The 65,254-nt window shown below is 39.8% G+C and overlaps 2 protein-coding genes across 2 annotated transcripts; one reads left to right on the top strand and one right to left on the bottom strand.

Annotated features, from left to right (window-relative positions):
* The first annotated feature begins 39,256 nt into the window (after window positions 1-39,256).
* On the top strand, window positions 39,257-47,124 carry LOC135473332 (protocadherin-11 X-linked-like). Its single transcript, XM_064753181.1, has 3 exons — window positions 39,257-41,992; window positions 43,117-43,228; window positions 46,177-47,124. The coding sequence occupies exons 1-3, from the start codon at window positions 39,257-39,259 to the stop codon at window positions 46,734-46,736; spliced, it is 3,408 nt and encodes a 1,135-aa protein (XP_064609251.1). The 3' UTR covers window positions 46,737-47,124.
* Window positions 47,125-50,976: 3,852 nt separating this feature from the next.
* On the bottom strand, window positions 50,977-56,175 carry LOC135473331 (protocadherin alpha-4-like). Its single transcript, XM_064753180.1, has 4 exons — window positions 53,578-56,175; window positions 53,272-53,376; window positions 51,934-52,075; window positions 50,977-51,410 (listed from the first exon to the last, which is right to left on the bottom strand). Exons 1-4 carry the CDS (start codon window positions 56,173-56,175, stop codon window positions 50,977-50,979), a joined length of 3,279 nt encoding a protein of 1,092 aa, XP_064609250.1.
* Window positions 56,176-65,254: the final 9,079 nt, after the last annotated feature.

The raw sequence follows: 65,254 nt of genomic DNA, 5'->3' as shown, positions 1-65,254 counted from the left end.
CTTAAGGAGAGAGTCGCGAACTGTTCTCACATTGCAGTAGTAGCAAGAGTACTACAGTTTTGCTGTTTAAAGGAAGGTGGGATGTGAAAAGATTTCGGTTGTTTATTGCAATTAAAAGAAAACCCTGAAGTCAGTTAAGTTTATTTTGCCTCATGGTGTAGCCGTTCCATCTTCAAAACATGGAAAAAGAACAATATGTTTTTTTTTAGGCTCTCAGCTGGGTTGGTTAAGGATTCAGATGATAAAAAAAATAGAATTTCGTTTCGGCTTTATGTTTTAGTAAGTTTATAAATAAAAAGTAAATATTCCAAATCGTCAACAGGGTCCTGTAATTTGAGTATCACCCCAGACAGAAGTGACGATGTAACAGTTGAAGCATACATGTCATCCCCTTCACGCAATGTGGTTTCCTTCAAACAACCTAGACTAATGTTTCAGATTTTACCCGCTACATTTTCTAGGAAGAAAGGGAAAAAAGTGTAGTTAGCGCCGTCGAAGACGATGTAGTTGTGAAACCGTGAGACGGAGCGTGTGTGATGTTTATGAAGCGACACCTGGTGAGCTATCAGCACTCCAATCATGGGTAAACGTTTCCGCTGTATCCACTTACAGAGCGAAAACCACACAAGACTCCGAGAAAGTTCGAGACGTTGTGAAAACAGAACAGTCTTGTTACAGTGAGTGCCTCTGCATAACAAACACGAACTGACAAGTACACAGGTCTCTAAACCAGAAAAAAAGAAAAAGCAAAGATAACTTTGGAAACATGTGGATTTTGTCCAAGACGGGGTGTTCACATGTTTAGTGGCCTTACTTATAGGTAAACACTCATTCCAATCATGCTTGTTTATGGATACGAGTTTCTGCAAGCATATTCTCATGTACCGCCGAATGCATATCTTCCAACAACGTTATCCTGTCATACAGTTATAATGTTTTTGCTATTTTACAAGATCATCAGTGTCAGTTTTGAGTTTCGCGCAAATTTGATGTAAATGTTTATTTGTGGGCTGCAGAAACAATGGAAACATGCTCCTATTGAAATACATTATATAACTCCGATTATACCGAAATTTGGTCATTTATAACCATAGGCCTATATATGAACTGCGTTTATATTATTCTGAGGTATTCTTTCCTTAAGTCAAAAATTGCGTAAGTTGAGGACTGGGCCCCAGAGTATTTCACCAATTTCGAGCTGCAGGGGCTAGATTCGAACTCCGGTTCAGATGTTACACGAATGAACAAACTAGAATTCCCTTGCAACTTTCACAAAAAAACTATATACTGACCGCGTTTATCAGAACTGTAGTGTAAAGTCACATGTTGCTGGTATACGGAAATCCCCGTTTATTTTTCTCCGGTAAGAAATTCTAGTTTTGTTGAAAGCGGAAATTCAAGAAATTCTGAGCTCATCCTCTTAACGTAAAACACCAAGGGAGTTCCTCTCAGTGGTCATGTGACTAAGCGACAGTGTCGTCTGTTGATCGCTTAACTGGATAAACAACGCTCGTTTCTTAACCAATCCTTTTGTGTACCGAAGCCCAGCTCTACCTACAAATCATTTTATTGAAACCCTGATTAACAAACAGCACATAAACAACGCAAACGTAGAAAAAGTCAATTGATCTTGAAGACACCGGACAAAGTGGACGGAATCGAAATGTGGTTGTGGACACAGCGGGGATCCTGGTTAGCCAGGACTGATAACGACTCAGCGTTGTTGTTGTTTGTCATTATCTCTCACAGTTTACTAAATCGACGAGATAATTCCGGTCCTTCAAGGAGACAACGATGGTCACAGACTGACAAGCGGGTTTGCGTCAACATGATTAACCGATTAGTTACGAGTTCAGAAGCCCACCTAACGTTAACCTGTGACTAATGAGGAGCACCATTTGTATCGTGAACTGAAACAAATAACGATGTATGCATATTCATAAAAGAAAAGTAATTCTTATCTTGAACAAGAACGCGCAAAGCTGTTTAACTTAGCAATTCACGATTTTCAGAATGTTCTTCGAATATATGGACATACATAGCATGTATAATATATACAAAATAGCAAAATATGATGTGTATATGGACCTACGCGATAAGGTACTGTTTTGGCCATTGTTTGCATCACTTTTTATGATCCATATATTTCGAGATGATATGCAGGTTCAATGATGTGGTTTACAGAACAATGTAGAAAATGGAATTACATATGGCTGAAATTGTGCCACATCAAAAGTTAAATTTCTTGGGATCTTCCAACGACCGAGAGGTTTAAATTGAAGTCTAGTTTTGTCATGAATATGAATGTATGATTATGGGTTTAACATAGTCACTCATATCGTGGCGATGCCCTCAGCATGAAACTAATGAATAATCGTCTTTTGAAGTTATCCGTAACTCCATAGTTACCATGAAATAAGCGCAAATTCCAAAAACGGTGCATGGCTTCTCGCGAATAGTGCATGCCCTTCCTTACGTGACGGACCCATATTAAAAGACCAGTTAACCAAGAAACAGTGCAACTTACAGAGCTGCATTCCTAATAGATAGCTACGAAATACATTTTCCATGGTTATGTACTGTATTTACGGTAAGTAAATGTAATAGTTTATATGTGAAAATAGCCCTGCATATATATAGTTTCTCGTGTAAAAAATATTGCTTAGTTAGGCCTATATGTAAAACATTCGTTCACTGTGCCAGCTGTGACCCCTAGTACGCTGCTGTAACAGAAGACGCGTATTCTGTGTAAGTAAAGCATTTTATTTGAATTCAAAACGATGGGTATTAATGCGCTATACATACACTGGGCATCTGTATGCTGAAACCGCACAGCCTTCTTCCACATTTATGGGGGTGTATCATAGAAAGCTCATTATTTTATAGAGAATGCCAATTAGTGGATTCCACACTCATCTCTGTTAGTCACTTTGTGTGAATTATGTCGTTGACAGGTTCCAATTAAACTTCTAACAGGCTCTGAAATTGATACACACGGCTTCTGAAATGATAGACAAAGAAATTCAATTAAATCGGCTGGACGAGACTTGTAACAATTAACACACCCTTACAGTCAAGCATACGGGTTCAGCACTAATGCGCAGAAATATTCTTTGTTTCAAATCGTGTTTTTTTCTGCTCGTCATTGATCGTGAACAACATATGAAGATAATTGACTTTTGGTGTTTTTTTTTCTTTTTCACTTTGATCCGACACAATAACGCTCCACATATACATACGATCATTCAATTACTCACGCGAGTGAAATGTCAGTTTCACGCGCGTCATAAGAGCACGTTCTTCACCCGGCAGCGATCCAGTATATATTAGCGGAGGTGTTAATTTACTTTTCAGGTAGTTATTGGCTTATCAGTTCGTAATGATCACTTGTGACCTAGTGCCAACAGAATAGAAAATGGCTAGGATGAGTCTAAAGCAGATCTGGACGATTATTAATTTCAAAAAAGCCCTATTAACAAGACTGAACTAACAAACGACACGCCCGGGGGGCCGCTCTGAGTTTACCTTTCCCTGTCGTTCCAGTGTCGAATTTCGTGTCGGCTACCTCGCACGGTAAATAAGGTAGATGCTCCATTAATGGTTTTAACCCCTCAGAAGAATGCCTGACCACAGCTGCCGTATTGTACTCAGTTGACAAGGTAACCACAATCTGTATTTGGTAACAAGTATGGTTAAATGTTTGCCGAGAAGTAATTAGCTTGGCCATATACCCACGAAATAGAGTGTCATAGTTTTGTCGAGAATGTGCGAGGAAGTTTCAAGCCATGTACTTCAACAAAATCCACACGGAGCGATCTCGTTGCTCATTTTCTTACGGTGGTCGGTTTATTGCACTTCAGAGCAATTGTATGAGATAGAAAAGTTAGTTTTTATATATTCTCCGGAGAAAAGACACTTATGACAACATGTACCCTCAATGTTTATTTAAGGTCACCAGTCCAACATCTAAATTATTTTACTTTATTTGGGTTTTAACGTCGCATTAAATATTTGCATTTGGTATTTGTGTATAACACGACGGTGTCTCATTTGATTGAATGGTTGAATGGTGTTTTAATTTATTTCCCGAAATCTGGGTAATAAACCAGGGCAAGTGCACCATAAACACCCTGACTTACAGCCATGGCTGAATACATACTCCTTACAGCGAACGCGCCGCTCTCTACGTTTTGTACACAAATCTTGCACGATGCCATGGTCACTGGAGTCACGAAGATGAGTCCGGAAACACAATCACTGTCTCTATACCTCTTCCTGCGCACATTGTGGAATCAGTGAAAGTCGGATTCGAGCTTGTGAACTCATTCTTGATGAGCTCATGGCCTGGAGTTCAGTGAGAACATCGCTGTGGATGAATATTCCAATAAGGGGCTCGCCTTCTTCAGCAGCTTTGTTGTTATGTAGGGAAGCCATACCGGGGGTTTTGGTCAAAATTCCTTTCCGCTTTATTACAGATTTTGAACGGTAACACGTGCTCAGGCGAGGCTGATATTTTGTGAAAGATATTTATTTGGGCTATTCCAAATTAATAAAAGCAAATCTCGATTGGATTTTCGCTGATCGATATTTTTGGTCAAAAATGTGTTATACCCCCCCAAAAACCCCAAATAACCTTGATACACATATTTAAAACACTTTCTAAATGACATCCAGCATCTGAAATCGAGAAAGATTTCTGAATACTCTGAAGAAATAATCGGCTAAATTTAAAAGAAATTCTGTTGTCTGAGTAATGTGGGGATGCTTTCTGCAATGGCCACAGATTCATCATTCTGTTGGATATAGTACAAAATAACATTCTGTGTTATTTTCAACATAAACATTCTTTAAACTAACAGAATCTTAGAATGAATATGTTAACATTAACAAATTAACTGTTTGAGTATTACACCCACCACTATCACCGCCATTGAGTGGTTTGTTCCCTATAGTATTGTTTACAGGCGGTTACAAGGGTCTTCACCACCATATCCGGTCCCGTGGGACAATCAGCCCTGCTTAAGGGAAACAATGACTTGATTTAATGCCAGCAATTACGAAAGGTTCCAAGGTTCTTCACAAAGCCGTTGTTTTCGGACCGGGGGCAAAGTTTGAGAGGGAACATATGGTGATAGTAATCTCACTGTCACCTTTCTGACATGGTGAAAGGCAGGGTGCATGTTTTTCACCACTTCTAACCTGACGCGCGTGTGAAAAACCCTACGATTTCTCTGTATACGGTGCTTCACTATAGTTGTAGTCTTTCAACACTTGGGCCGTGTGTTGGAATCCAACCATTGCCGCTTTGTCTAAAGCCATTCTTGTCATGCGCTCAGTTTGGCTGTTCAGATATTATTTTTGGTCGTCGATTTTGTAAATTGATCAATAAACTATATGCTTTACTTGAGATACTGATGACAGAATAAATCTACTACAGTTCGTCCGACCCCAAAAAGCTATTTCTGAATGAAACGAAATTTTGAAATATGATTTTAGAAATTATTTTAGGGCCCTAAAATTCAAACTTTAACTATCTGCATCAGGGTTTTAACTTCCTGCAACAAAAACATAGAACTGAGACTTTTTGAAAAAGATTTTCAATTTTAGAATCATAAATTGCTTGTTGGAATCGGCCCACTGCGTGTTCCTACATCTTCTTTATCGCTGTGCTCTAGATTCTTCGTTTCTAAATACAGCGTATGTTTTGCACTGTACACTTGTAATGTTCTTTCTGTGCGGGCTCCAAGTTATACATAATGGAGTGTCACAGAAGACAACTTGTCCTTAATTGATCATTTTTTTTCTATCGAATTTGACTTTCGTCGTTTCAAAAGCGGCTTTAGGTCATTGCGCGGTTGTTCAAAACTGGTTTAAGACTTAGTACCAGATTTAACTTTAAGTCAAGTCTTCAATTTTGTACATATCCTAAAAAATGGTGTACACAGCACATTAAATATGATCTAAAACTATTGCTGTTATACTTTAACTTTAGAGAACTGCATTGGCTGTCCAGTTTGGCTAACATTTTAAATATAAAATGTGACTTAATACCAATATTAGCTAATACACTTTCCAACAGCTGGGCTATGGAGTTTACTTGGATGCCTTGTGATGATGGTAGTGTGGAACAGTCGATTTGATTGCAATTTGTCGCACTTTTTCATCATTCTCATTTAGCTTCGGAAGGATATTTTTCACACTGATGAATTGTGGATAATTTTTGTCAACTGATTACTTTGGTCTTTTGATACAAAAATCCCTTATACAAGCCCAAAGGATGTATTGTGTTACTGATAGGCTGTTGGCACGCACTGACGAAACTTCATACAGGCCCTATACGTTGTGTAATGGCGCATACAGTACACTGACTTGGGCTCTTTCTTTGAACTGTAGCCTGAAGTTGTCTAACTAAATCACACGTCTCAATAAATCAAGACATCATTATCCTTACTCAACTTCTCTCAATCTACAGTTTGCGGAGCGGGAAACCTGGGGTTCTCTAAAAACAGATCGCTTAGCCTGTCAGAAAGTCTACACCCACATTAACAGCTTTTCGCTCGGTGGGGTTGCCAACAACTATTCTGTCAGTATTGTTACAGTTGGACAACAGCCGCGCATTAAAGACGACTGCTTTGGCCCAAACCTTCTCTCTCCACTTATATGTCTTTGTTTTGGTATAAATGTTCAGCACAAATTTCTTCCCAGGTTCAAATCTTTGTTTCCAACGTAAATGTTCCAGATTAATGGGAAGCACGTGTTCAGATAGATCAAACTCTCACAACACTTGTCCTTGTTAAATGTTTAAACGTTAAAAACGTTTCTTCATGTCAGTGATTCTATACAGTTATGTATCCGTACGTCACATCCTTGAAGCTCACGCGAGCGTTCGTGTTCTGTTATACAATCAAAGCTGTTGAAAACAAATGAACGGTTGATAAAAACCTGTTACCTGTAGACTATATAATGATCTGTTTTTATTAATCATTGTTGTTATTGTTCGTTTATAAATTAGCTTTCACTGCATTGATGTTGCGTGACGATTTAAAAGCTGACAGTGAGCTGAACTCCCTCATTCCAGCTATAACTACCAGTGAACCTGAGTTAATGCTACATTTGTATTCGGAACCTCATATCTCCAGTGGTTAAAAGAAATTTCTGTGTAGAAATGTGAGTTGTCGATTTACACAGTCGCGCTGCTAATTCTGTTACAGAAACGTCGTTTTCCCATCATCCACGATATTTCTGCTTCATGTTTTCGTTTTGCCAACTGCAACTTGGAGACATTGACATATCTTTTACTGTCAACCGACTATCATTTCGTCACCAGATTCTTTCTCAATCTGGTATGCAGATTTTAGTGGTAACCTCATCGGCATATCCAGACTGTTCGTCTTTCATCTGAAGAGGTAATTAAAGTGCCGCGGCTTTCAGCGAGCTATTCTCCACAACTGGCCGTTCCGTCTGGGGCAGTCTGATCGGCAGGAGGCGGGGAAAGACGATCGGCTCACTACCCGCTTCGTCATTTCAGCAAGCGGACTGTGGCTTAGCTCTCCCGGTCAAACCGTCTCAAGCCTGCCTCAACATCGGACGCGTTACTCCTGTCTCACGCTAAACTCTCGGATTGTCATTCAACAGGTGAAGTTGTAGGACGACAGGTTGCAAGATCGTCAGGGAAGCTGGAATTAGGAAAAAGTATAGAAGACTGTCACGAAGGCAGGTATGTATATTTTGTATAACCTAATTACAAAATCTAATTACAAAATCTGTCATGACCAGAATAATGTATACCAGCTTAGAAAATGCCGGTCACTATATTTGGCCAATTTCAAGCCCCCTATTTATAAAATTTGGCACGAACGTCAACCACAACTACATTCCTTCAAGCTCCAAGCCCTTGAAAAAAAAAGTCCTTTACGAAAACTAAAAATTGAATTTAATTGTATAGCTTAAAATTATTAGCCTACGTTTCCATGTCAACATGGTTTGCATTATTCCATATAGTATACTATTTAATTATGTCAATTGAAAACACTGACATGCCTCGTGCCTATTAGACACTGACTCCAGCTAGACTGATTTACTAGATTTGATATCTGTAAAGTTTTGGGAATGCAGCCAAATTATCTAGTCTGTCTCATGCATAGATCTTAACATATGCATATTTATTTATTTGATTGGTGTTTGTTGCTGTAATCGAGGTTAACTCATTTTATACGATGGCAATGATGTTTATGAGCTGGGGAAACCGGATTACTTAAAGTAAACCAACGCACCTTGTCAGGTACCTGACAAAGCTCCTGACTTGGAGTCACAATCGTACATGTTCACGTGGGAACATGTTGACTTCAACTTCACGGTGTATCTTGGTTTGAACATGATCTCGCCACGATATGGCTGCAGTATCGCCCAGTTAGCTTTAAATCATAATCATACATTCAGTTATTCATTTATTCAAATGCAGTTTTGTTCTCCAGATTTCGGAGACATTCTCAAGGACACATGGATGTCCAGTCTTGTCCCCAGTGCGTGTAGCCTTCAAGACGAGCTGATTCAATAAAGCTGACTAGCTTGAAATGAACAGGGGTGCTTGGGGTAATGGAAACCCACTGAGGCCGCCATTTCTCCGAGAATTTAATTTCTTGAAGGAGTTTTGATTAAGGGAAGCATAAATGATGTTAAGAAGTTTTGAGTAATTTTTAAGTAAATATATTCTGTACATATATTTAACCTGTTATGAAGGTAAAAAACTAATGGTGTGTATGTGTTGTTTAAGTGGTATGTAATTTGGAGTATTTTGCTTTCGAATATGAGCTGTATTTACTAATTAAAATCCATGTACACTGGAAATTTGTTAAACCAGAATCTTCCGTCGAGCAAGTTGAATTCGTTTGTAACAATTCATTCCTAGTTACTCGAACGAACTAACGAATGTAGCAATGTCGAAGTGAAAATGTGACGTAATGACTTTCTAACCAATCAACACTTTCCTAACCATACGAGGCGACCCCTCTTAGTCGTAAGTTCCCATGAGGCCGATATCACATGGCACACACGAGAAACCACTCTAGATCACTCAGTCCCCGACCTTATCAAACACGGCTGAGTTGAGGGTTGCTGAGATGATATAACCCGTCCCCCTCGTCCATGACAAGAAAGTGTCCTCGATGGCATCGCGTAGATGGCAGCGTTATCGTCTTGCCAACCACGGGATATGAGTCGCGGGACTTCTTCCTACATCTGTCCCTGATTTGTATGATTGAATTAGAAATCAGAGAATTTAGCCTCGGAAACAAATTTACTGCGTTTTGACGTGACTTTTACTCCGCACTAAAGTTCCCTTATCGGGACTCCCACGACGTCGATTTGCGAGAGCACTGTCTTGAAGCCGCGGCTATTTGAAAAAACGTCTCTGTGTGCCGTAGTCGTGTTTTGAAGTCTGTATGTTTACTGCTCCACGCAGACTCACGGTCGCGTCGAACAAAGAACAAAACGTGCTCAATCCCAGCCGATGGAAATTATTGTCTTCATTTAACAAATCGTTTGGGTGCATTTTCGAATTAGCATGCAGCGTACTAATTAAAACTGTTTGCTTCTTGCAACAATGACAATGGCTTTCATTTAACCCGTTGTGAACCTTTTTATAATTCATTGGTGGAATATTTTTATACAGTTTGACACTGAGTTTTCTGTCATCAAATTCAGCACTAATCGTGTGTTGATTTTGTGTGTTTATTTACCCTTTGTTCATGAGTAATATAATAATGATTCCATCAAACTGCTCCATTGTTCAGCAGAATGTGGATTCTACCAACACCCCATACAAAAAAACCTTACAGAATTGGAGAGCAAAACTAGAACAGCGACGACAGTGTCGTGGTTAGCACATGGCCACACGCACAAAATTCGGCTTCTTGTAAGTTTAGTTCAGTTTTATGCTTTTATTTAGCTGCTCACGTAAAGGCTTGAACAGTAGCAGCGTAGACTCCCCCCCCCCCCACACACACCCTTGAAACCCACCACCTTCCTTCCACATTAGCCACAACCTTCCTCAGTCATTAGTTCGCTATAAAGTCGCTCTTTTAAATCTTTAAGTGACATTTTTTCACACTCCAGTAGATCCATTGTAAAGTTTCACGTAACACACAAGTAGTGCTATTCTAAAAGTGAAAAAAGAAGTAACATACTAGTAGTGTAATTTTCTAAACGCATGAAGGAAGTAGTGTAGTGTAACACTGAAACACGAAAGCTTTATTTTTGACCCCAATATTTCAGCATGCTATTTTGTCATCATCCTGAAATATTGAGTCAAAATGAAGTCATGTTTCAGGGTTACACTAATGGCCTATTACTTCTGTTATATTGTTAGAATTGTCATTTAAACACAAATAAATGTTTAAATACGAATCAGTGTAGTGAAAACAACAGATGATATTGAGCCTTTCAATTCCTTCCGTTGAGTGTATATGTGTATATATGAATGCCCCTGAAAGAAGCTTTAGTAAAATTTAGTTGCATATTTTTTTTCAACCTAAATTTTCTCTATATATGTGCATATACGGTTCCTCCATGTCTGGGTCTCCTTTTTTCCTAAGAATAGCCAGAGCAAATATCCTTGGTACATTAACGCTCTCATTTAAACCAGCAAATTTTGTATATGTGGTCAATTTACTTATCACATCAAAAGTACATGCCAGGATGTTTAAAAATGGCCATCTTAATTCAACCTCTGGTTCCACTTTTCTTAAATAAACACTCGCATTAGACTGGGGGTTTGTTGCAGTAATTCTGCCCCCAATTGAAATTGGACCAAGCCAACTTAAGACAGCTTACTGTATAGTGTGTAAACAAACTGGCCAGTTAGACGTTTTGAGACTGCCCAGTGATATCCATGACCGGTCAGCGTTGATAGCTGTCCGTCAGACTGGCTGACCACTGGTCAGATGTCTTCACCGTGGCGTGAAGATGAGGGTGAAATAAGACAGGAGTCAGGTGCATGCTTAACTAGCTTCACCACCCCCACCCCGACCACAATCACTCCTCCAGTATCGTCAAAGAGATCGTTTTAGCCCCCGAGGTGACAGGCTAGACTTGGCATCTTTTAACAAAACCAAGATGATCTTGGTTCAAGTGAAGTGGGAGTTCCCAATGAAGATAAATGACCGACAGATTAAAGAAGCCATATAGTAAATGTAAATATTTATTTATATCCCCGTAGACAGACTTAGTTTGCTTAAAACACAACAACCGGAACTGATGTAACATTTGAACGTTTTTAAAAATATTCAGTATTCACTGTTTTGTTCGACTTTTGGCCAATCATTATCAGGACACCTACTTGTGATTACTTAATTAAAGCTAAGTGAGTGCAGAACGGTGATAATGATAGCACCTTCGATGTCCTTTGAATTTGTATGTTTTCAGCAGAATTCAAGAATTTAACTCTGCGTTTTGAGATATTTTCAGATATAACCCACGGAAAACGGGAAACAAAAGAATGCAAAATGTTGCATTCAATTGTGGTATTTTGGTTCCTACACTGCTAGTTTACTAGGGAATGAAACTATACCTTAATGGTTTCAGTTTAAGCGTCGTCGTGAATAGTCACTTAGTTTTGACCAGATGCCAATTATTATTTATTATGCTCGCGTAACGCGGAATACGTTTTCTCAAATCTTACATCTGCTGTGATGCCCAGTGGTTTTGAGCCTATTTCACCTACTGCTTCTCTGAGGACAAGATATTCACGCCAGAGGGAAGTGGAGGCTCTCAGTTTGCTGACGGGTTCTAACGTTTTCCAGAGGGTTAAGGATGCTAAGTAAGAAAAACATGTACTCTGTTTATAGCGGAAGCCAGCTCTCACGAATATAACATGGATGGCGCTACTCACTTAACAACCGATAGGGCTTTTCAGAAACTTACCCCTAGGGTAATTTGTGGGTGGCATCCTGAAATGTTTTGTTTGTCTTTGTAAGTGTATGTGTGCTTACAGATGATACCCTTCAAGCTGAATCAGTGCGAAGAAAATATATCTACTTCTGACTAAACTTCTAACTAAAAACAAAAGCGGTCGTGGGTTTCTCCTGGCTCTGTCCGGTTTCCTCCCACATAATGCGTAAGACTGCAATCAAATAAATAAATGAAAAGAAATTAAAGTGCTTAAACCTATGGGCCAAGTTCTTCTAAACTGGTGTGAGACTTAATACCAGATTTAACTAACCAAGTCTTCAATTTTGCTTAGCCTATAACATATTGAGTAACATTATATTGAATATAAACTAAAACTGCTGCTGTTGTACTTTGACTTTGGAGTACAGCATTGGCTGCTAAATTTGACTAAAATTTGAAATATAAAATATTACTTAATACCAGCATGAGAACTGGGCCCTGTACTTTAAACGATAGCACAATATTCCGTTCATAAATTGAATGTTACACGTTTGTAGAATTCAGAGCTTATCATAAATAAGCTTGACGTTTCGTGGGATGTGGTTCCATTTTGCAAATGGAAATGAAAAGAACAGTCAGTATTATAGAGTTCTGGTTAATAGCAGGCCACGGGGCCACTTGGCGATCTTAGACTTAAGTCAAACTTTAAATCACTTCAAAGTTGTTGTTTCTTATGTAACAAGGTCAAAATATTCCTTGACAACGTAAATTTTGGGTATGTCATTGCAAATTTCATCTTAAATAACGGAACGGAACATACCAAATTTAATGATCAACATGTTGACTTAAGTCTTATATCGCTTTGTGATCCCGGTCGAGGAATGGTAATTCGTGGAGAGTCAGAGTAAGGTTTAGATTGGTAGGGCGTTATCTTATATCACTCCAGGCGGTATGAGGAGTGTCTGTTCTGTTAAACACATAACAAATCCTCGGCGATTACGAACAGATCCCTTCCCGTAAACATATGATTTGCTGAGGTGTTATCTGTGCTCTGTAACAGCCACTCAATGAAGTAGTCAAACTGTCTGCTTAATAAGAGTGTATGCCCAACGATTTCACCTTGTGAGATAACACCGGGCCTGTTGTGTTCTGGGTGAGTTGAGACCTACGTGCCGAAAATGCCGGCACGATGTCGCGCAGATACATCACCCATGTGTGTGTCTATAGGCTCGCTCCCGCGCCAAGGAAAAGAGGTGCCAATATTACGTACCGCCTTTATCTCTCCGCCCGAGGGGTGGGGCCCCTCTAAACAGCCCTTGGGTAGGGTGTCGGACAAACGGCTATAATTTCCCCGCTGCTATCTATGTGATCACAAAGTGAGCAGCCACAAGTCTATCCCGTGTTTCGCATAATTGTAGTGAAATTAATACTGTTACTGGTTTTTCGCGTTCCGTTTGCGATGCCGAAGCCACCCCTTCTGCATCAACTAGTAACACAAGCCCTCTAATCATGGAATCTCTTTCGCCATAAACTATGTATCTGATCAAATAAGCTTAGAACTTACAGTCGCAAATTAGAGGTTTGGATCTGGATGTCGACTGAGGTATTTTGCAGATCCGGCCCAAGACATGTGTGTAAGCTTTTTAAAAAATGTTCCGAGCGATAAAATGACGTGAAAAATTGCCGCTGAATGCGACAACCGCTAACAAGAACAGATATATATCTGAATACTTGTGCGCAAATGTTATTAGCGATTTCCGCCTTAGACTTCCGTTGTACAAAGAGGGCGACAGCATCTTGTAGGATTATATAAAAGAATATTTGGCCAAGTGCATGATACAGAAGGTTGATTATAAAAAGTTACAGCTTTAGACAAGTTTTAACTTGTATTTATTGTTCTATTTAAGCTAAAATTACTCAGGAGTGATATGTAATCATTTATCCCATAGCTCGCCCTTATCAGTGATATAACAACAGTAATGTTAATTTTCAGTATTCCACACGTTATACAAATAAACCGCAATTTTGACTGGCCACCTGAACTTTCATTGACAAGTTAATCCAATAAAAAAAAACTGCATACCGGACTGTTGCCGTGAAAAAACAAGCCAGGCTAGCGATCACTTACTACACCGCGACACCGTTTTCCACCGGTTTCTTGGTACCAAACGGTTCATTTGTACAGTTAATGGGCATAAACTTTATCGTCATGAAATGTGAAAAATTACAAAGGTTGATGAAAGGAGATGAAGCGCTTATCTGAAACAAGATACTGATAAACACGAGTTCAACTGTCAACGACAGCAGCATGCCTCGGTATCAGATATTCACGAAGTTAAACACCTACAAACTTACCTTACTACTTTGTAGAGCATCGAGGAACTGTCTCGTGTGTGTGAACTGGTCTGCAACTGATGTACCTCAAGATTATTCTTAGATCTAGTCCATTCTATTTGCCACATCGAACAGGATAATTGGTCGCACTGTGACTTTTTGATTCAACATCACGTCTATCATCTATCGGAAAGCCCAAGACAAAACTGAAACCAAGGTCTTCGAAAGATCGTAAATAGTGTTTTGTTGCATTCGCCAAGTTCTAAGATGGATAATGAAACCAGCAAATAAGTTTTTAGTTCAATTGTTCATGCTAAAAGCCTAAATTTGAATATTTCGTTAAGTATGATTTTTGAAATCACAGCTCCTCCCACCCTCCAAGTCATCGCGTGGCATCAGTTGTCAAAAGACATGACCTAGATTTATGTCACAATTTTGAAGTCAAACGTTTCGATAAATGAGCTATTATGAATGTTGATATTTTAGAAAAAATAAAAGCTTGTCATCTTATTCTAAACTAATGGACTGTGATGTTTTCTGATCACAGAAATCTCGGATTTCGTCGATGTTTTCGAGAACTATAATGAACTTTAATGAAATGTGTGGTTCGGTTTCAGCCGTTTCACATATATCGATAACCACCTTAAACCGTTTAAAATAAATTATGGAGTAAGTAGGAAATGCAATTCGTGGCCCATTATATAAAATTTATTAATCTCGCCATAAAGCTCGGAACAAATGAAAATTACATCAATCGTTTAATAAAATTGTTGTAATGGGTCACTCATTTTATATCCTCTATATATACATTTCTGAAAAAAGGGCAGAAAAGAAAATTGCTTTCACATACTTAAATCATCTGAAACCAGATGTTGTTAAATGTTAATAACTTAATGGAATAAACGTCAATATCATGTCGCACAGGTGCCTGTAATATTCAGTACATTTTACCATATTCGTTGTCATGCTGAGAACCTTGGTTTATGTTTCTAATCCGACGATTGGATGAGAAAATGTTTAACTTTTTTTGTAAGAAGTCATCAGAAATATTCACGCTTCTTATAATCCATATAAACATATACCTTTCACGAATATTTAAACTGTAGGAATATAATATCCTAAGGAACAAGATTTCGCCTTGCCCAAGATAGACTCAAGAAAAGATTTATTTATTTATTTGATTGGTGTTTTACGCCGTACACAAGAATATTTCAGATATACGACGGCGGCCAGCATTATGGTGGGAGGAAATCCTGCAGAGCCCGGGGGAAATCCACAGCGATCCGCAGGCTGCTGTCAGAAATTCCCACGTACAGCCGGTGAGGAAGCCAGCATGAGCTGGACTTGAACTAACTGCGACCGATTTGGTGAGGGGCTCCTGGGTCATTGGGCCGTGTGGGTCTGCTAACCCCCTCGGCCAAGGACCAAGTGTATATATGCATCGATAATGTACATCAGAGGAAATGTAGATGGCGAAACTTTTTATTTTTGTGACGTTGCCCAACCGATATATCGCAGCTAAAAGTAAGTAAAATCCCGCACAGTGTCGGCATATTATCAATTTTATCCAAAAAATTCACAAGGTCCACTCCTTCCACTTTGTGCTTTGCCTCCATGAGTAGATTCCGCGCTGGATAAGAATGAAGTACAGGCTGCAATGCTGGGACTATTATATTCTGACCCCTAAACTTGTCTGCGAGAGATATCAACAATGACGCGTTTGTTATTCGAAGGAATCGAAAAGGAAAAATGACGGAGATTGCCTCTGTTTGTTTATAGGAAGGCACAGAACTTGACCTTGTTTGCTAAAGAATAGTTAGCAAGCCAAAATTAAGGATGGCAAATAGCTTCGGCGAGAAATGTTTGTGTTATAAGTCGGATATTTGTTTGCACAGATAACGGGGTAACAAAGCAGGGCTGGCCCACTCGCGTGTGGTCTCGGTGTAAAACAGCGCCCACTGAATGTGCCGTCTATTTTGATGTGCTATTTCAGCGTCAAGTGTCGTATAGCCTTTGGCAAAATGAAACAACTGTTTCTTATCTGCAGCTTGGGATACTCTGTCATACAAAACCCCTGTGGAACATACATTCTTAATGAAGGATACCGTTTCCAATATAACGTTTCTTTCGGCTGCTTTGAAGGGACATTGCAAAGAATGCAGAACCTTGCAAGCTGTACCCCATGACTTTGTGTACAGACAAAATTCAGCCTTGTGAAACGCATTTGTGCAAGAGAAAAATGCCCCTCCAGCGTATTCTGTAACGTAACATACCGCTCATTTCTTCCATGCAAATGTATTCCGGTACATAGGCGAATCTTGAGAATTTGTAAATGATATCTATTGACTGCAGTATACCAGAAAACTTAGTGTTTACAGACAAAAACATTTTTGCAGGTGGCTTATCTAAGGGTTCCTTTGAAGACAGAGTAAACTTGAAACTTGGAATCTAAGACATGGAGCTGCAGTTCAGCCGAAGAACACGTACAATTAAGACTATAAACGACAGCATAGAGAGTATATCCAGAGCAGCGTTGGCATTGGGATAGCTGGCAAATGGTTACACGTAATCGCTGAAATAGGGCCTCTTGTCAGTTTAACTCAGTTGGGGTTTTATTCTAAGTATTCATGTAAATGTATAGAATATGATCTAGAATAATAACCGTTGGTGTTCTCAGACCATGGTGGATTTCAGTGAAGGGAAAAGATGAAATCCGTGAAATGGCTCATAGCAACATCACTGGTCTTTCCTCACCAGGGCTTTCTACCTTCCCTATTGTAAACAATTAGGAATTTACACAAACTTTAGGTTTGATCCTGGTAGTGTTGTGTCCGTCTCAGTTTTTATCACGAGAAATGGTTCACTCTGTATCAACTGAATACCCAAAGACTCAAGGTATCTTCTAGGCGAATGAGTGAAATCAGTATTCAAATCAATATTCATGCTAGAATATCAGTTGTCAGTAGCAAAATATGTATCTCATTTTGCGCTTTGATTGAAACAGTTCATATATCCAACGTGGTGATCTAATTCAACACGATGAATATACAGTCCCTTGCCCCGGGTTAAACCGAATTAGACACAATTCATAGAGTACACTCTTCAAAACCCCCATTATGTAAACATTTGAGCATTTATTGAGTAAACCAATGTATTGTACACATTGAAAGCTAATGATACAACAGATATATCAAGTGATATGTCTGTCCATGTAAGCCTGGCCACTCAGTAAAGGCGACGTGCAACATAGTTATCGCATTACAGCCACCTGGCACTTAAACATCCTTCACCCTTTTATTCTGAAGCCATTTGTTGCCTTTAATGGTACATAAAGGATTCTTTTCCCTCTCACACAACTCTGTAAGATATCGGTGGTCAGCTGCTTCGCTTTTACTTCGCTACGTTGGTTATCACAGGACTGTAAACGTGTCAGCAGTTATCGGTTTTCGGCACGTCACTCAGCTGTAACAGCGAACTCTGGAACCTTTTAAGTAGATCGCTTAATTAGCGACGTGACATTTGCCATCATTAATTCCTCGGCCATCCTCAACCGACATTGTTTCTGGGTATGTTGCATACGCAGGGGGGAACTGTCGCTATCTAACCCCGGATATCTGTACTATGCCAACCATTCGGACATCTGATAGTCTACATTTTAGGCTGGGGCGAAAGTTTACAGTTTCTACTCAGCCTGGCCACTTTGGCATCTGCTGAGCCCATATTGCACGCGGGAAACAGTTCAATGTTAAACTTCTCTTAAACCAAAGTGAATAGGCCTGTAGGGTTATTTGGGGGTTATGCTTTTAATTCTGTAGGCAATTCTCACTCTTAAGTCTTGGGTGATAGCATACGATATACTAATAATTCCCTGCTTAATTTACAAAGTCCCCCAGCTTTCGTTATAACATAACCTTGAGCATGTTGTGCCATTTAAATACATTCATTAGAATAAAACCAAAGTGAAGGTCCCGATTAATCATGCCTTCAACTAACAGGAGTTTTCACGAGGACTTTAATTATTTCATATTAACGATTCGGCCTGGCCTGTGTCCTAATATTTAATCAGCTAACACCTAATTAGCTATTATTTGCGTTTTCAAAGTAGCAAATTAACTGTTTGTATCTGGGCACGAAATGGCGTGAGAATAGCGTCGGTTTTGGCCTGAAAGCAGACGACAGTCAGGTCACGTGGAGGGAGGGAAGTCAATATTAGTCCCCACCTGGCTTGATTAAAAAACATGGCCGTCACCGTTACAACGTGGAATATTTGTCCTTTGATTCTTTCGTGGGGCTTTTCGAATGATGCTACTTTCTGTAAAACAACACACAGACATTCTTTTTGCTATACAGTGGATGTTATGCTCTTTGAAAACATTGGAATCTGCAAGGCAACGAGGGTATCAACAATGTATACTTATGATATGTCGATGAGATTAAATAGGATGTGTACTCTGTACTCATTTACGATTTTTCCCATTAAAATCATTTTTCATAAAGTTTATAAATGTGTTAAAGGTGCACAATGACAAATTAATCTCACTGCTTTTTTCGTAGCATCAAACAAGCATTTTAATACAGTTCTCTGGCGTTTCATTTTGAATTAACCGGACGCCGGTATTATTTATCCTGCAAACAAGGTAGGAATTTTGGTTACTTAAGAAATAGACAAGGGTGCATTTACGATATAATTATTTGCTTTTCATTGTCAGAATATTAGTTTTGTGTTTTGAATGCGAACAAAACGTCGTCCCTATACCGTCTGGTTTAGCTCACGTTCATTCCACAGCTAACGGGCGTGACCCACTGACATATTTGTAAAACAAATCGATATCTGCCATTTCATTGAGAAATGAAGGAAATGGAAACACATTATTTTGCTGACATACATCAAGACCAAATTTATTTTGAAGAAGTGTTTAGTGAATGTTCATATTTTTAGCTGAATTACTTTCAGTAGGAATGTGTATAATAAGTTAATTAGCATAAACTTGTTTGATGTTTACCTGCCTAAAATAGCTTATATCTCATCGCGTTGAATGGCTGTTCAAATCTAACCAGCCCTTCTGATGTACATAGATTAAGAGCTATATTACCAACAGATTGTGTCCATTTTGTTAAAGACTAGCTAATTTCGTTTCTCAGATCTTTGCTGCTTTTGACAAGGTCAAAATATATTCCAAGTTATTCCATGCTTATTTCAAGCTACTTAAGTGTCTGTGATTGTCTGAATAATGTATTTTCTTGCAACCTTCTACAGCGATGGCTGCATCCAAGTATAACAATTGGTCGTATACTCGCTTTCTCTCTGTATTGTACATGTAGGTATACGCAAAGAAACAAGATCTATATTGTATAATGCACCAGATCCACAACCTTGTTGACTCAGAATTCTGTTTCTATTAAGCGATCGAACATCTTGTTTGCGACGGGGATGAAATTCAGAGCCTGTTTTTATTCTCGCTTAGCCCAACAGTCACTGACCTCAGGGCCAAAGGGCCCAGGCAAGTTAACTGATGACAAATCCCAAATCCGATGAGAGCGAAAAAGAATGACAGTGTGTATACCGTGCGACGATTCCCGGCTGCTCTGTACGTACGCGACATTCCCGTGTGATGGGATATATATGGGTATATGTGAGACAATGGCTAGCTAGGATGGCAAACTGACACATTCCCCCTCGTGTTTTCTTTCTTCGCGCTCTTACCGTTACTCGCTCGTTTAGCTGCACCGTTCTTGTTTGCCAGAACAGCATCTTCTACTACAGATCACAGGATCGCATTCAATCCCCGGTGTTTGTTCGGACTCCAGCCTTCAGGTCCCTTGGAGTGAATTCTGTTTATAACAACCCTGGATGCTGATCCAGCCCCCCACCAGACAGCCTACAAGTATTTCTAATCAGCCAAAGATCTGGTAAAATCTCAAGAAATGCAGAAAGCCGCCTGCTGCGGCTCTGCGACTCCAAAAACTGCTGGCTTCGATTGAAGTCCCTTAATCTGGTCCGTCCTATACCTCCCGCGGTCAGCTTCCCAGGTGACCAGATAGATTAAAGTTTAAATGGGATGTCAAGGCTAATTGATCACGTTACAGTCATTTCCGAGATTTTCCGAGATTTTCTCAGAACAAAAGTCAGTGTGCGGATTTGTTTTATCAATTGTAGCGACCAAAGGCTCGAATGGATTTGGCATCTATGAACACGAAGGATGAGCCGTCCACGAAGGACGAAGCAGATCCTTTACAGCTACTTCTAAAGACTGCCATATCCACTGGTCAAGCTTTTATTGTCTCTAACTATTGAATTTGTTACAGATTTAAGTGAAAGTTGGCATGAGTGTTAATAACAAGTGCAAATGACAAAGACAGTTTATCGTGTCGTATAATATATTTTAATACTCTGTACCTTTGTCACGAACTTATATAAGTTTCATTCCTACAGGTGTCAACGTTTACATTACAATAAGTACACAGATGTGCACCCTTTAACTTACAGGATGAAGGACGCAGTAGATTATATGTATGCAGCTACGCTCAAAGCTACTTTCACATCACTGGTCAAGCTTTTATTAACCCTGTAACTGTTGAATTATCAAAGATATTGTTAGGATTTGAGTAAAAGTTGACTTGAGTGTACATCATAAATACACACTGAGATCCGGATCAGTTGCTTACAAATACAATCACATTCATTGGTTAAACTTCTGTTGTATTAAACTGCTGATACGGGTAAGATTTTGTGACCCTTTTAAGTAAAAGAGTACATCATAATCTAAAGCGGAAAAGACAGATGTATACCACGCCTTAACGTACATTTTCTATAAAGTTAACTTTGTCACGAACTGATTTAAGTCTGGTTCCTGACCAAGTCCATACTGTACGAAGTACTGAGATCTACACCCTTTAACCTCACGCTTTTCTCTCTAGATGTACTAAAGTCAAACACGATGCCTGTTGGACTCAATAATCTGTTACAGGCCAAAGATTAAAACTCCGAATCCTCAAAGTCCCGCGAGCCAGACTTCGGCTTGTGACGTACCTGCCTTTTGGTCAGCAGTCACGAAGGCGCCTCGGGTCCAGCCGCCGACTGATACAATGTGGAGAATGGTGGTCAGCTCAGTAGTTGTTGTTGTGCTAATCCCCAGGTACATGAAGTTAAGACCGGTCAGCGGATCCTTCACCCGCCTCGCGACATTCGCGGACAACGGCCAAGCTTAGCGTTGGTCAACACCTCACAAAGGGCGTGTTGGGTTCCCGACCGAAATTACACTGTGAAATTGGGCTTGTTTTGGGAGCCTAATGTCTTAACGTGTGCAAATAGACACCTAAAACCAAGTTTGTTGTTAGCAGTCCCTCTGCTGAGGCGTCATTCTGTAGGAAGGCTAGACCTTTGTCGTAATGAAATGCACTATATGATGAAAGACAACAGCACAGAGAGTAAAAACAGAGCAGCGAGGAAGTGTGATAATTCGTAATCAGGGAAATACAGCTTCTTGTCATTTTACCAAGGCTAAGTGAGGGTTTTATTCCAACTCATAGAAATGCTTAAGTGCTTAATCATGAAAATGCTTAAATACATGTAGCAGCAAATTAAATCAAAATGGTTTATGGCGTATAATATAATTAAGGACGTACAGCATAGAGAGTAAAACCAGAGCAGCGACGAATTTTTTTTTTTTTTGATTGGTGTTTTACGCCGTACTCAAGAATATTTCACTTATACGACGGCGGCCAGCATTATGGTGGGTGGAAACCGGACAGAGCCCGGGGGAAACCCATGACCATGAGCAGCGACGACAGTGTGATAATAGGCAAATGGTCACACGTTACCGGTGAAATACGACCTCTTGTCAGTTTACCGCAATCAGGGTTCTCAGTCGGTTAGCGCGCTAGCGCAGCGTAATGACCCAGGAGCCTCTCACCAATGCGGTCGCTGTGAGTTCGAGTCCAGCTCATGCTGGCTTCCTCTCCGGCCGTAAGTGGGAAGGTCTTCCAGCAACCTGCAGGTGGTCGTGGGTTTCCCCCGGGCTGTTGTCATCACATTTAACATTCAATCACATTAACAAAATGAGGCGTTACAATAAATCATCAAGTTTCTAAGTTTGCAACATGCCTTCTTGATAATGTGGAAGTCTAGTACACATGCACTCAAAAAACTAAACGTTAAATTTAACAGAAAGACTGTTGTTCGAGTTATGCCAGAATGAATTCCGTTATTATCGCACAATATTGTGTCACATTCAACACAGTTTCCTGTTACTTTAATAGAACGGTGATGTTGAATTAACATAATATGTGTGTTGTGTTTAACAGAATAATCTGTTGCATTAACAGAATACATTATAGCATTACTCACATAACAGACTTTGTGTTAAATTACAGATTATTTTTTTTAGTGTATTTACGTGTTACCTTTGTGTATCATGGGATAGAACAGCATGCCTGCTTTACGTTTTCTCTTGTGTCTCATTGGGTAACGGTCCCGCTTTTATTTGACGTTGGCCATCAAGTAAGCGAGGATGCTCGTTATTTGATGTATCAACTATCTGGACATCCCACGCTGGATTTCTCTTCTGTGTTGTCAAGTTTTAGCGGCAGCCCGATACAGTATTGATTCCTGCTTACAACGGATGGCTCTGATGACTGTCTGTTTGCACTATGTTCCCACCAGTCCCTCGCACAATACCGCGGCTGACATGTCACCCAACTGTGGCAGCTCTCCCCTGTGTCAGTGCTTGCTCAGAGATGTTGAATTATCTTTTGAATAAGGTCAATCATTTCTGTGAACCTTCTATAATCATATTCGCGTGGAGGTTTATCTTTATGTTTGATGACAAGCATTTCTGAGCCGTCTTGTGCTAGAGCAATAGAGAGAAACACCAGGAAGTTTAAAGGAACGGGACATTTTGAGATAGTGCCAACGAATCTCTTAGATGTCTGTCAATGTAATGTTTTTGCAAACTGGAACTCAAAATAGCGACGTGTTTTAAGTTCATTTGGGCTCTAACACTCTCATTTTTTTCATTTGTCTTTCACTGAGTGCAACATTCTCCGTGTCTGTTTGGTTCCACCACATCCCTTGCCACAGATCATGTGTTTCCTTGCATGGGTTTAACTTACGTTCAATCGTATTTCTGTAACACCTCATGTAACACCTTTACATTAACATACAGTCATGTTAATTTAAAGTGCTGCATGCTTTATAAGTATAATGCCATGCCACTGACCCTAGTTATGACACTCCGCCAATTCCGAATGAGTGTTAAACGTGTTTGACTTGATTGAATGTTCTTGTATTTAATTTGTTTAATTGGTGTTTTACGCCGTACTCAAGAATATTTCACTTATACGGTGGCGGCTAGCATTACGGTGGGAGAAAACTGGCCATAGCTCGGGGGAAACCCACGACCATCCACAAGTTGCTACAAGACCTTCCACGTACGGCTGGAAAGCCAGCATTAACTGGACTTGAACTCACTGCGACCGCATTAGTGGGAGGCTCCTGTGTCATTGCGCATCGCTAGCGTGGTGATCCTTCGGCCACAACGTTCAAGCAGATGGACGCCTTACTTACTTGGCCATCGCTTTGTGATTACTTTTAATTGTATGATACGTTTTTACGACAACAATTAAGCGCAACTGCTTGGGAAGCTACTGTATACTTAGCTTCGCATTTGTGTTGGTGGGTATGCAGAGTTTTGTCACATATAGATAGCCTGGAATAAACAGTAGACGTATACTGCATTAACAAAATTCCCCCTGAATATTTCGCTTATGGTCATGATCATGAAGCGGCTCATACATTTATTAATGTTCCCCACCAGGCATGCTTTTAGAAATCTCTTGGCCAGACAGTGCTATTTGTAAAGCACGCTTGCACTGTAAAAGGATTCTTATATGTATACCTTTATTCGCTGTTCATATATTAGTGCACATTTCCACGATGAAGTTGAAAACGTTTGACCACAAGCTGGCGTTGTTATTGGCTAAGCTGGATATGTGCAAATACATCTACAACATGGATAGGAATAAGCTGGTCATTTGTCTCATTCGATGTGAATATTGGCGGTTTTTCTAGAGAAACATTCCTCTCTTACATGTGATCAGTCAGGTAAACATACACAGATGAACGTGGACACAGTACTTGACAGACGTAAGCCAGAGAAGCAGGGGCGTGGACACTTGATATGTGAACAGTACGCATGGCTACTCTGTCCTCTATAACATCATCAGACGGCTAGTGTAACAGCCTCGTTTTATCGCAATGCGATCGAGCACTGTGGCTTGTTACGGCACTGTGTCCGACACCTCTCATCAGCGGCTGTCACTCGACATCAGGCCTTATCTCTGCCGTGGAACAAACCCTCCCGGAGATCCTTGCCGACGTTTGGGTGTTTTGGGTGGCAGACAGCTCCAAGAACCACGTGGTCGGCGTGTCTCACTCAACGCTGAAAGCGTATACCGTTAAGATAACGTGAACAGTGTATCTCCGTGTTTCTGTGAATATACCATTATCCTGGAGCGCTTACTTTGTGATAAGTAATGTTTACAAATACTCGATATGAAATCAAAAATGTTTGAATGTGTTCTTTTGTCGCCTTGATTCCGTGGTATCTCTGGCTTAGTAGTAGGCCCGTCTTACCACATGCCTTGTACCGTTTTTGTTTCGCGAAATATGGACCCTCCCTAATGGAATGATGATGATAAACGCTTAGATACCGGTTTAATGGTGTTCTCCCTAAGTTGTACGTGTAAACCAAGAACGTGTTGACAGTTTTTGTTGAGAAATACACGCTAACATCTGTTCGGTTTTACGTTCTGTTCTTTGAAGGGAAATAAATGGCTCTATAGTTAACACCTTTCACAGGGAGAAGCGACATAAGTAAAAGAGAAAGGAATTTTCCGAATGAATAAATTTTTTGTAACAAGGCCAACTGTTGTAGGTTTTTGCGGAAAGTGATACATTTTCTAAAAGCGTCAGCTTTATAACTAGCAGTGTGCCAAGACCACTTGAGTCACTTGTGGTTTAGCGTACTTAATTTGCAGAACAGTGGAACAAATGCAGAAAGTTTTAATTTATTATTGCTGATATTATTTACGGAAATAAAAATTAAATGAATCGTTGTGATTCTTATATATAGTGCTGCTGTACTAAATCACCATGCATACCGAACAAGTCAGACCTGACACCAGCCAAATATACTCACACCGGAATTTGCTGTATTCCACTCATACGTTGTTCGCCGGACGAAGACATATAGGCCTAACTGATTTATTTATGTATTAAATTGGTGTTTCGCTTCGTACTTAAGAATTTTTTTTCTCCACATTAGACTGCGCAAGCGGACGCACGAGCGTCGTCAATCATTTGTTATCCAGCAAGGCCTCTATAAACAGCGTGTGTGGGGGGATCTGCCAACTGCCAGTCAAAGGTCAGGATTGAACCCGAATCTTGTTTCTTATAATGATTAAATGTCTTTATCCCTCGTTCACGACTTTCTCCACCCATCATTAAGAATGAATGAATGATTAATATGGCTTACAGCCACATAGGCAATATTTCAGATGTGTTGTGGCGAAAATCATTAAGAGGTATAAGAGATCTAATCTCTCGGTCATCGCAGTGCGACGGATAGTAATAGAAATGTTACTAAGGAGCTGTTGACGCCAGAGTGTGTCATGCTTGATTAAGTAATTCACACAGGTACAAAAAAATCTATCTGTAAAACTTGCTTGTCTCTTACATCATGTAAATGTTCAGGTCAATTACATGCAGTTTTACATCACATATACACATTTCCGTGCTTCATCTTACTGTAGTGGTAACGTATACACGTAATCTATATCCCCCAGGTTAGACAATTCAAATATCGCCTAAGCTTTCAAACGATTACCTTTGCCTTACCCATAAATTAATTAATTAATCAGATTATCATCAGCATAGACATCAATTTTATTTAAGAGCAAGAAGAAAAAAAAATGCCCGAATCTTTATCTCCATATTGTTTTAGTCAGGCAGAAACGCTAAAAAAGCTGATTAGTGTTCTGACGGTGTTTTAGACTATTTACTGTAAGTCGACGTGTTTCGAATTCCGATCCATCTACTTATCTGTTAAGATCCACTGTCCTAATGTGACCAGTAAATATTTAGTATATATCAGCGTCAATGTATATAGAAACACCCATCTTGTTTTTTTGTAATGGGAGAGAAAGTCTTGTAAAAATTTCAATGATTGGGTTCCATGTCAAATATTGTTTATTTAAATCTTAATTACATGCAAACTGATTTTTTTTTATGTGAGAAAATTTACTGAGTGCTGCATGCATGGAAGACGAGACAAACTTGCAAACAGGCTACACGCTGTAGTTTCCAGTTTAATAGTAGCCTACAGTCAGCTGTTTCAACAAGGACAAGATCTCAATCGTTAAACGTCAATGGCATGCAGTGGGAATGATGATGAAGACGAAGATAATGGCGATATAACTGAGGAAGCTAATGATGATGGATGAAAATGATGACATTTGGACATAAGTGATGTATATAAAGACAATATTTCATAAATATACTGCTACGAATATGTAACGCCCCTGAGCAACTTGTAAAGTTTTAGCAAGCGATGGTAGTCTTCAGGGTAAACTGAAGACTATACCGTCTTAAAATATTAATTTAATGATGCATGATAGACTCGATTTTCTTTTCTCTTTTGCTTTTTTTTCAAACCCCGCAAACTGGTCATCACTTTGATGACATATTAAGGTTGTCTTGTGTACAAATATGAAACCTTTTTCACATTTCTTTATGTCCCAAACGTAACAGTTTCTAGTGTAAGTGAGCCTATCAGTTTATATATGTACTGTGCGCCGCTGGTGTACAACTGAAATTCGCCGCATGTGGCGCTGTGCTTCCGTAACTCCGTGCAGTCCCACGTGTCTAAAGTTGCCGTGTCTATCGCCAACTCCCGATAGGATACTCTGTCACTTTCACCAGTTAGTTTTAACGGCCTGGTATGACGGAGTGTGTTAGTGTAAAACATAGCGAACAAGAGTGCTCTTACGCGTCAAGTCATTCTGCAAAAAAAAAAAAAAAACATTTTTTTTTTATCATCTTCAGAATTTCACCAGAGGCAAGACTGTCATGTCATTGTACAAATTCCCTGCATAAATCAGGAATATGTCAAAGACTTCGTTTAAGAAAAAAAGCTGTTTAAATCATATCATCAGACATCGAGTTGACTGCTGAACAAAATAAACTATACAAAGCCCAGCATGCTATGTTGATTTAAGCAGCGCATTATAGGGTCATTTCATATAGGAATTCACGACATGCTTTCTTTATAAAGTCATCACGTTACAAACTAACGACTGACACCTCACATTTTATATGCACTTGCATTGACACCACAGAAGCATTTTGGGTATTAATAACAGGTTTCTTAAAACAATTACCTATATTCATGAAATGTCATTCTGACCTCTAAGACCCCGAAATGTTTGATCATTTTCAAACTGAATAGCCTTTTCTCTTCAATATAGTTGCTTGGTTTGATGGACAGTATACATCTACCTTGGAAGATTCGACTTAAATTGATTTGAATATCGGTCATATATCATTCCTGAATGTTAAATTGTTGTAGCAGTAGGACACTGGGGCATTCTGTCATGTCTGACCAGTATGCCTTTAAAGTACCGACCCTTTCCAGATGTTATCTCGATAATGAAATCATTAGGGTCCGTGAGAAGTATTCAGGCCAGCTGTCAGGTGCTATAGGGATGCGCTGGCATTACTAGCTCCATGAGTACATTTGTAGACCCAGCTAAATTCGTGAAGTTTTCGCTCTTATTTATTGATTACTTGTCCATGTATATATCGTGAAAGGTGTCATGACCTGCCGTCTATTATCTTAGAATCATCAATGGTGTATCACACCTGGATTTCTTGGTTGATAAACCGCTAGTATTATTCATGATCTGTAATTAATTCTCCATTATTTCCCCTGATCAGGGTATATCCGGAGGCGTTTGCTTGTACGTCACAACTAAAGTCGAACGTAAAAGTTAGGTCTTAATTGGGTTATACATATACTTACATGCAACATACGTAAATTAATTAAGAAGGAACTAATACATTCCTGCATAAAATTATAATAAACTCAAATGTAATTTAATAATGCTGTTCGCTGCACTTTTTTTCAATTACTTCGTTTGATGTTTTGCGCCATTATCATTATCACATCTAGAACATCCCTTTTTCATTGGAACTGCAACAAGTTGAGTATCAGAGGGCGTTATGAAGTCGCCTGAAAAGAATGCCATTTAAAATTCCATTTAAAAGTTGCAGTGTATCTGTATAATCGATAATATGCTTGCCGAAGACATGCATATTGTCTTAATTAAGTGCGTTCATCTGGGTTTCCAGTAGAGGAATTGGACGCAGTGAAAGTAAGCGATCTTAGTTTAATGTAATTATATCATCCGCTACACGTTTGGATTAAATGTTCTCTTTATCTGAAGTTGTCCGCCTCAGCCTTTTTTCCGCTCAGCTGCGTGCCATTTTCAAGATTCCTTCTTAATTTCGCAAAAGCCAATCTGACTTCTTTGGTATCTGTAAGAACAAGCAAGGTCAATAGTCTGAGTTATGTTAAGTTGCCAGCAGAAACAGTATCACCTTAACCCCTACCTCTAAATCAATTAGGTATGTATCACCGAGGAGTTGGATGCCCTGGAGCTTATCAGATAGGTTTGCGGATAAACAAATTATGGTAATGTGATGGAAGACTACAGCCGCTAGCGGCTCTATATGAAACAATTTGTCACGGATGGTTAGGTTCAATGGACGGCAATTTGCTGCGTAGGTCCTGTACACTACGAGAAACCATTCCGAAAAAAAAAAAAACGCTGCGAGGGAAATTATTTAGAATAATTAGCGATTGAAATCAAATTGATTATGTATTCATATAGTTCACCTGTCGAGTTTTTACTTACTTGACCCGCGTGACTTCATGGTGTACGTACACTTATCTAGTGGGCACTGTCGACTATATTGCACCTGGCACCTCTACAGCCCACTCACTTACATAGTAATCACAAACAACCCTGGGCAGCCGACCTTACTAGCAGATGCACTCTTCTGTACCTCGTGTATAAGTGAATGGACTTACCGAACTCATTGGCGTACCAACAGCTCGACTGGTCTCCCATTTAATCTGTTTTGGACATTAATCGTAGGTAAGCTATCAGGAAAGGCTTTTGACGCATATCTATATATAGATATGTATGTATGTAGACACATATCTACATATATATATATATATATATATATATATATATATATATATATATATATATATATATATATATATATATATATATATATATTGTGTGATTCGATATCTATAAATGTGTATATATGAACGAAAGAGGAGAGTGTCTCTATGTGATCCCTATTATTGTTTAAGGCCATACTTTAGAATGATATGATGCCATTGGAACAGATCTGAAGACAATCTACATGCATGTATACAACCATATACATATAGGCTGTGTGGTTTGATAGTCTATTGATCAATGTAGGACAGTGCCCATATGTGATACAGTAGATTTGACGACATACTATTTTACTCTATGGCATTTTGTGTAATTTGATTTACTTTTCCTTGTTGCATAGCGCTATTGTGATTAGACAGCCTGTTGACGCATGTATATATGGGTAGGGACGAAAAGGATATGTGTCTGTATTTGATACATCTGATAGCAACCTGTGTAACCATATATGATATTTTTTGTGCTTTTTTTTTGGAAGAGATTAGATGAAGAATTCACCTTAGACTGAGGATATGATGTCAGGTGAATAATGTTACTATATAATAATACTGAATGATGTTTAGGTGGAGTCGGACTAAATCGAAGACGAAGGACCCACCCCGGAAAACTTTAGTTGCCAGTGTGGCTGGAATACTGATTGGCATTGGAGTGAACATTTGTTGAATAAAAACATACCATCAGGCACGACAATTCCAAGACTGTTTTCAAATGGCACAACAATAAAACACAACACCTAAAGAACAAAGCCCTTTCGCGACATGTTCTTCACAGGAGCATTTGATTAATGTACTTTTAAGGTTGTTATTTTCCTTATTAATCCGTTTTTCTGTTGTTTACACGTGGTGAATGTTTTTGCTGCAGCCTGACCTCTGTGTGTTAGTCTAGGCTGACAGGCTCTGCTCGCAGGCGGCCGCTTGCCACGGCAAAATTCGCTAGCTAAGACGTACAACACGATCAGCACTATGGCTCCCATGAAATTATTTTATTTCACTTCCGGGCTTTAATTAGCTCGTGTCAGATCAATATTTGTCCAATGTGATATGCGCCTGATCCACAAAAATATAAAACAGCTGTCGCGACTGTTCTGGAGCCGTCCTCCCTGTAATCAGGGTTGAATATGAAAGGCGGAGCTTGGTTACATCCGGCCTTTGTTTATTACCAATATCTGTGTGAACGATTTATAATGTTCGATCCGCGGATGTAGTCATCACAGTGGTAGATGTCGCTGTAACTCAGGTAAGGCCGGCAAGTTTTCTCCTCCTAATGTGTTGGGGTATTGGGGGATGTCTGGGTTAGTGGGGTATTGGGGTCCATATTCCTATGTAATGGCGATTCTTGTTCACGTCACGAATTGGCGATGGTTCTCAGATAAAGTGTACTATGTTACCAGTCGGCCCTGGACAGCTTGGACCCGAATTTACCTCAAGCTGGAAAGATCCTCATTAGAAGTATTTAACATAGGAGACGATCAAGGAGTAATGTTGATTGCATACAGGCATGTTGCATAATTCCACGCATTTCGCCATGTCCGAAAAGAACAAAAAAGAGGCATTTTAGATGCAAATAGTTAATACTAATCAACCATAACTGTACGAGTCTCCATATACAACTGAAGCATAATTGTTCGATGAAATGAAGGGATCATGCACCCGAATGCTATATATTACATTTGCAATTAAACAGAAGTGAATATGTACTGTTTGCTCGCAGCAAATATCGAGGTGTAAGGATGTATACAATGTGCACATATGTTTCACAAGAGCTAATCCGCAAAGCGCCTCAATATTTATAAGACTGTATACGACAGAAATCATTGGACGCATATATAGCATTTGCTTAAGTTCTCTTTGCTTGTGTAAGTATAGCATGTTCGACAATTCATAAACGTAGATGAATATACATATTGTGTTCTATGATGTATTTATTATTGACATACGCAGCTTACCATACATTTATGCAAAAGGTCTATAAGACATACTTGGGGCAACTCAGGAAGACATTAATAATATCTGGTGAGTTGTTATACGCAAAAAAAAGGAATTATTTATTGAAAGCTTAAGAGCTCTGTAGCTTGTTAACTTTATTGCTTGACGTGAAGCATGCATCGTTACCATCAGTAATCCATAATTCCAGATGTGACCCATTTAGGATGAAGTTTCAAATAACGAACAACGTGGGAGGGGATTATTTCTGTAGTGTCTCTATTTTCGACGATGACCTTCGTTATTGATGTACATGTAGCTCAATCCAAAAGACGATTTGCATACATGAATATTCATATCACCACGCCAAATCTGTGTTACGTCTCAGTTAAAGACAACTGAGATCAAGTCAACAGACGAATGCTTCAAAAGAACCACGAAACTGAAAGCAAAAGGGCTGAGAAATTGCAAAAGACTTTCGCCAAAATTCCTCTCAGCCAACCTAGCCTGGCTAATTTGGCATGGTTAAATCGACATTTAAATGATACTCGAAGTCTTTTCAACTGGCTGAGGTATCCCTCACAGAGTCGACCGGCTCTTGTACTAGAATTACTAACGCACAATTTGCCTGTGTGTGCATGTAAAGCGGGTAACGAGGTGTGCACGCCCTTGGTTCTAAAGTTAACTGACATACTATAGCTTGAAGGGCTGTAAAATGACATCTAACGCTCTTGACTTGCCGTCTTGTCAACACCTAGCTCCTAGAAAGAAACAGCTCTTGATGCTCCTTACGAAGAGTGTTTTCTAACGAGTAACCAAAACCGCGCCTTCTACTCTTCGCTTTTCCCCTCGCGCACTTTGAGTTAAAGAACATCTCCGGGACGTCTCTTTCTTCCTTAGAAAAAGACCCGACAATTTTGTCACCAGTCAGGACCTAGAGGGTCTCAAAAGGCAAAGGGTTGGTGACTAATGAAGGCATATCGGCCATTCAGGTGTGTTTTAGCCACGTACAGTAGAAGGGGCGGGTACCATTGGCGTGGAGAAAGCTGTTCATCGTTGCGAAGCGATCTGCTTCCCTTTGAAATATTCACGATGGTTGACTGCGATGGGTGATAGCACAATGGCTGATTTTATCACCTTTCCGTGAGTACCTCTGGTCTTTTCCTTACTCTATATACAACTGCGTCAGTTGAGAACTGAAGTGACATATTTGCCAGGTACCATGCATGCACGGATTTACCGTCAAGAGTTTTACCTTAAAATGCAGTCTGTGGTAGTGTGAGTACAGATTTGAGGTCAATTCGTTTTTATTTTCTACAGTTAATGAATGATTATAGCTTAACGCTTCTGGCAGTATTTAAGCAATTTAGTGGCGATTTGCTTTCTAGAAAGGGAAACATTTCTTCAGATGGATATATTTAAATGTATTACACCATAACACATTTTTCAGACACTAAGTTAAAAACTGCTCTGAATTTCTTACTATATGTCTAATCATGGCTCTGCATTTGACATGCATTATACATTTTATAATGCGGCGTGTTATGTGGTGAGATTTCCATTAAATACAAAAAACCTGATGTGGATAAAACGAAAGAAATGTGCAAATTCACAACTGAGCTCATCGTAATGGTTGAAAATTAGATCTAGCTGAGTTGCCCCATGCATGCATATACTGTCCAGCAGACTGTTTCTAGAACTAGATCTAGAATCGAAGTTGATGATGAGCTGGACCTTAGTAATGGTCGGCTGTATACATGCATATACTTCCTAGTGTAAACGCTCTGTATAGTTTGTAGTATAATGAACCAAAAAAGCAGAAAACTACGGGTTGATTATACAGTTATATATCGTTGGGATTTGTTCTTTTCCTGGTTTTTAACCAGTGATTGTTCTAACTGTTGACAGTTTATTTACGTTCATTTCCAAAACAAAAACAAAACAAAAGCATCTCAGTTTTCATAAAGCATATAATTACGGATTTCTTTCCAGTTTTTGTATTGCTGCATATATTCATTAATTAATACTTGCCAGTAAGAAGATTTCGCTACTTACATACAGTTGTATTTTTGTCATCACTTAGCAATTGGTGTAGCAGTTATCTTAACCATTTGGTCAACATTGTCTAAGTGTCACACACGTAAAGATGGGTATTCACGTATGTGACATTTTCTGTCAATCTGGAATACTGCATTTCACCTCAAATTTAGAGTTTTTAAGTGACACATTTCGCTTGATTCGAATTGATTCCCCACCTTATAGGGTAACTTCAGTGTTTTTTGTGAAGTTTGATGAATTTTTTTTTATCACTATCATTTTAGGGCCTTTATGTACTTCTTTAATCTTCACCAATCTTTCAGTGAAATACTGTAATTAAAGAGCGATGTGTGACCTGTTCGAGGGCAATTAAAACGAATGTCATGCAGGGACAATGCATATGGAGTATCATCAAAAATGGTAATAGAAAATAATTCTTAATCTGTGTTGTATAAACACATGCACTTAATAAATATGTGGTTTATCATATTATCATGGCAGAAGAAAAGTTCGACGGTATGTTAATTGTATAACCCATTAATTCATCTCAAGGCTGAACGACTTTATTGTTCACAAGAAAACGTCTTTCCCACTGGAGATACATACCTTGACTGATTTCATTAGAATTCTTAATCTTTTTGTCAGTTAACATATGTTTGATGGCCTAAGCCTATTCGTCTTTATACAGTCAAGTGTTTGTGGTCATTAAATTAATGTCCATGGCTAATCGTGTATTAATAAAATCGGAGCGTCTACGTGTCGAGTGACCAGCGACTGGCCCGATCAGCGCTGATAACGTATCTATGGTATATGTAGCTCTTTTTGTTGTGCAGAGGACTGAAATATTCCAGTTCAAAGAAACGTTTTGTAGAGCCCCGGGGGTATGTAGTGGAAGGCGGAGAAGATGAAAACGACGTGTTGAGATTGATAGCGGTGATTAGCTCGGTACATGTCTCGCATTTAGAAAACAGTTGTCCGTTGACAAAAATGACACTCGAGCATTCTGCGCGCATCGTATCAACTGCACTCTGACGATAAGTCTCTAAAGTACGCAGCAAAGTGCACTCACATACTGTTTACGCTATGCAACCCAGTTCCTTCGACGATTATATCACAAAACCGATACGGAAAAAAAGCCTGATAAGGCTTGATATTACTAAGCACGTGATAAGAATGTTCTCCTATAGTAAGAGTAAGACACTTATCAAATGATAATGATATAAGTTTTTATGTATTCGCTTGTCCTGTACCTGAACCTGAGATACACTCTATGTATGAGCCTGTCCTACTCTTCAGTTAGGTGCATCATTATATATTCGCCTTCCCTAGACTTCACTGAGATACAAACGTTTTTATGTATTGGCTCGATTGCCCTTCACTCCGCTGGGTTGCGTTATTATATGGGTGCCTGTTACACGTTCTTGTGTATTCGGTTGTCCAGTCTTTACTGAGAAACTTTCGCTAGGCACTCATCGCAGAGATATGTTCCTATATATTTATTTAAACTCTGTTCTGAAATACGTTCTTGTGTATTCGCTAAGCACTCTGTGCTGAGATATGTTCCTATGTATTCGCTTGGTACAGTTTGCTAAGATACGCTCTTATTTATTGATCTGTCCTACACTTCGATGACATACGTTCTTAGGTATTTATATATATATATATATATATATATATATATATATATATATATATATATATATATATATATATATATATATATATATATATATATATATCATTATACAATTAAAGGCTGAGATATCTCTTTATTCCACTCACTTGTGGCACAAGTAGGCCTATTAAATCATTTTGACATCACAAAATTTTACTGCGTTCAAGATGTGAATGATAAATAATAATTTCTTTTTTGGCATTAGCTTTTGAAGATAAATATATGTCTAAGAACAGCACATTTTTATCTCTGCTTGCTATGATTGATGAGTTAGCTCCAAAGCTGAGCTTTGTGCACTAAATATGTAGTTAAATTGAAGTATATATATTTTGTTTCGTACCGATACGTGCGTGTCATAGGCACACACTCAAGCACACCCCATGTATAGCCTTTCTTAAGGCTCTGTTTGTACACCGTTCCACTTGATCCGACTGTAGATCTCTACCCGATTTTACCATAACCCATCATTACCGGCTTAGGTGATTAAACCGATGACATACGGCACTTTAGCCGTCTTCCTTCAACAACGTCTAGAGACGGTCTATTGTAAACCCCGGAACAGTTTCATAGGTGTGTAATTTTCCTAAAACGCAAATTATCGCCTGTCTTTGAGGAATGTTTGAGAATTGAACAAACCACTTGATATATCCTCTCTACTTATCCTCGGATTAATGAGGTGTTTAATCCGCTCAGATTTTTGTGCTCTATAATCTGTTGACCAGAGGGCACAATAGCCATATTATCCATGCTTTAGATGAGACAAAAAATAACAACTACCTTCAATAGACGTGTTGAGATTTGGGCTGTACTGTGTGTTGACGTAGCGTGCATGACACTTCCACACGTATTTACATTCCTGTATAGGTATAATGATATCGAATCTCTAATGCAGTATTAATTACACCACAGGTAAAATCTTATCCTTAATACGCTGATTATCAGTTGTTCTAGCCTATAGTTAATCAAGACTATTTACGCTGAGTAAAATAATGATCCGGAACGACTCAGAACAAGGGTTCTCGAAACCCAGTTGATCATTCTCTTCTACGTCGATTCAACCTGGTATGGATGTGACACGGACTAATATACAATCAAGTAAGTTGATCACCACCGATTTACTATACCTCACTGTACGCACGACCAAAAAAAAAGTCACTAGTTAGTGAATTATTGATGAGTATCTTTTTTTTCATTGTAAGGTAATGCTTATACAATGAGGGTTCAGTCATCATACTGAATTAAGATGCATATACGTTCATATGATTGAAAATCAGAGCGTGCTGAGCGATTCCCTACACGTGAATCCGTAGTTTCGGACAGCGTGACTAGCCGTATGTTGGTACATACAGATACGTTTAACAACATGGCAATGTGTGGGCGTTATTCACACTGACGTTATCACAAAAGAGAAATTGTTAAGATATTGTAGCTTTTTGCTGTGGTTGACAGCCTGCCGTGTATAACCCGACAGTTCGCTCAACAGAAAACGCTTTCTTCGATGACTTCTCGTAGCTCCTTAGTCAATAAGGAGTTTTGCGTTTTTTATTTTTTACAAAACTATTGTGAAGTGCAGTTTCAGTATCGAAATAGGTTGATTTTATCACGACAGATAAAGGGTATAAAGTTACAATGGCTTCTACTCTCATTTGAAAACAAATGAAAAATTACTATCGGTGCCCGAAACAACAAAACGTATTACAGTATCCCATGAAACAGTAACACACGAAGCGCTTTCACATGTGAAAGAATTTCATATGAAGCAGTATAGTTTGAAACATTTATTTATTCATTTACTTATTTGATTGGTGTTTTACGCCGTACTCAAGAATATTTCACTTATACGAGGGCGGCCAGCATTATGGTGGGTGGAAACCGGGCAGAGCAGGGGGGAAACCCACGACCATCCGCAGGCTACTGGGAGACCTTCCCACGTACGACCGGAGAGGATGCCAGCATGAGCTGGGCTTGAACTCACGTTGACCGCATTGGTGAGAGACTGCTGGGTCATCGCGCTGCGCTAGCGCGCTAACCAACTGAGCCACGGAGGCCCCCTGGTTTGAAATAAGACTAGCATTTGATAATGTAGTTATGTTAACCTCAGGATGTTTTACACGTGCATGGTTTCATGACTGATTGGCGTTGTTTGCCATTGAATGTAAAAGGTCCTCTTCTTAATCAGTGCCATGGCCATTTACGGTAAATCTTTCACGGATATACAAAGTGTTAGATGACAGTACTTAAATTGTTGCGGGCGATCAAATACATCAGGCACTTCATCATTGCTCTTGTTCCTGTTGCACTCTCAATATTATCCATTTTCGACTTTACTCCTTCCTGTTAGACAGTGAGGTTGGAGGGTGGGAACTTTGTGACGGTTACCCAGCGATCACCGCCCGGGGGGGGGGGGGGAATCTTACACCTGTGAGTATGGTCTGGTACTGGGGAGTTCTTAGCAGATGTCCTTTCCGTTTTATTCTTTGTTGTATTTTTTTTCTACTGCCTGAGGGTTAAATACTGTCCAGATTGTGTACCATATGGGTATAGAAACTTGTCAATATGACATCGTTACAGGCCTCTCCCCTTGGGCTAAACTACCAGCCCTCTCCCCTCATTAGTGTGTTTATGTATGCGCTGACTTTTGTGCTCAATAGATCGTAAATAGTTTTTGATACAGCTGGGGTTTTTGGTGTAACTGAGTTATCAGGCACATCGCAGTACAGTACATGATTGGGAGGTGTAGCCCTTAGATAGCCGGTGTAGACACCTTCGCTCGAAAGACGGGTTGGAACTTCAGAATGAGGACATGTGAACCGTGGAAATTTGGAGCTGGGACGTAACCTTCGAAGACGTACTTTAGAATGAGTACTGAATGCATATGTAAATACAAATATGCGTTAAAAGCATGGGCTGCAGAAAAAAGCGTTGTGATAATGTTTAGGGAGAGGTTTGACCGTAAGTAGGTCTACTACAGGTAGGCAAATTAGATGAAGAGTGTGTGAGATATTTTTACTGTTAATTTCGAGGTTAAAATCAATCAGATGAAAGTCCGGAGGTGCGAAATAATATCGAAATTTTCTTCCCACTGAAGGATGCAATCAGTTTGAAATGTTCACTAAAAGTGGCTGTGGTGATCTGTCAGTTAATTATTTCTCGCAATGTAGATGTTCTTAGATATGTCAGCGTTTGGGTAATATGGCCCATACAGGCTTCATTAGCTGAGAGGAATGACCAAGCCCCGAAGGAATTCCGCTCGAAATTAGCAAACAGTTGTGGAATTTTACCACTGGTGGCAAACAGTATGCTGTAATTATGTAGCACATGTCCGGTCATTTCAGAATGTATCACCGTTAACTGTTGCGGCACGGACTAAGATATGTTCTGTAAGGTTCCTTGATAAATAAGGTGATAATGACGGCATTTAGAGGATAGCGCCCGGATTAGGTGCCAAGTGATGCGTGCACGTCGCCCGGGATGTCGTCCTTCTGAAGGTACCCGAGGAAGTCGGTCTCATTACGACGGTTTCCTTACAAGGGGACACAAATTGTGAAGACGTTGATCCAGTTTAAACCCGTGTAAATCTTTCACCTGCCGAGCTCGCGGCAACGTGAAGGCTGCGGAATGTATTCCTTCTATACGCCATCAAATATGATCCCGACGGGCCCGGCTGGTCGGGACTGTCGAGGCAGACTGAGATCCTTTTAAGTGAATTAGAATGCCGGTCGGCTTTAACCCTCACATAAAGCCAGTATGATAGTTATCCGTAATTAAGAAAGGACATACCTGTGCTGATTACTCAGGTGAGAATAGATGCTCAGGATTAGCCCTTCAAAGCCAGGGCTTAACTTAAGCACTTCCCCAAACACTTCGGTAAATATTTATTTTCTCTCTATTTGCAGAGTCCACTAGCGTTTTTTGTTGACTGCCGATCTCATTGACTTCACTTGAGAGGGGACAGGGAAGTTAAACTGAATACAAGTGTATTACCAGGGCATTTCCCCAACGGGACGGATGTGCTAGCCGAGCCAGAGAGACATCATTATGTTGGTGAGGACACTTTCTTCAGTCTCCTTCGTGCTTTGAAAACTTAATTATGGCTTTAGCAATGAAAATGTCTTGTTTTAGACTGTTGGCATTAAGTGTGCTCTTTGCTGGGATTTACGGACAGACTTACACCCTCAGTGTTGTGGAAGAGAAACCGAAGGGCACATTGGTTGGCAGCATTCAGAATGACCCCCAGTTCGTTAAGTCACTGGCCTCCGTAAACAGAACCGCTCTCAAGTTTATGTTTTTTGGCCAGAGAAATCCTTGGATTAATAGTTTCCGAATGGAGGAGGTGTCAGGAATAATTTACACGACGGAAATTTTGGATCGGGAAATTATATGCCCTGATCTGCCATCAGAATGTTTTCAGGATTTCGATGTGGCTGTTCACTCCGATGCCATTTTCAAAATTCTCAAGTTAAAAATTGTAATAGAAGACATTAATGACAATGCCCCAGAATTCCCTAAGGCGGAAGTGACGGTTAACATACCGGAGTCAGCGCCTATCGGTTTTAAAGTACCCATCAGAGGAGCCACTGACAAAGACACCGGTAAGTCTCATGGTGTCGAAAAGTACGAGATTTTCCCAGCGGACGGTCAATTCACTGTCAGTGTAATCGAAAACTTGGACGGCTCACCTGAAGTGGGAATTGTGGTTGGCCGGACGCTGGACAGAGAGCTCATGTCATCTCACTCGGTGGAAATTCTGGCTAAAGATGGCGGTGTTCCTCCGAGGACAGGAACCGTTAAGGTGACAATTCTGGTGACAGACGCAAATGACCATTCTCCCACGTTTAGCCGGACTGTGTACAACATCAGCGTTCTGGAAAACCTCCCCGTGAACACCAGTATCATCCAGGTGAAAGCCACAGACAGAGATACCGGAGTAAACGGCAAAATCAGTTACCGATTCAGTACCCGAACCGCGGCAAAATTTTCAGATGTATTCCAGATAAATACCGCTTCGGGTGAGATTCGTGTGGTTGGCGTGGTGGATTATGAGACGGAGCAGCAGTACCGCCTGGTGGTGGAAGCAGCGGATATGGGGGTGCAACCCCGCACAGCGCAGGCTCTTGTGCTAGTGAACCTCACTGACACCAACGACAATACACCAAGCTTGAAGTACAATTTCTTACCAAGAGGTGACCACGCCATAATTTCTGAAAACGCGAATATTAACGACTTTGTGGCCCACATATCAGCCCTGGACAGAGACAATGGCCAGAACGCTGAGGTCAACTGTACTATTGGTAACCCTGAGTTTAAGCTTGAGAGGCTGTATGACAATGAGTTTCAGGTGAACCTGGGCGTGAAACTTAACCGCGAAACCATATCGGAATATAATGTGACCATACTGTGCAACGATAGAGGGAAACCCTCGCTTACCGTGGCAGGCCATTTTCTTGTGATTGTGGCAGACGAAAACGATAATTCACCCGAGTTCAAACTATCCTCATATGTGATAACCCTCAAGGAAAACACCTCTGTTGGGGAAGGAGTCCTTCACCTAAATGCTACTGATGACGATATAGGTAAAAACGGTAAAGTCTCCTACGAACTCTATGGAAACGACAGTTCATTTTTCAAAATAGACAATGTGTCTGGTATGTTGTCTCTAAGACAGAAATTGGACTACGAGAACACATCGGAGATATCATTCACGGTGATGGCCAGTGACGCTGGGATACCGCCTCGCCATACTAACGCCACGGTGGCCGTCATGATTGTAGACGTTAACGACGAGCGGCCGAAATTTAACCAAACGTTTTACCGGTTTAGTGTTTTGGAGAACAGCCCACTTGGCACCGTGATAGGTAGTGTGGTAGCTTCTGACCCTGATTTGGGTTTAGGAGGCAAGGTTTCCTATACAATAAGCGATACGCCTGAATCCACAGGGATGTTTGCTGTATCCTCTGAAGACGGCCTGATTACCACAGCGAAGAACATTGACAGAGAAAAGAGCCCTATGGTTCGCTTCTTCGTCGTTGCCACAGACAAGGGAGATAACCCTTTGACGTCCACCGTCGGAGTGGCAGTTGAAATCCTGGATGTTAATGATAACTCACCTATGGTGCAACTTCCTTATGTTGCTAACAGCTCAGTTATTGTCTACTCCAACCAGCCACCACAGACGCCATTCGTGAAACTCGTCGCTGAGGATCCGGATGCTGGCGAGAATGGGACGCTAACATTCGCCATTGAGGCTGGTGATCCTAAATCTCTCTTCGGGATGAACGCGCAAAGTGGAGAAATCTTTCTTAGACTGAACAGTTCTTCCAAAGACTCGATAATTTCTCAAGAATCTGCCAGCCTTTTGGTATCAGTCAAAGACCACGGCTCACCACAGCGAGTCACTCTGAAGCGGTTCAACGTAACTGTGTTGCCCACGAACGTCTCCGGCTCCGTGACACCGGTCTCAGACGGATTACCAAACAACTTCATCATCGTTATTGCCGTTATTTGTGCCACCACGTTCCTTTCTGTCATCATTATCATCACCATATTCATCATCAGACGCCAGAACCGGAGAGACCCGTCCGCGGGATTTACTGGCAAAACACAGCCAGATAAGGCTAAAGTGAATGTTAACGTTGACGGCAAATCAGGAACACACTCTACAAATCCTAACCAAACCAATGGAAAAACCAAAAAGGGAGTTAACTTTGTGTTTCAAAACGAGCAAGGCCTTTTATCTGGAGAATCGACAACTGACCCTCCATCCAAGATGGCGGGCAACAAACAACGACCGTCCCATGACGTCGTCAGACAGCCTGCGTCACTAACGGTGAGTCCGGACTACATTATGAATAATTTTGCGTTGTTTCACTTTGTGGCACCGCTTTGAAGTGTATAAGTTTCAATTCCTGTTTATTGTCGCATGATGCTGTTTACACCTGGTCGTACTTCCCATCATATATACTGAGAAAGTGAATAGTTTTTAGCTTGTATCTTGTGCATATCCGAATTTACCGTTAACACTGGCTTGTCGTTATTCATGATTTTTTGGCAAAGTTATGTATTTTTATAAAGTTTACTTTTGCTTTTCACAGCTACAACTAATCATTTAGCTGCATATCTTCATCGAAATAAATGCCTCGTAGACTATAAACTCTTAAATAAATTAGTATATCTGTAAAAAGAACAAACTTTACCCATGTTACATTCTTTCAAGTGCATCAGTGTGAAAAAGTATGTTTTTTGCCAAGAGTTTTATTAGCATGTCACAGAAACCGAGAAATTTATGCTATTACAGACACAAAACTCTCTGAACCTTATATGGCTGGATGCCAAAGCTGAACCTGGAAGAACAAAGACAGAAGGATACTCGAATATCATATCGCCCAATAATGTCCCTGCTAGCGCCAAACTTTGGCTGCATGGCCCCCGGGTAAGGTTATTCATCATCACAGGAATCGGGAAATAGAGCGGGCATCCGGAGTTAAGGGTGGGGGGGCGGGGGGGGGAGAGCGTATACATGTAGTTACTGTTTGCTGACTGCTTGCCAACCAAGCATTGCATGATATTTTCCAGCGATAAATGCTTTTGTATTGTTAGTTAGTCATAAGCCTATTTCTAACACAGTTTTATTGATCTGAAACCTGCCCTGCAATTTGTGCTTTTAGATGCATCACTGCTTCACCTGACCTTAATTGTCTGCAGCTGTGTATTAGTAGAGGGAAGTTAATCAGAGTAGTTAGGGACATGTAACACAAATAAATCAGCATAAAGTGGAAAACAGTTATCGCGCCAGTTAAAGGGATACTAAAGCGCATCCTGGTTCCCGAGCCTCGATACATCGAAGAAATGCAATGTTCGGAGTGATATAAAGCCCGGGAACCAGGATTATAATATCTGCACTGTAAGACAAGGATAGTGTGTACTAGTCTGAACTTCTACCTATTGATGTAGGGTGATGATGAAACCAGTAACGTATCGGGAGAGACAGTGACGAGTGATAGTGGGCGAGGCGGAAGTGAGGAAGATGCGCACAGCAGACGCCATTATCCTATGGATGAGCAAGGTACGACACTTCCGCTGGTTCACCCATATATTTCTTGTTTGAATCTTGCACCTTGTTGTTGTCCTTAGCAATGCTCCCAGTAACACTGACAAGTACGCCTCACGGCCTGACTTGTTTATATTGTCAAATGCTAATGTCTCATGGCTGTATCGAAAATGAAAGTGAAAGCACCAGGCTCGCAAAAGGCTCAGCTTTAGCAAATCTGCACCTTTGTAGAAAGGGATAATATATTATACTAATCACGACGGAATTCTACATCTCTAACAGCATGGTTCTGGTAAAGAAATAATATCACTAATAAAACATAACGTTTGTCAACATTTTTTGGCAGAAATCATTGCTTTGGAAAAAAACAGGTGTTATATGCATTTAGTTGCTCTATAGCTTCAGTGTCACTTTTTAATTTGACTGTAATCAATATTTTGGTTGCCACCTGTCCTTATCTTGAACACGCATGCCTGAAAGTCATCTTGCGTTGTATTGATTACTTATTTGTTCATAAATTAGGGGCGGGGAAAGTTAAAAGAACATATATATGGGGTTGAGGGTCGGATTGTTAAAACAATAACATTTAACAAATAATACACAGTACGTTTAACCTTCTGTGTTTTATTTCGCCAAAAGTAAGTTTTGAATTTGCAACCGTTAAGAATTAAGGTACTGAAGTAGTTTCTAAGCTGCTCAACCTGTAATCATCCACAATAACTCATGCACCTTTTACCTTATTTCTCCGCAGCCTTCAGCCCTCACTATGTGTGATGGGACTAGCACGTACTCGGTGAGTTCCGGATATCTCCGGAAATATGTTTCTAACCCACATCCGGGCTTCTCATTAACCCGTACCTTGTCAGAGAAATATCTTTACCATGTGATGTACAAAAAAAATGAGTTGATGCCGATGCCAACGGCAACCTATCAGCTTGTTTTACACATTTCTGACAACTGCATTACAAGTGTGGCTGATGTATTCTGCTTTGCTACTGTGCACGGGTGCTGGGTTTTTTGACATCAATTCACTTGAAGACACTTTTACGTTTTTGTCGGATGTGGAAGTTCGAAATTACATGGTGTTGACAAACAAGCCCTCTCAATGGAGGAAATAACTTGTGGTAAAGATATAACTCTCGGCATTTTTGCTTGACTCGTTTGGGAAAATTGTATAGGTAGAGTATGTTGTGGTAGAGAGCATGCAAATCATCCATAAATACGGTCTCTCCTAGTGTGCATCACTCTGTCTTTCTTAAGCATTGTCCAAAATATATCAAATCTATATTACTGACTGGCTCAAATGACTTGATTATACGACAATTTAAAAATATTCGAAAATATTCACAATTATGTATCAACTGCCCATAGAGTCGACATTGATAAAGACAGCTATCCTTTATTCTGACCACAATACCTGTCTACCTAAGTGACTTACAACTATATTGTATATTTCCTGTATCATATTCCCATATCATACTATTATTTCGCATGAATGAATTGGGGAATAGCATGGAAATGTTGTATATATCCTTAAGAATGGTAAATGGTTTATATATTCTTGAGGAGACTCCTAAGTGGCCCCTGGCTGTGGAGAATCCTCGACAAAAAAATAAAGAATTTAAAAATGTGTTGTGGATACTGTAATATGTACCTAATATCTACGGAGCACAAGTGCTATATCTTGAATTAAGGGAAAGGAAAAACCACCTTGAATAATGTTCGCAGTTTCTCTTCTTTAAAATGACCAAAATGCTACTTTGTAGACAGATTACTAATGGTGCTAGGGCTTGTCAGGTCAAGCGCTTTTCTAAGAATGTTGCTCTTGACCGGCAGCTGGTGAAGGGAGTATATCAGGGCAATCCCTCTCAGCTGAAGCCTGCGATGACTGACACAAGCCTTACGTCAGCTCATATTAGGGCCCTCTATGTCGTCACTAGCACTAAATGTTATTTACTGCCCTCGTTACTGACTACCACTCAACACTCATCATAAGTTATGGTACACTGCTTCGCAAGCATTTCTAACTTCTGTGGAAAAACGAATTATAAATTACTTGGTGCTGGACATGTCAGAGCTATTTCTTCAAAACGACCGCCACAAGCAATTACTACAGGCGATTCCACAAAGCCAAACATGACTTAAGTCAAAAGCTGAAATGTGATTTTAAACGTTTATTTTTGGAATGTAAAAATTAAAACTGAAAAAGAACCTCTTGATTATCGATATTATCAAATTTATGGAAATTTGAACATCTTGAGCCATAAACTTCGTAGGCCTATTACATTAAGGCTTCAAATCTAGTTTTAATACAGAAGTCAAAAATCGTTTTGTGGACTCGGGCCCATTGAATTATTAAGTAAACCTCACTAAGAGTTGTTAATCATTTTTAACATATTTACATACTGTTGAGTTCTACCTAATACCCTCAATAGACAGTCATTCATAAGTGTATCGGTAACTAACACACTCATGCACGTGGAACGGAACAGACTCGCTGTGGTTTGAAGGGGATTCCCCTGAACCATCCATTTAGAACTTTCTGATGTCTGGACTTCTAGCATCTATAATTAAGCTCTCAAGAAATTATGATAATCAAGTGAATAGTCCTCTGCGTCTGAATATGACAATATTAAACAGATATTTTGAGTGTTGAAAATATTTCTAGAGGCTTTTTGTGACATTATTATTTTATATTTTTGAGACATTTATATTTATTGGATGGCGGTTGGATTTTACTGCTCGTTTGTCTTAAGTTCGTGTGAATGTAATAGCCTATATTTATCAGTGTGTTTGTCATCCTGCGCTAGTGCATGGTGCATGACTTTTTTTTAATGATCTTGTTAATGCAGATAACTGTTTTTGGTATTTGTACACAAATTAATTATGTCTTTATATTATTTTCAAACCGCTATTATTGCATTAAAATCATTTTGACCATTGTTGTTACATTTCAATTCCAGAATGCTTGACGAAGAATTCGAGTGATTGTGGTTTGGAAGGTGAATACGTGGACATGCAGAGGTCGCCGTTATCTTACATGGCGTCCCTACGTAACCATAACGACATGAACCGGAAATTGCCGGAGCATTACTACAACATCCTGAGGAGAACGCCACGGCTGTGTGACAACGGCAACAACGTGGTTTCTCGACCGGGGAATAGTGCTGAGCATGACCACCAGGGTTACACACGGATGTCTCCTGTCAGTTCGGAGGCTCGGTCCGGGTCTGCCTCGCCCCCTCCGCCCATTCCTAGACGTCAGCAGCTTTCCCTCAGAGCTTCACACGGGGTCAACAAACGTGCACTACTCTCAGACCCTGTCATTAAAATCGACGTCGGACAGATCTGTCGGTCGCAGCGACGACAAGATATTACCAGCTCACATGACAGTCTCGTGAACAGAAGTGACGTCACGGGGACGACGTTTGATGACGACAGCGCAACGACAACGTCAGGCAGCTACAGCATCGACGACTTGTCCGAGTGTGAAAGTCAGGAGGCCCAAACGGCCAGCGTGTGATGACAGCGTCAGATTTGTCTGAAAGACTGATTGGAATTAGAGTGACGCCATCAACATGGCGACCAGTGTCACTTATTATATGGCGAATATGCCTATCCTGAAATGGAAAATTGTTAATCGGTTCTTTGATGAAACAGACTAACATCTTGATCGTTTTGATGAAAAAGACATTTTTGCTACATGCTTGAAGTGCATGCAGCGTTTGTTTTGTGCCAAATTTTCCTCAATTTGTCCTCTGTATGAGGACTGAGGCAGCAATGTGTTATAACAGAGTTATCCTCCTATCATTATGTACATGTATTATATAGTCGTCCTCATTTCATTACTGTGTTATATAGATTCATCCTCATCTCGCTACCGTGTTGTATAGATTCTTACTTGGTTCACTGCTGCGTTATAGGATATACTCATCATCATTTAACTGCTGAGTTATACTGACATATATTTCAAAATCCTCATTTCAAAATTGGTAATATTCCTGCCAAATTAGTCATTTACATCATCCATCCATTGTTTGAATAAATTATGCAAACTAAGTTTGTTGAGTGCGCTGGGCATTGAAGCCAACAAAATGCATTGTGCATAGGCACTTTATGTACAATGTGCATGTCGGAAATGTGCTGAGATATTGTTTTGCATCAGATGTCTAGAAAACTTTTTGAAAACGGAGATTTCTATTAATAAAGTATTTCCTATGATACATCTGCTGTTGAATATGTGAAATAGATGACGCTTTCAACGACTAATGGTGGGGGTGATCGTCTTTATTTACGCTACTCACAAAGCGATCGTAGGCAAAGTTGATTGTAATCACCATGGCGACACATATTAAAGACATGTTGCTATGGTAGTTACACTCAAGTCAGGCCACAAATGCTTTGGGCAAGAAGACCATAACATCAGATATGAATGATATTTGATAATCATAGAGACTGAAAGTTGTTGATGCTTGAGATAACTTGTTCAGTGAATTTGTAAGTTATTTGGATTTTGTTTCGAGTGATCTTTAACGTTGTACTCAGGAATTTTTCACTGATAAGACATCGTTTAGCTTTATTAGTAGGGAACAGAATTGTCAAGAGTAAACCACCGTCCTTGGACAGGTACTTGACAAGCTTCCTGACCAGCAAGATATGGATTCGAGCCTGTGATCTCTTTTATGAGAGTCTGATTGCAACCGGGATAACAAAGCAGTAGCTGAACGAGCCAGACAGACTGGCGAACAATTAATTTAAGTGGAATACTCAACCTCTGTTGTAGACCTACATCAACACATTTATTATCAGAGCGTAGTCAATTGGTTATTTTTGTACTGAGCGTGTCTTTCATAATACGTTGGGTTATTATCAGATTATAGTACCGTGATGTCACTAAAACAAAGTATCCAAGTGCGTGATGGTCAGGTTCCATTATAATACATTACCGCCTAACTCAAACAATAATTAGTCTCGGAAAACCCCACACTGTATGCTCATGGCGGCAGGTAACGCAAGATTGCAGGGCTATTCGAGACTATGTCATGACTCCATCATACTTTGGTGCCGCCTCAATAAAAGGCGATAACACAAAACTGTATTTCTGAAGCTAATTTAACACTGATTTAACTATCAACAACGTTTAAAAAAACTTCCAAGAAAATGGCTAAGCAAACTTCTTATAGACAGCTTGGATGGCCCAGTAGTTAGAGGGTCCGCTTCGGTGTCGAGAGATCTTGTGTTTAATCCGGGTCGGATCACATCAACGACTTCAAAATACAGGTAGTTGCCTCGACTGGCGTTGGCCATTGAGAAGTTAGAGCAGGAAACAGAACTAGTTTGTCCGGTGTCAGTATACTGGATGGAGTGTCATGGCTGATGTCTTCGGTATGATACTTCAGTGGCACTCTGTCAGAGAAGACACACAATAGACACTCCGAATGACCCTTCATCGCCATATGACTGAAAAATTATTATGTAAGACGCAAAACCTAGTCATGTTCACATCCATATATATAGGTGTCAGTGACATTTTCCCCAGTCATGGTGACTTGGTATGCTTTCCTCTGAGATCGGTCAAATTCTCCACAATCTGTACAATAAATACATTGGTAAGACTCAGTTTGACTGTTGCCCGGGCCATCCGTGAATGAGGTGTTCACTGTATTGATTTTAACAGCCTATTGTCGGTTAGCGCGCTAGCGCAGCGTAATGACCCAGGAGCTTCTCACCAATGCGGTCGCTGTGAGTTAAAGTCCAGATCATGCTGGCTTCCTCTCCGGCTGTAAGTGGGAAGGTCTGTCAGCAACCTGCGGATGGTCGTGGGTTTCCCCCGGGCTGTGCCCGGTTTCCACCCACCATAATGCTGGCTAACGCCGTCGTATAAGTGAAATATTCTTGAGTACGGCGTAAAACACCAATCAAAAAACAAAAAAAAACAAAAAAAAACAGCCTATTGACAGGAGGCAAACACATTCAGCCGCGAGAGGATTCAGCTCATTAGGAGTTATTTCCCTTGCCTGGCAATTTCTGGACTAAGTAGCTGCTTTGTTATACATGACGTGATACTTTCCCCAGACAGTATATACCAACTCTCACAGCCCAGAGCTGTTGCCACTAAGATTTAGTTTGAATTAAATACAACTGACTGTACACCACGGTCTCAAAGATGTACCTATACCGTGAAAACTGTAGAGATAAATAATGACTATGACTATCAAAATACTAAGAATAAGTTAATTTACATGGTTTAAAAACCAGATGGAATTGTGGTTTCCCTGATGAACTTGGCGGGCTAATACCCTGGGACTGGGATCACGAAATGATTTAAGTCAAAGTTTCGATCAATAAACTTCGTATTTTCCTTTCCGTTATTTCAGCTGAAATTTGTTTCACGATAAAATACCCAGGATTTACGCTGTCATGCAATATTTTGACCTTGATTTTGAATTTTACTGTGATTTGAAATTCGCTAATTGACTGGAGTTCATTCGTTGTAAAGTACAAGCACAAGAATATTTCACTTGTACGAATGCGTTCGTGTTCATGGTTGGGCAAAGCTGGAGTAAACCAAAGACATTTGACAGGTATCTGACGAACTTGCCCACATCTGACTGACAGATTTTCATCCGCAGAGCGGATGTATATATATAAGTTCAATATATATATTCAAGTTCAATCAAGAAAAGACATATCTTTGATAATCTCTTTAGCTGGTATGAGCACATAGTTTATTTGAAGATAGTAATGATATCACAGATGTATATGAAATAATTTACAAAATAAATACATTCCCCGTAACATAAATACATTTACAAACATATTCTCTACAAAGTCTTTTGCTGGCAGCCATATGGTTTATAGTTTTAGAAAGCCCTCTCATCTCCTAAAATAAAATGATCGCCTATATTTTGGTTCAGATCCCGCACATACTGCCAAATATAACACAGGCACATGTACATATCTAAAATACATGTATACACCTGGCAAACAGAATGGAAGTTTTAAAAGAACTTTTTAGACTGTGGTGTCATCGTCCATAAAAACAGGAAAGGACAGCTTTCAGTTATGTGGGCTCCACAACATTGGCATCCGGCAGAAACAAGAACCTTGTTCCACAAAGCGATTGTGGACTAAGTTGATTGTAACTACCATGAGTAGGCCTAACTATCTCCTTAATATGTAGTTACAAAAGTAGTAACTATCGTCGTACACGAGGCTATTGTCGATGTGCAAAGCAGGTTCCAAATTATCAAGCCAGGAATCTTCCAATCTGGCATCGTGCGTTGTATAATACGATGTATAATATGGTTTTCGGCTCCCAACAGGGTAAGTATGTACATGTACACCTTAGGCAACTGGGAGTTGCGCAACTGTAGGCCAGGGGCTTTGGATACTGTCTAATTCATCCAGATGTAATATCAAACAATTTGTTTCATACGAGTTAGTAAAACGATTCCCGCGGCATCCGCGGCTCAGTAGGTTAGCGCGCTAGCGCAGCGTAATGACCCCTCACACCAATGCGGTCGTTGTGAGTTCAAGTCCAGCTCATGCTGGCTTCCTCTCCCACCGTAAAGGCCTGCGCAGCAACCTGAGGATGGTCGTGGGTCTCCCCCGGGCTGTACCCGGTTTCCACTCACCATAATGCTGGCCGCTGTCGTATAATTGAAATATTCTTGAGTACGGCGTAAAACACCAATCAAATAAATAAATAAATAAACAAAACGAGTCCCCATGATAATTAATAAATAGACACATAGCGAGCGCTAAACATCAAACTCAGCACATTCTACAAAGTCGACAGTATAACTGCCAGATGTTGTTGTTGCACCATCATCACTGTCTGAATGACTTGACTGTCTGACATACTCTGTCCCATCGCCTACGGTGTGTTTAGAATGTTTAGCTAGATGCCCTTTTCGGTAATTGTCTATTGTGGCGTTGTTCTTCATGGGAATATGGAATGGTGGGTCGACGTTACTCCCTTTGAATATCGACTGCCTAGCAGACGAGGGGTTGTGAACGGAAGTGTGACAAGAAGCGTGCGATGAAGTTTGACGGTGATTGTGAAAGTTGCTGTACATCCGTCCGTTTTCTGGTAAAGTAGAAATTGAGGATAAACAAGACCTCTGCATATCCATGTAGTCTCCTTCTGGACATTCTGTTTTGCTGGTGTTTGTTGATTCTTGGATGGTGTGATCTGAAGAGATAAAATAAACACCCATTACATGGACAAAATGTATGACCACTCGTACACCATGACGGTGTGTTCCAAATGGATAAATGGATAATTCACTTCCAAAACCAGTTAAAACACTTTGAAAAACTTTCAAATTTCTAATATTATTATTTCTTAAACAGATATTCCTTAAGTAACAAGTTCATTGAGTTTCTCCTTGTGCCTGTTGCTGTTTCAGTCTCGACACGATGTATGGCTGAAATACTGCCATTGTGGAGTGAAACTTCATTCATTCATCCATTCATTGCATCCTCGTCGTGGCCGTCGTGCCGACGTTTCCTGCGTGGTGTTAAAGGGTACAGAAGAACCTCTCTAGCTTAATGTAATTCGGTCCTGATCTGTTGTTCACCCCTGCCTTCACAATGCATTACAAAAGACCAATGGTCATTTCAGTTTGAACGGGAAGTCGCACCTCATTGCACAAAGATGTGGAGGCCTACTCATGCGGATAAAAGCAAACAGAAATGTGATCGATTGTGCTTACCTTGGTGGCTGTTGATGTTTTCCTGGCTGTCCGCCTCACTCACTCCCCGCCCACTGTCACTGGCCATCGTCTCCAGGGACATCTGACTAAAACTCTTCGCTGTGAAGCGACTGTTCGTGCTGGACGTCCGTGGGATGAGATGCTGTAAGGTACAAATATACTAGATCAGATCTTATCAGTGGATAAAATGTCTGTGTGTAAGTATGATTAGTTTCTGAGAGGTTTCAAAATGGAGAACATGAGAAATCCTTACACATGTCGATCCAAAGGCCGTTCTCTATTAATCTTTTCTGTATTAAGTAACTGTTCGTGTATCATTGTGCTGGAAAAGCAAAGTTTTAGGCCGCGAGCACTTCAACGTAATTACAGCAGAGAATGTGTGTTTTTACACAGCTTGGAACCGGCTTGCGTAGGCGTGAAATGACGTCTTAGCGAGTCGTCTGATCTGCTCCGCACATCCGCATTGCGGGTTTAATTTCTGACAAGATAGTTTAAGCTAGCAAATAAATAAATAAATGAATGAATAAATCAATCGTGATTAAGGGCGTAACATGTGCATCGCATGGCAAACCTGCATTCGTGCAATACCGTACAGGCGATTAAAGTTGGCGTTCTGATATACATGCATTGAATGTTGAAATTCTACACTTAACAATCAAATCATGAAGCCGAGACAAAATATAAGTTTCTGTAATGTAATGAAAAAGTTGAGTATATAGAACATTGACGAGGAATCAAAGAATAAGTAAGTATTAGGAAATGTCTTCAGTGCCTTGCTAATGTCACCAAACATGACAGGTCTAAACAAGTACTTATTACCTGATCGCTACACCGATGATCGCGGCTGATCTCGGTTAAAGATTAATCCACGTTTAACGAGTAGGTATTAACTTTAAGCCAGTGATTAGGATATGGTAATATGTATACAGGAAACAGATTAAGTGCACCAGGCTGTGTGTATAATGCATTATGATTAAACCTTGTCCAAGACATAAATCTGATTTGGCTTTGATCAGTACATGCACTCCACGCCATGGGTTTAAGCGGAACAGAAAAATGGTCGTCTCAGTTTTTCTAGAAGATGCCACTTCACAACTCAGTGACTCTCCTATTTGGCGTGACTTCTTGAGACGCTGAATATGTTATTTGCCGCGAAGCTTAAACGCCAGGCCTAAAGTAACGGTGAATTTTGCAGTAATTACACATAATCAGTTATGCCGAAGAACACCGACTTTATACGCTTAGATACACATCTTGTTGCGAAAAACAACAAAACTGAATTCAGGGATAAGTGTCCAACTTCGTCGTATTATACAAGAAAACAGTTTTAAGTCTTACCTCATTCTTCCTTGAGTAGTTGAGCCAGACTCCCGTGTGTCCGTGTTGCGAGAGCGTGAAGACATCGATGGGGCTGTCGGATGTCAGTCTCAGGGGAGAGCAAGTCTGTAATATAAAGCACACATTAAATATTAAATATATTTATATTCGTCTGTTGGATATTTCAATATATCTTTTTTTAAAAACTAGGCTGTAAAACCGTATTTTACTTGAGCAACAATGCTAGTCTTTAAATATCGTATATCTGCGTTCTACTTTATCATTAAAAATGAAATATATCAAGTGAAATCAAAGAGGGAATTGTACCTCAGATTTTTGTAGCAGAGTATCATCAGCAAGTATCAGATTGGCCTTGTTCTCAATGTTCTCATTCACAGATTTGTTGGCCACATCGACATTCTGCGAAGCTTCCACTTTTACGTTGTACCCAAAAGAGTCAGTAGTTATCGCTCCTTGCCGAGGCGGTTTGGGAGTGGATCTCCTGACGATGCATATCCCAATCAGTATCAGAATCGACAAAAGTGTGGTGATGCAGATTACGATGATAACTGTTGTCACATTAGAGGCAATGTCTGAGATTTCAGACGAACTGCCAAGAGGGAAGACGACAAACAAACGGGTGACATCTTCCAGTGGTGGGTTTCCACGGTCTCTGACCAGGATGTCAATGGTGTATGTTCGTCCTTCAAAGTTCTCTCCCTTATTCACGAGCCAGATGCTTCCGTTCTCTGAATCTACACGGAAAGTATGGCGAAGATCTTCGTTCTCCATTTCATACACAAGAGCTTTGTTTTCTCCGAAGTCGGCGTCCTGTGCCAGGACTGTGGCTATTGGTACAGTGCTGTATTGAAGATCTGTAGATAAAACTACTGTATTGTTGATGTCGTTTGGGAACATTATAACGGGTCTATTGTCATTGATATCAAGGAGTCGAATCGTCACTTCAGCCGAGGAGATTTGCGAAGATCTATTGATGTCAGCGGCTATGGCGGTTATCGTGACGTCAGAAGTTGTCTCCCTGTCTAATGGCCGCAAGGTCGTGATAACGCCATTGGCGGAAATTGAGAAGGCAGGAATAACAGAGCGTTCCTCTCTCAAAGAGTAAGTCACGAGCCCACCATAGTTTTTATCTGGATCGGAAGCGGCTACCTGTCCCACATAAGCGCCCTTTGTACTGTTTTCTTTCAAATAAAACTCGTACGTTGTTTGGTTGAACTCCGGTGCCTCGTCATTAACATCCAAAATCGTCACTTCGATGACTGCGGATGAATTACGATAAGGGTTACCTCCGTCTCGTGCTTCAACCATCACCGTCATCTGCCTCTTCGATTCGTAATCCAGAGCCTGCGACACTTCTATCCTACCGGAGTCTGGGTTAACAGAAAAGAAGTCCTTGTTTTCTCCGATCAAGAAGTACCTGACCTTGCCGTTCTCTGTGGGGTCCGCGTCTGAAGCTAACAGGGTTATAACTTCCTCCCCTATGGGTAGATCTTCTCGAATTGTAACCGTATATTCAGGCTCGACAAAATAGGGGCTATTGTCATTTTCATCCAGAACTATCACCTTGAATGTTCTAGTGTCGCTCAGAGGGAGATTACCTTTGTCAGTACACTTCACCGTAACATTAATCTCTGATATCAGTTCTCGATCCAGTGTGGTGTTCAACATCACCTGGAACTCATTGTCGTACAGCCACTCAATTTTGAAAGCATCTGACGTTGTCCGGCAGTCGACGTCGGAGTTCAGACCCTGATCACGATCAGACACCGAAATATGGGCAACAAAGTCGTCCACTTGGCTGCTTTCGGATACTTCTGCTTCGTTTCTGTCGGACAGAAAGTTAAAGCTGACAACGGGGACGTTGTCGTTCACATCCTGGACGTTAACGATTACCAACGCCTGCGAAGTCTGCCGCGGGTTCCCTTCATCAGTGGCTTCCACGACCAAACGGTATTCTCTCCTAGCTTCGAAATCTAACGTATCTTTCAGTAGAATTTTTCCCGAGGCAGCATCAGTGACAAAGAAGTTCGGAAATTTGGAGACTGTTCTTGGGCTGAATCGGTAACTGATTTTGCCGTTTACTCCGGTGTCTCTGTCTGTGGCTTTCACCTGGATGATACTGGTGTTCACGGGGAGGTTTTCCAGAACACTGATGTTGTACACAGATCGACTAAACGTGGGAGAATGGTCGTTGGCGTCTGTCACCAGAATTGTCACCTTAACGGTTCCTGTCCTCGGAGGAACACCGCCATCTTTAGCCAGAATTTCCACCGAGTGAGATGACATGAGCTCTCTGTCCAGCTTCTGGCCAACCACAATTCCCACTTCAGGCGAGCCGTCCAAGTTTTCGATTACACTGACAGTGAATTGACCGTCCGCTGGGAAAATCTCGTATTTCTGGACACCGTGGGACTTACCGGTGTCTTTGTCAGTGGCTCCTCTGATGGGTACATTAAAACCGATAGGCGCTGATTCCGGTATGCTAACAGTCACTTCCGATTCAGAAAATTCCGGGGCATTGTCATTGATGTCTACAACAGTCAACTCAACTCGGAAAAGGCGAAGGAAGGTTTCCGAGTGAGCAGCGACATCTATATCCGCTTGACATATTGCTTGTTGATCCGGACACAAAGCTTCACGGTCCAGCACAGCAGCGGTGCTAATTTCTCCAGTTCCCTGGTTTACTGTGAAAAATTCCTTCCACGGATTTCCCTGGGTTAAGATTTTGTACCTGAGGTCGGTCTTCTGTGACAGATCAAGTATGTCCAGGAAGCCGGCTCCACGCGTGACAAACCCTACCGAGGTTCCACTCGGCTGGTTCTCTTTCACAGATAACTGAATGGGCTGGGCATTCGCGTACCGTATCAAAACAGCCGCACAAATAAAACACAACCTACAAGCCATCGGAAAAACCGCAAGATCTTGTAATTGACTACCCTGCCTGTTATTTACGTCTCTGGCGATTAAGCCAACTTCCTGTCTTTGGAAAGTGCACTTCACCGAATTCCAGGTCAGTCAGTATTGCCCAATGTATGCAGGCTTTAGAATCCCACGTATTTAATACTTCACACAGGAATCACATTCATCAAGCATCAGTCATTTCTGTGACAAATCCATGCAGACGAAAATGGTGGGCTTTGGTTCAACACTTTTCTCGAAATGATATGATCAGAATTTGATAGCCTGAAAACAAAACAAATTTTACATCATTGCCATATTTAAAAATTTTATACACAGCTTGTTTCCGATGAGAGAGTAAGCAAATTTGTGTAATTAGGCCTATATATATAAGACTATTTGCGCAACGCATCAAATGTATATTATACCATCCCACAGTAATTTACAAAAACGAAATGAGAGTCCTATAGCCCCATAGGCCTACATGTTGATTGACTGACGCCACTCTCTAGAGCAATATGGGGTAATTATTATGGACTAGATACAGGTAAAAGTAAGACATTTGTGAACAAATTTAAAAAGTTATTTAGACTGGGTCATGATTTTCCATTTGAGTAAGTTTTTTAAATCATTTTTAAATAGTCAGCAAAAATTCAAGTCCTTGCATGTTCTCTTGAAACAATGAAACTGGACAACACTTTAGCCTTTTGATCCTGTGTCTTTTCTTGACAGAAAAGACGGTATATGTAATAAAATGACATATATACACAATTTAAAAACTACACCTGTACACGTGGGGAACAAGTCATTTTAGTCAAAAGACACTTTAAATGTAGTACATGTAGTACCAAAAACGTGTAGTAGGCGACACGCCCTCCGCGGTCTCGAACACAGCTGTGGAAACATGCAGATCTATACAGTTTTCACGTTTACTTCACCTTTATACAAAAGAGAAATGTCAGGATTATTGTAACTGATCACACTTGTTTTTCACAGTGTGTAATGTCACATCTGTTATTTGTTACGCTATTTGTTACATCTGGCCTAACATGCCTATTAGCTGCAACAAACTGCTCTGTAAATCGCTCTGTCTGTGTCAGTGGTTTTTTATTTTTTGGTTTTTTTTTGGTACATTCTTTCTTTAACATTGGCCGTACACTTAACAAATGTCATGGATGAAAAACCAGATCGCATTTTTGTTGTATGTTGCAATTATTGGCTCTTGTTTTCATATTATTCTACAAATCTTTCGATATAACCTTATAGATGTAGGATAATGCGCAGTGCAATTTGAATACCATAAATAGTATCATCTTCCTATCAAAATCCTATGATAACTATTTATCATTTATCAATCGATGAATAACTGAACAGTATTCAAACTTCTCAGCGCAGCATCCTCATTATATACATACCTTTGAAAAATAAGAACTGTTAATATTCTTTTTAGCATAGATCTGAAGTGGATCCGGTGATTAAGCAATCTATGATCAACGAGGCAAAATTCATCCACTTAATACTCACATTTTTGGACAAAAAGTAACTTGAAATATTTTGTATATTAAACACAAATCAATAAGCTAGATTTGCGAGTTTATGACACGAGTAGATGAATCACGTAGCTATACACGTACCTACCTATATGATAGCCGTATACTGGCTGTCATAGGCCTGTTATGTGTGGTCCAAAGTAGTGTTTAAAGTCGTTGTTTCCCCCAGGACCATTTGGTTCATTTGTAAGCTATGATTTACTGCCTATCCTTTAATATACCCAGATCTCTCCTCAGGAGGTAATCCCCCACATCTTAATCCCTGTGCACCACTGATTGGCCTGGGCGGTGAACGTTGTCTAATAACTAGGCTTTGGAGAACTAGTCCGGCGGCGCCTTACTGCCAAAACCCTTTCCCCCCTCCCCCCCCCCTTCCTTCCTCTCCACCACGCACCCACCACGCCCACACCGCTGTGACAAACAGTTCTCCTTAAAGGGCACCAGATTCTGGATGTGCACTATTTATATCCATGTTTTGCAACCACGAGCATTTTTTTTAAAAAGAATTTCATTGGTATTTAATGGTTCTCGGTGCCCAAACACGAAAACCTGTTCTCCGTCAGCGAAATAGACAAATTCTAAATGTTGAGAGAGAAAAATTACCTCCAGTGTGAAATTTTTCTAAGCATGTGGTAACTGCTGGCAAATTATTTTACCCTAAACTTTAATTTTAATTTTAGCGGTCTAATTCAACCGCTGTTCAATAAGTTTTTAATTTTAATTATAACATTAGACTTAGAAAGTAATTTTATTGGTAATAACTAAAATTCAGTCAATGTTGGTAATTATTTCAATCCACCTATATTGTTTGGGAATTGGCGTATTCCGATTTCTTTCACAAGTTACTTTTTCATATTTTCTCTATTTTATTCTTGTCCCTAACTCTTTTGGCAAGGATTATTGCTCGAGTCTGGACAGAGGAGCTCCGATTGTCCACTGAGGACGGTGTGACACCACCTCTAGCTTCACCCCCGGGGAGAGAGGGCAGAGTGCTGACGGGCGAACCAGCACGAACACGCGCCGACGGGATAAGACCGTCAATAACTGCTCTCCATGAGAGAGGGACGTCGTTGTGATCTACCTATAGCTCTGTACGATGACACATAGACGAGTGGGACAGGCTACGACTGTCTAGTCATAACTGGCATCGAAATGTTCTTTAAGGAGACTGAACTCCTCAAACCTTGTTTGAAGTTGAACGTGCCCTATTTTTTTAATAGGCTACTCGGCAAATAGGTCTATTTCATCTTTATTTAGACAGAACTGGATATTCACAAGTTACTTTTTCATTTTTTCTCTATATTTTTCCTGTGCCTAACTCTTGTGGCAAGGATTGGATATAATTGGGTATATATTATAAAATTTCAGTTTAGTTGAAAGAAATAAAGGAAACCATAATTATAACGTTACCTTTATTCATTTTTTAAATGTCGATATTTTGATTTTGGGTTTTTTTTCTGTGATGAAACTTAACCAGGGAGAGTAAACAAAGAGCAGTGACGACAATTGTGTAAATTGGCAACCGGTGAAATACGGCGTCTTGTCAGTGCTTACGCTTTCAACCTCTGAGATACAGTTATAGACTTAACGCTAAAAAAGGGAAAATAAAGAATTTGAATTCAGGAATGGAGCACAACTTATATAGCAAACTTTTCAGGCATCTGGTGAATCTGTGTTTGTTTGCTTGAGGTGTTACTATCACATCCACATAAAAAAACATTGTACAGACATATATACCAGCCTTGTATATGACAAAACCAAATTGTACTTTAAATGGGGGAACTTTGGCATGTGTATGCCTAAGGTATTGACAACGAAGGTTCGGCTTGTCACGACCACAAGTGAGCTCTCAACTCCAGTCCGTCTGTCTGTCTGCATGTCTGTGTGTTTGGCACTGACGTCGTAGACAGACAGGCTACATAAACATGCCATGCATGTTGCTCTTGTGAGGGAAAAATGCTTCCATGTTACATAGGTATGTCGTTTTAACCTTAGTCTATAGTCACATTTGGCTGTGTATGCATGTTATAACATTTACTTATTTATTTATTTCTTTATTTATTTATTTATTTATTTACTCAAGAATATTTCACTTATACGACGGCGGCACTTGTATAATATGTATATGTGCACACGACATAAATGTTTGTAAATAAGGCGTCAAACTCCAATGAAATAAATAAATAAACTAATGTATGTAATGTACATACACATTTGTACTATAAATATTGAGTCTCCCAAAGCCTTGCTTAGAGAGTATATACACAACCTAGATTCAATGAAATTGCAAGTACACCAAAAAGGTAAACATTTGTTTCATCGTGAGATTTTTGAATTGTACTTCATTTGTAGAGCGCGAATTTTGTGGAAACCAAATAAGGTTTCGAACCATCGACCTGAGAGCCAAACTTATACATACTCGCTACCAACCCATGTTTTGTAGCCAGAAAGTGCCCGATCGAATAACAGTACCACATGTACTGTATATAACAAGGGTTTGTTAAAGACATCTCATAACTTCAGTTATATGGATATTCAAGTCGATAGACTTTTGTTTTTGTTATCCCATTCATGTGATATAAACGTAATTATGGATCCATTTTCAGTGTTTGTATCATGAAATTTAGCCTAAAAGAAAATAAACGAAAACTTAGTTTGTTGAATTTAGTTTGTGGCTCTTGATATATAAAGACTTTGTCGTGGCCGATAAAATGGTATATTTTGTGCCATTAATACATGCCATTTAAATATACCGTTGGTTTCTATATTGCATTCTTTCTTCGGAAATTTATTGAAATAAAATATATAGCACTATAACCGTAAAACTGTCGCGCTCAATCAAAGGATGCAAATCTAGATAGGCGCCTACATAATATTTAAAAAAAAGGCAAATATGTACGTGCAAGAAAACCCAAATCACCGCCATATTTGTGATGTCACATATACTATGTTCAAGAAAAGCTACAAAAAAATAATTAAGATATTTTGAGGCTTTATTGGGTTTATGAAATTCTAACTAAAACTCTGCAGCCCTTTATTAATCACATAACGCTTCAAAATAGCTGAATTATTTTGGAATTTTTGTGCAACAAAATTCTGCAGTACTATTATAGTAGTATAAGAATGTACATGTACTCAGACCGGAACCCTGTTGTATCCACCTAGATAAGGAACGTACACTAGAGGAATTAGCTCGGGGATTATTGAAAATCAATGCCTGATTAAGCGTTTTTTCACGTATCATGATTAATCATTTGGCTTTCTTCCTACAAATCCACATAAATACAAGCCCCTTTGAAACAAAGTAGTTTGAAGTGGATATTTAGCAAAATTTTTTGATGCACATTGAACATTCAAACTAAGTATAATATACCGATCACTACAGTGTGTAGACCCCGACCCTATATACACTCTGCCCCGCCCTATACCACACCCACAGTCGACCTCAAGTACCCACTGCACCCTATACAGGCTGCTTTCTCCACTCTTATTACCTCGAGGGTAATTACTCATAACACAACGACTAATGATTCTTTTGACACCTGTGTTAACTACAAATCAAGTAATCAATATCCCAAAATTGACAGGCAGTTTATACACTTACCAATAATCCGTCAACGATCACAAGGTAGTTATATATTTGTAATATTTAGAGACGAGCTATATTGCCTTTAGTGTATAATTTATTTGTGTGCTGTATGAAGACGTCTGACAAAGTGAAGTATATATAAACACACATAAATGTAGTATTAAAGGGACTTTGATTTTATATATATATAATATATTCTCTTAGAAAATATCCAGAAAACGGACTAAAATCTATATACATGTATATATAGACATATACTTATTGTGCATAAATCTAATAAGAATGTCTAATTATTCTAATTAGAGATTAGAAAAATTAATGTGGGATATTTTTACATATGTGGAGCCATCGAAAAACTTTACACACAATAAATATAAACATACACTTACTGAAAGAGTGGCGACACTGTTCAAGCTGTCTTCTATACTGTCGTATGGACTACATTATATGTGGTTAAAATCACTTAGCTATAAAATATCAGAAATACAGGTGTATATTTTTGTACAAGGATAAAAAAAAATCATGTTGACCAGAAAACTACAACTTGATATACCGGAAAACAACAACAGTGTACTAAATTGTTTACGCATGACTTGTCACCTCCGCCGCCCAGGGTGAGTTACCTGTCGCCTTTTGTGTTGGACTGATCATCAGTTCACACGTGGAAATACCTGAGTATTGCTTCAGGTGATCTGGTCGGCATTCCAGTGAAGTGCGCCACTTTGATGATCATACCTGTTGTACTGTGAAGTCTGTTTAACGCCGACCCGTCCCTGTATATCTACATACTTATATCTATTGTCCTAGAGTCTCGTCCACATGGCCATACCGGATGGGGAACTCTCCCAATTAAACTTAGGTGGTATATATATAGACATATCTACACAAACTGGTGCACCTGTAACTTGATATTGTCGTCAGATCTTCAGCTAAAACATGTGGTGATTCAAAAATATCTATATATGCACAGAATAGAATACACGATATCATATTATACGCAAGGTCGATGCCATTTACAGGAAGCCTTGCATTCAAATTTTCCACCTAAATACTATACTCTGTGCTCTCGATATAAAGTTATGTGCTGGTGTTCCCAGGAAATCAAAACGTAATTTCCTTTATTAATTGGGGTGTATAGGATCTATGCATATGTGTAGTATTTGTACACAGAGTATAATAATAGCTTCGTGTTTAATAAGGGTATGTCGATATACAGTAGAAGAAGGGGTGTAAATATAGTAACTGAAGTGTTCAGGACTTTGCGGAAGTTCACTTATGTGTAGAATGTATGAATCGTATTGCTTGTTTCACGCACACATGCGCAGTGTGTGCAGATACATGAGTTGTAACTATACCTAGAGAAGTAATTACCATGATGCATGAATCTGATGCAGCTAATAAACACAAAACAGGTGCAGGTGCAGGGAACTGAAAGATGCTGCATGATCAACAAGTTCGCTATAAAGATGCGTTGTTACTCTCTGTTGTGTCGGTTCCTGTTACGATGCATTGCAGGAAATTGTCACAAATTTATTTTGTTTGATATTCACTTATTGCCCAGACATTTTGAAGTGACTTTCGTTAACTGTTACGGTGAGAGTTACGTTGGCTGCCGATTTTACATCTACATGGTAGCTAATTGCATTCAAATGATAATTTTTCTCACCAACATTGATGTACATGTATTTTATATTCATGGTGTGTAAGGGAACAATTGGTGTAGGTATATAGGGACTGGTTCCTTTCATTTCTGTGTTTTAGACACCTCTCAAAGTGGAATTGTTTTACTGCATGACATTTCGGGGCTTTCCTTTCAACCGCTGAGTTGGTACTTGTTGCCTCGCTTGGCGCTCAGCACTGAGAGTTTAGAGCAAGGAAACATGACTGGTTAGCTCGGTATCAGTGGAATGTGACTTGGTGGAGTGTCATGCTTGGTGTCTTCGGCATGATACTTCAGTGGCGGCAGCATTTTGGCGGCCCTGTCACAAGAAGACACAGTATATGTACACACACTTATGTGAATGAAAAACTGCAACGTTTAACTCCAGGCATCCATTCATGCATTCAGTGGCTAAGTCACACGCGACGTGAGTTCAGCGCTGTTCTTGGAGCAGAGAATCCTCAAGAAAACCTAGCTACCGTTGCTCTCTGTTTGTGTGGCGTAGTCTTATATGAAGATTTTTGTTGACTACATTGTCTTCCTATATGCAATATGAGATATGTCACATATGGAAAGGTCCACCAGTTTAGAATTTTCCGAAAATACACTCAAAAAATTAATCTGTTAAGTTTAACAAAGTCAGTGGTCTGCATAAGTGATGCTAGAACGCTTTCTGTTATTATTATAACACTGCGACATATTCAACATAATATCCTATTACCCTGATAGAAACTTAATGTCGAATTAATAGAATATGTGTATTATATTTAACAAAATAATCTGTTGTAATAACAGAATACATTCTACCATCACTCAGAGAACAGACTTTCCCTGTTAAATTAAACAGATTGATTTTAGGAGTGTATACTTTGGACACTCCGATACATTCCATACTTGGCAGTGGGATCACGAGCTGTCTCACACGTAAGTCTGATTTTGTCTTATCGTGAAGACATTTTACCGGGCTAAAATGGTGACTTATACAAGTAATAGAAATTTATATCTTAATATAATTTCTTTATTTTTGTCCTGGGCTTTCGTGATAATCATGAAACCTGGCATTTGAATTCAAATATTTAAAACAATAACACAAGTTTAGGCTAAATCTGACTTAAGGTTAAGACAGCTGTGTGATCCAGAGGCCAGCTATATACCGGCCACCATCATATGAAAGACATTTTCTTTAATAGAAATTTTCAGCGTATCATAATACACCGAATTGCTCACAATATTGCCATCCAGTAAATATTAGACTTGTACCTGTACTATCTAAAATGGGTTAAAATGATTTTAAAATCTCCGACTGGCTTTATAAATTTTACTAACTTTACTATCGTTTTTGAAGGGTATTACGCTATAATACATGCACAGGCGAGGTTGATACTTTGTGAAACTATTTTTTTTTTTGAGTTATTTTAAAACAATAGCTAAATTTCAATTGAATTTGCGCTGATTGATATTTTTTTTTGTGTGCCAAAAATCTCTGGTATAGCCTCTTTAAGACGCATGCATATGTGAAAAGCAACATACTGGATACATACGCATAATGTATGATAAGCTAATATTAAAGAGATGTGGTCGATCAACAATACCCGTTTACAGGGCAGCATAAATCTGGAGCACATACACAAAAGCAAGCGCAATTTCACAATAACTATTTCACAAGTACGATTTCGCGTCGTCTTGCACCCAGGTTCCTCGTTATATTAATATCTCACATTAAAAGATATAACTTGAACAATTCGACCGAACGACCCACTGACAGAACGACCGAGAGATCTATAGTCACAGGTGAAATAAAGCCACGAAAAGCATACTTTATTACTGAGTGAGTGAGTGAGTGATTGGGGTTTAAAGTCGTGCTCAACAATTTTTCAGTCATATGACGACGAACTTTATTATTGAGTAGGCTATACTGTATTGCTTTTATTTAATCTGTAAGATAAACCGAAGTTGCTTATATTGTGGAACAGTAAGCCGATAACATGTTACAACCTTAAAAACCTTTGACAAATACATGTATTTCTTGAGTCAAAATTCAGTATGCGCTATCAAGGAGGTAGATGGCACAATCAACACTGCTAAAGCACTATCGAGAGAATTAATTTTTTGTATCAGCTATACTCGTAACTGTTTCTTTGAGCTTAAATATAACAAAGTTGAAACACCCTAATATTTTGACAGTAGTAGACTCTAGTTTGTATCCCGAACGAATATACATGGAGAACAACTAAACAAGCACAGTTGGTAGAGCGTCCGCTTCGGGATCGGTAGATCCAGGATCAA

This window comes from Liolophura sinensis, chromosome 8 (assembly GCF_032854445.1).
Source record: "Liolophura sinensis isolate JHLJ2023 chromosome 8, CUHK_Ljap_v2, whole genome shotgun sequence".
Lineage (NCBI taxonomy): Eukaryota > Metazoa > Mollusca > Polyplacophora > Chitonida > Chitonidae > Liolophura > Liolophura sinensis.
Note: the sequence above shows the minus strand (reverse complement) of the source record. Positions and strands in the feature narration are given on the sequence as shown.

What these genes read in the sequence shown, in the direction of transcription:
- LOC135473331 (XM_064753180.1), bottom strand. Translation starts at nt 56,175, where the DNA reads ATGGCTTGTAGGTTGTGTTTTATTTGTGCGGCTGTTTTGATACGGTAC. An exon ending in CTCTGCTACAAAAATCTGAG is followed by an intron (nt 53,377 to 53,577) that starts GTACAATTCCCT and finishes TTTATATTACAG; the next exon opens with ACTTGCTCTCCCCTGAGACT. An exon ending in ACTACTCAAGGAAGAATGAG is followed by an intron (nt 52,076 to 53,271) that starts GTAAGACTTAAA and finishes TGTACCTTACAG; the next exon opens with CATCTCATCCCACGGACGTC.
- LOC135473332 (XM_064753181.1), top strand. Translation starts at nt 39,257, where the DNA reads ATGGCTTTAGCAATGAAAATGTCTTGTTTTAGACTGTTGGCATTAAGT. An exon ending in GACAGCCTGCGTCACTAACG is followed by an intron (nt 41,993 to 43,116) that starts GTGAGTCCGGAC and finishes CTATTGATGTAG; the next exon opens with GGTGATGATGAAACCAGTAA. An exon ending in TTATCCTATGGATGAGCAAG is followed by an intron (nt 43,229 to 46,176) that starts GTACGACACTTC and finishes TTTCAATTCCAG; the next exon opens with AATGCTTGACGAAGAATTCG.